The sequence below is a fragment of the Phaseolus vulgaris genome, chromosome 1, assembly GCF_051622355.1.
Source record: "Phaseolus vulgaris cultivar YP4 chromosome 1, ASM5162235v1, whole genome shotgun sequence".
Lineage (NCBI taxonomy): Eukaryota > Viridiplantae > Streptophyta > Magnoliopsida > Fabales > Fabaceae > Phaseolus > Phaseolus vulgaris.
The window spans coordinates 11,494,243-11,554,356 of NC_143498.1; the positions used below are offsets into that span (position 1 = coordinate 11,494,243).

A 60,114-nucleotide genomic window follows, 5' to 3' on the forward strand; every position below is an offset into this window, starting at 1 on the left:
ATTGGTTGTTTCGAGGAAACAATCGGTTGTTTTTCTGCAGCAGTAAAACTGATTTTGAGTTTTTAACCATGAGCAGAAGGAATTCAAAGCAGATGAAATTGAACTTTTTAAAGAGGATATTTAATCATGAAAATGAACTTAAAAACAAGAATTAAGAACATATATAAGGAAGGTCGTATCCTTTATGTTGTTCTTTCAATTAGTCATGTGCTTTGTGATCAAGAAGCCTCATTTAAGTGTTGAGTGCCTTTGGACAGATACAGAACATTGATTCAGCTTCAATGTTGGTCTTTTTCTTCCAAGAACTTGATTAGATGACTTAGTCCTTCACATTTCTTTAGATTTCCTGCATAAGCATGAGTTCAAGCAACAAGATTTGGCCCCTTCACAAATGTGGGTCCAATTGATTTCTTTTTCTCATTTGGAACCTCACATCCTTTAGGAATCCATTTCATGAAGCCCCTGGGAACATAAAACTTTCCTATTTTGCAGAATCTAACCGAATGGCCCTTTTTTCATGCAGTAAAAGCATGTAACAACCGGTTGTTTCGACTTAACAATCGGTTGTTTTACTGGCTTTCTTAAAAAAAATTTGAAAACTTATCTTGTTTGTTTTGTGGATTAAAACCTAAACCAGCCTTTCCAAAAACACAGCTTTGAAATGCCAAGACATTCTCAAAGTTAGATTTCCCTTTCGAAAGCTTGTCCACAGTATTAACAAGATAAAGCACTTTCTTCTCAAGGTTTTCACAATTTTCGCAAATGAGAGTGTCACCTTTGCAAGAAGAATTTTTTAAATGTGTTTCCAGATTTTTTAAATCCTTTTTAGATTTTTCAATCACATCTTCAAGTGTTTTCACTCTCTTTTCCAGCCAGTTGTTAAGTTCTTTCAATCGGTTGTTTGAAAGAACCAATTGATTAGCTTCATTGTGAGTTTCTTGAAAAGCTTCAAGCAATTCACTATAATTTTGTTCATTTAAAGAAGCACAAGAACTTACTTCACTTGAGCTACAAGATTCATCATCATCTTCAGCAATCAAACAGATGTTTGCTTTCTCATCTTCACTTGATGAAGAGCTTGATGATGATACCTCATTCTCATCCCAAGCTATGTAGGCTCTCTTTGTCTTGCTCTTCTTTTCCTTGTAGCTAGGCTTTTTCTCCTTGCTTTTGTTTGGGCAATCTGCCTTTATGTGACCTTGCTCACCACAACCAAAACAAGTATAGTTATTGGAATTAAAATCATTAGATTTCTTGTTTCCATACCTATCTTCACTAGTGCAGAAATGTAAAACAACGACCCTTTATTTAGTGCGGCTTTGCGCTTAAACGCATTTGTAAAAAACGCGGTGGCATTTTTGAAATTAAATTGTTTTACAAATGCGGTTGTAGAGTAAGACGACATTTGTAAATCAATTCAAATGATTTACAAATGCGGCGGTTGTAGAGTAAGACCGCATTTGTAAATCAATTCAAATGATTTACAAATGCGGCCTTTACTATGACCGCATTTGTAAATCATTTGAATTGATTTACAAATGTCGTCTTACTCTACAACCGCATTTGTAAAACAATTTTACCCTAAAAAATTGAAGCGCGTCACTAGTTTCACTTTCACTTTCACTTTCCTCTTCTCCGCTCTTCGTTTCAACGTTGTGCGCTCAGTTCAGTTTCTTCTCCTCTGCATTTTGTAAGTTTCAATTTCACTCATTCGTTTTTGTTTTCGTTTTCGCATCATTCATTTTCACTTCGTTGCCATTGTCATTTTCGTTTCCTAACTTCGTTTGTGGCATTAGGTTACTGTTCCATTGGTGTTTGCTGGTGTTTTCCTGCTCCGCCACCGCCACAGCTTCCGCCGCCGCCTTCGCCTTTGTCTTCCACTCCGATCACCATCAAGCTTCTTCACAACGGAAACTTTGGTTTTGTATTTAATATTTATTTAATATTTTGAATTTATATTTAATATTTTGAATTTTTATTTAATATTTTGAATTTTTATTTTTCTGTATTATAATATATATTTAATTAATAACTAATACAACTTGGAATTTATAACTAATAACTAATAATTTATATATTTCTGTGTATTTTGAATTTTTGTTTATTATAATTTATATATAATTTAATAAATTAGTCACGGAAACAATTAATTTATATATTATTATATAAAAATTTGTATTATATAATTTGTATTTTCTTAAATTTATATTATATATATTTAATTAGTTGTTAATTACATTTTAATAAAAATTTTATGTTATGTTAGTTATTGTTACTTTTAGAATAGAATTATCGTGTTTGGATTGAGTCCGGGGGTGTTCGACCCTCGACAAATCTGTGAGATAGAATATAATACTAATTATTAGAAAATCCTAACTATTTCAGAATATATAATGGATCGAGGTTGGATTAATGCTATTCGTATAAGTGATGAGTACGAAAGGGGAGTAGAGGAATTTATACATTTTGCGCAGCGTAACGCGATTATTAGTGGTCATGATGGAGCAAAGATCAGGTGTCCGTGCGTTAACTGTTTGAATGGAAGGATATTGGATGTGAATATCATGAGGGAACACCTGCTATGTGATGGGTTTCTTCGATCTTATACAACTTGGACATGGCATGGTGAATTATTAAATTTACCACGTGTTTCCGTAACTGAAGAATATGTGGGTTCTACCATGGATGAAGCAGTACACGATGATAAAGATGATGATCGATTGGAGGACATGATTCGTGATGTGGGAGCTGAGTGTTTTCCAAAAGCGCATGGATATGAAAGTATGTCAAAAGATGCAGAGACTCCTTTGTATCCTGGATCAACTAACTTCACATGGTTGTCGGCGGTGTTAAGATTGATGAATTTGAAGGCAATAAACGGATGGACTGATAAAAGCTTCATGGAATTGCTCCAGTTGTTGAAGGATATGCTTCCAGAGGGAAATAGTCTACCTAATCGTAATTACGAGGCCAAAAAGATTCTTTGTCCAATGGGTATGGAGTACAAAAAGATACATGCATGTCCTAATGATTGTATATTATACCGGAAAGATTTTGAATTGTTGAAAAGTTGTCCGAGGTCTGGGTTATCACGTTATTAGTTGAAACAAAAAGATGATGATTCTATTGATGACATGGAAAAGCATGGACCCCCAATGAAGGTTATGTGGTATCTTCCCATCATTCCAAGGATGAAGCGTTTGTTTGCAAACCCAGACGATGCTAAGAATCTTAGATGGCTTGCAGATGAGAGGAAATGAGATGGCATGTACCGACATCCAGTTGATTCTATTCAATGGAAGAAATTTGATGATGACTTTCCAGAATTTGGTAAAGAATCAAGAAATATCCGACTTGGTTTAGCTACAGACGGAATGAATCCGTTTGGTAATATGAGTACAAATCACAGTTCATGGCCTGTATTACTAGTTATTTACAACTTACCTCCTGGATTGTGCATGAAGCGAAAATACATGACATTGTCTATGATGATATCCGGTCCGAAACAACCAGGGAATGATATTGATGTTTATCTAAGTCCCCTAATTGAAGATTTGAAGTTAATGTGGGACCAGGGTGTTGAAGTATTTGACGGATTTGCTAATGAAACTTTCAAGCTTCATGCCATGTTATTTTGCACCATCAATGACTTTCCGGCATATGGTAACTTATCAGGTTATAGTGTTAAGGGTCACAAAGCGTGTCCAATATGCGAAGAAGACACTGCTTCTCAACAATTGAAACATGGAAGGAAAATAGTATATCTTCGGCATCGGAGGTTTCTTAGAAGTCATCATCCTTACCGGAGGTTGAAAAAAGCCTTTAATGGACACCAAGAGGGTAGTGGTCTACCAACTCCATTAACCGGTGTTGAGGTTTACGAAAAGGTAAATAACATAGACCACACCTTCGGTAAGTCAAGAAAAAAGTCATCTGTGACAAATATTTGGAAGAAGAAATCAATCTTCTTTGATCTTCCGTACTGGTCGAGGTTAGAAGTCAGACATTGTATAGATGTAATGCATGTTGAGAAGAATGTGTATGATAGCTTCATTGGTACACTTCTTAACATTAACGGGAAGACGAAGGATGGTCTAAATGCTCGTTTAGATTTGATTGAGATGAACATACGCGACGAGTTGGCACCCATAGAAATGGGTAAGCGTACATATTTGCCCCCAGCCTGTAACACAATGTCAAAAGATGAAAAAATTAGTTTTTGTCAATGTCTAAAAGGTGTGAAAGTGTCACAAGGACATTCCTCAAATGTGAAGAGCCTAGTGTCAATGCAAGATTTGAAGTTAATTGGGTTGAAGTCTCATGATTGTCACATCTTGATGCAACAGTTGTTGCCGGTAGCTATCCGTGGGATCTTACCAAAAAATGTTAGACATACCATAACCCGTTTGTGCTCATTCTTCTCTTCCATCTGTTGTAAAGTCATTGATCCCTCAAAACTATATGAACTTCAAAATGAAATTGTTGTTATCTTGTGTGAATTGGAGATGTTTTTTCCTCCGTCTTTTTTTGACATCATGGTTCATCTAGTTGTGCATCTAGTAAGAGAGGTTAGATTGTGTGGACCAGTGTACTTAAGATGGATGTATCCTGTTGAGCGGTATATGAAAATTTTGAAAGGTTATGTGAAAAATCATTATCGTCCAAAGGCTTCAATGATTAAAAGGTACATAGCTGAAGAAAGTATTGAATTTTGTTCAAAGTACATGACAAAAGCAAATCCAATAGGTGTTCCAGCTAATTCATGGCACCACAGGCGTTCTACAAGTAAATGTTTACGTGGTGTGAATATTGTAAGCAAATCTCGATCAGAAGTCTTGCAAGCACATTTGTACATATTGAATAACACAGATGAAGTTGTACCATACATAGAAGCTCATAAAGCCATTGTGAAGGGAAATAACCCAAGACAAGCAGAGAAATGGGTCTTGATGGAACATAATAGAACTTTCATGCCTTGGTTTAAAGACGAGGTGTTCAAGGATTCAACGGCATCAGAGACCTTGACCTGGTTGGCTGCTAGATTAAAGTTTGATGTCATCTCATGTACAGCGTATGAAGTGAATAATTGTATATTTTACACGAAGTCCATGGATGAAAAGAGTACAGTTCAAAATTCTGGTGTTACTCTTGAAGCCGAGTCAATGCAGTTTTCGACTTCGAAAGATACAAATCCAGTACTTGGATCAATGGCATACTATGGGTTTATAGAAGAGATATGGGAGATTGACTACACTAAGTTTTTCGTTCCAGTTTTCAAGTGTAAATGGGTTGACAATAAAAGTGGGGTTAAAATTGATGATTCAGGATTCACACTAGTGGACTTTCGAAAGATAGGGTATCGAGATGAGCCATTTATAATGGTTCAACAAGCATCTCAAGTTTTCTACGTGAAAGATCCTACGTCAGAACATTGGTATGTCGTTTTACACGGCAAAAAACAAGGGGAGACCATAGATGATATTGAAAATGGTGACCCCTGTTCATTCACACCAAAGATAATTAATAAAGATGACGATGTAGTTGATGATGTACATGCAACCCGTAAAGACCACAGTGAAAGAATTTACATATGAACTTTCAACCTCCATGCAACCTGTAAATAAGCATTTTTTATTTACATTTTTATGTATTATTTTTATAAGATTTTAATTCGATGCAGATTAACTAATGTTTGTTACCTAATTTTTTTAACAGAGACATGGATAACGATCAGACCCCAATCAAACCTCGATCCGGACGAGGCAGCAGAGGACTTACTAGATTGAAGCGTCTCGCATTGAGACGTGCTGCTGGTGAGAAGACACGTGTTGACATTGACGTCAACACTGGAGTGGCTTTTGGTCCTAAGGCAGATGAGTTTATGAGCTATCTTGGAGTTGTTTCTCGTGAGAGGCTCTCCATTCTGATTAATTCATGGGATGAGGTGTCAGAGGTCAACCGTAACATGATCTGGGAGGATGTTCTGGTAAGCTTTACATTTTGATATAATGCTTTTTAATATTCATTGATTAATTTTAATTTGCTGATGTTATTTTGCAGGCAAACTTTGAAATTCCTGATGTGGAACCGCTTCGATCAAAGATTATATCCAATATCGGACTCAAATTTCGTACCTTTAAGTCAAGACTGACTTCGAGATACATTTTTGGCGACCTTAAAGACAAAAATCCATGTTTAAAGTATCAACATATTGATGAAGAGACATGGCGTCTTTTTAGAGAAAGCCGTGAAAATGAGGCTTGGATGGTAAGTGAAGTAACTTTTTTGTTTATATAACATTAATAAGTTTATCTTATTTACTTCAGTTTGTTTATTTCAATTATGACAGGATCGTCAGAAGAAAGCTCAAGAGATAGCTTTGAAGAATCTTACCCCGCACGTTATGTCTCGTTCCGGGTATCGAAAACTTGAGCAGAAACTGATGGTGGAAAAGGAGAAATCTCAACAGGGGACGTTGTCTGAGAATGTGGAAACAGGGGTCACTTCTCCTCCATCACCACCTTTTCGCCATGTAAAATGGAAGAGGGCCCGAATTAAAAAGTCGGGTGCATCAAGTTCTGAGCAATCCGGTGTTATCATCGAAAAAATTGTAAGTTATTTTTGTTATTTTCATTTTTTTTAAAGCATTAATTATATTAATGATTGAAAATATGATTTTTGTGTACTCTTGCAGGATTCCTTGGAATCCGACGGTAAATTTGTTGTTGAAGGTCGTCAGATATCCTGGTTGAAGCAATTGGACGACCTGAGCACTCTGGTCGTGTTCGTGCAGTGGGACAAGGGGTCGGAATTAAACTATATTTTGGAGTTTCAGAACGACCGCCATCCTCCTCCTCCAAAGAGAACGAAACTCAAATGAAGACTAAGATACGTGAAGAAATAATGGAGGAGATGAGAAAGAAGACTGATTTGATGTGGCTGGAGATGAAAAAGGAGAATGATCGAATGCGACAAGAGTTTCTATCGCAACAAGTTTGTGCTGAGCCGATTGAACCCCTTGTTAGTCCCATTCCCAAGAGCACAAAGGGGAGTTGTGCGGCTCCTCCAACATCAGGGGATGATATCAATGGGCAGACGGAGGATTGTGAGCTACTGGTAGTGGGCGGCAAACTTCCTCGGGTGGTGGCACTTGGAAAAGTCTATAAAAACGCCACCACCTTACATAACGTTCCTCTCTCTGATGTGGCGAAGGTAACAGTTGAAAAAGTACGATTTCCTGATGCTCGTGTTCCACTACCTTCAGATGAGGTAACCACTGTGGCCTATGCATTTCAGACATTCGTTGCCTGGCCCAGAGAGCTCATTCGATCTATGCCCGAACCTCATGTAATAATTTCATTTCATTATATTATTTTTTATTTATATTTATATATTACATATAATTTAATACAAATGTTGTTTATCTTGTAGAAACCTTTTCAACCACCAAGTCCGGAAAAGAAGCGTGAGGTTCCAGTTGACGATCCTATAGCTTCCCTACGTCTCATTGCTAGTCAGATTGGCAATGATCCTTTTCCAGTTCCGTGGGATAATACATTTTTTCAAATAAACACTGAACTGCCACAGATGATTTACAACACAGATTTATCAGAATTTATATTTGGGAAACAGGAGCTCAATATAAGTATAATTCAATTTTTTATGATGTAAGTATCTTTACCTATTATTCAATTTACTTTATGTTAAATTATTATTGATTATGCTTTAACTAAAAACTTGAAGGTTTTTGCATAGAGTCTGTATCACTGAGGGGAAGGAAAATATGTATGGATTCTTAGATCCTGCATATATTAGTCCCGTTGGACCAAACTCATATAAGACTCAAGCATACATCACTAACACCTTGGAAAAAGAGGGAAAACAAATTTATTTATGCCCTTATATTAATGAGTAAGTTTAATTATATGTCATCAATTATTATTATTTCATGTTTTAAATATTTACTAACTCTTTTCATTGATGATATAGGCATCATTGGCAGTTACTTGTCTTATCAATGGTTGATAAGACTGCTGTGTGGTTTTGTTCCCTACACAAGAAGATTCCCACAAAATTTAAGGATATCATTGATAAGTAAGTACATTATAAACTGAACTTTGTATATGTTACTAATTAACCATCTACTAACGAGGTTTTTTGTATTAACCAGTTCATGACGTGGATATAACATCCTAAAAGGTCGATCAAATTCAAATAATTTGAACTGGATAAGAACAAAGCTTTGTAATTTTTTTCTTTCTCTATTATCATTGTTTATCAATATACTAACATATTACTTTTTATTGAATTATAGTGTAATAAACAACCAGGAAGCTATGAGTGTGGCTATTACATTATGCAATGGATGATTACCATTATAAGACTAGGTGTTAAAACTGGTTGGAAAGAGGTACTATGTATGTTAAATCATTTTTATAATTCTTGAACATATATATATCTAAAAACTAATTTATGTCAACTTTGCAATGCAGTTATTCACAGAAGAAACACCAATGAATGAGGAAGGCATTTCATATGTTAGAGATTCTTGGTCCACATATTTCATAAATTTTTATAACTCTAACATAGGTAAACAATAGTGGTTTTATTATATGTAATTTGATTACTTGTAAATGTACATTTTGATGATTTGAATTGATTACTATATTTCTGTATTTGTCTGACTAGGTTTGATTATTATGCAGGTTATTAAATTATATGGTTTCTGCAGAATACAAACTGCACTTTAAAAAAAAAACACTATTTACAAATGCGGTCATTTACCAAGACCGCATTTGTAAATGTGATTTATGAATGCGATTCTTACCAAGACCGCATTCGTAAATCCTAAACCCCTAACCTTCATCCCTCATTCAAAATAATACACAAATGGAGGGTTATTTTAAGTAACCGCATTTGTAAATATGATTTATGAATGTTGTCCTATGACCGCATTTGTAAATGCCCGATTTACGAATGCGTGCTGATCAAATGCGGTTCTATGACCACATTTGTAAATGTAAAATAGCCGCATTTGTTTTACATTTATGCACTAGTGCTTTGTTGTTGTCCTTGTTGCGGTTCCTCTTCAAGAATTTGCTAAACTTTCTGGGTAGCAAGCTAAGGTTTTCTTCATCGCTGGATTCTTGTTTGCCTTTGTGCTTGGAAGCTTTTAAGGCTATACTCCTTATGTGCTTGTCTTCGCTTTCTTGAACATTGAGTCGATTCATCTCTAACTCATGTTCCCTAAGCTTGCCAAACAAAGAAGCCATACTCAAGGATGTTAAATCTTTAGATTCGGATATAGCAGTTACCTTAGGTTGCCATGCTCTATCAAGACATTTCAAAATCTTGATGTTTAGCTCTTCCTTTTCAAAGGTCTTGTCAAGGCTCATGAGATGATTGATGATGTGTGTGAATCTTTTCTTCACTTCAGCAGTTGTTTCACCTTTGAGCATTCTGAACATCTCATACTCTTGGATTAGAGTATGCTTCCTAGCTCTCTTCACCTCATTTGTACCTTCATGAGTTACCTCCAAGGTGTCCCACATTTCTTTTGCTGATTTGCATTGAGAGACCCTGAAAAACTCATATGAATTAAAAGCAGAGGTTATTATGTTTTTAGCAATGCAATCAAATTTGGTCTTCTTGCTTTTAGAATCAGTCCATTGAGATCAAGGCTTTTCAATGGAAGATCCATCTTTTTCAAACTTTGGGACAAAATGACCATTTTCAATTGCATCCCAGATTCCTTTGTCAAGTGATTCCACAAAGATTTTCATTCTCACTTTCCAAAATTGGTAGTTCAAACCACAAAACAGAGGTGGTCTGTTGATTGAAGCACCTTCCCCAAAAGGTAGTCTATCAGCCATTTAAAAAACAGTTTTAGGATCAACTTGAATAACTTTCTAGAACCAAGCTCTTGATGTCAATTGTTAGAATGGATGGCTTTAAACTAGAGGGGGGTGAATGGTTTAAAAAGGATTTTCGCAAACTTTTAAGCCAAGAATGAAAATACTTCGAGAAACAAATGATAAGGAATCCAGTTTGCCAAAACACAAAGCAAAAACAACAGCACCAGAAAAACAATCGGTTGTTTCGCAGAAACAATTGTTTGTTTATACCAGTTTGCAAATATTAAAACTGGATTTAAAGAGATTAAGGATAGAGAGAAAGCATACAGAGGTTTATACTGGTTCACTCTAAACCCAGAGCTACATCTAGTCTTCTCAGAAACCACTGAGGAAATCCACTAAGCAATCAAACCTAGATCACTTACAACACAACCAAAGAAGTGACCTTGATCCCCTCAAGACACACACTTCTTTTGGCCAAACACACCAACACTAAGAATGCTACACACAACACTTCTCAGCAAACACACAAGGTTTCTTTCAATAGATACAAGGATTACACTCGTTACAGAACGAATCTAAAAGCAATACAAGACAAAATTCTATCTCCCACTCTTTGATCAAACTCAATCTCTAAGCAATCTCAACTCTTTCAAAATCAGTAAGTTGTGAAAAACCCAAAACTATTTTTCTATTTGTAAAACAAAGTTGTTTGTTGCATAATCTCAACAAACTATTAATTGCATTTAAAGATTGGTTAAAGCATTAAAAACTGGAGCGTAAACAATTGGAAACACATTTAATGCTCAGTCAAAGCACAAAACAGTTTTATGTTATGGTACCAATACAAACAATCGGTTGTTTCCACGAATCAATGGTTGTTTTGCTTTTGACAGCAAGTCAACCATAAAAATAGTTTTCAACCTTTTCTAAAAACTCCTAACTATAAAACAATCGGTTGTTTCGACAAAACAACAGGTTGTTTTTCACTTAGCTTGAAAAACACTTTTCTTTTAAAAGGATTTAGAGTGCTTATGCTTTGGATTCAATCAAGAGTGGATTACATATTAAATCTACCCCAGATCCTATCTAAAAGGACAGCTCAGCAATAGCAAGCACAGCCAGCCTTCATCATCCTTCAAAGGGTTTGTATTCTTCAAAGCTTGAACACCACTTGGTTCAACAGTAACAACCGGTTGAAACAACAGATTGTTTTGTGGAGCATGTGAGAAAGGTTTTGAAATTCTATTTTTCTTGCTCTGAGGATAGAACCCTAAACCTACTTTTCCAAAAATACAATTTTGAGATGCAAGAACATCTTCAAAATTGGACTTTCCTGATGTATGTTTGTCCAAGGTTTTCAAAAGATAGTGAATCTTCTTTTCAAGAATTTCACAAGTTTTTGTCTTACAACTGCAAGAAGAATTTTTTGTAAACTAACTCCAGGTTTTCAAAATCTTCTTTTGTTTTGCTTAGCTCTTCCTCTAGAGACTTAACTATATTTTCCAACCAGTTATTCTGACCTTTCAATCGGTTGAGAGAAAGTGCCAATCAGTTGGCTTCATCATGGGTTTCATTAAAAGCATCAAGCAAATGATAGTAAGTGTTATCTTTACTTGATGAAGTAGAACCCATGCTACTTGTTACTGAAGCTTGAAGGCAGAGATTAGCTTCCTCATCATCTGATGAGCTTGAGGATGAGACATCATTGTCATCCCATGCTACGTAGGCCTTCTTAGCTTTTCCCTTTTTCTCCTTCTTGAAGTCTCCCTTTGACTTCATTGTTGGGACATTCAGCCTTGATATGACCCTGTTCTCCACAACCATAGCAAGTATACTTATTAGAATTAAATTCACTTGGTTTCTTTGAACCATACCTTTTAGAAGCTTGTCTTTTCTTCAAGAATTTGTTGAATTTCCTTGATAACAAACTTATGTTTTCCTCTTCACTTCCACTGGAATCTGGTTGCTGCTTGCAAGCCTTAAGAGTTATGCTCTTGTTGTGCTTGTCTTCACTCTCTTGGACAGCAAGCCTGTGTATTTCAAGCTCATCCTCTCTAAGCTTACCAAACAAAGATGCAACAAACATTGAGGTGAGATCCTTTGATTCAGATATGGCAGTGACCTTTGGCTACCATGTTCTATCAAGACACTTCAGTATCTTGATGTTAAGCTCATCCTCATCAAACATCTTACCAAGACTCATAAGATGGTTCACAATGTGAGTAAACCTCTTCTGCACATCACAGATAGATTCTCCCTTTTGCATCCTGAAGAGTTCATACTCTTGAATCAGAGCATGCTTCCTAGCTCGCTTGACATCAGTTGTGCCTTCATGTGTGACTTCTAAGATGTCCCACATTTCCTTGGCAGAGTTGCACTGTGAGACCCTGAAAAATTCATCACAGCTTAAAGTAGATGTTATTATGTTTTTGGCTATCCAATCAAACTTGGCTTTTTTGTTTTCAGCCTCAGTCCACTCAGATGAAGGTTTATCAACAAAAACCTCATCTTTCTTGACTTGAGGTATGAAGGGATCGTTTTCAATTGATTCCCAAATACCCTTATCGGTTGAGTGTATAAAGATTTTCATTCTCACTTCCAAAACTAGTAATTAACCCCACAAAACAGTGGTGGCCTGTTTATGGAAGCACCTTCCCCAAAAGGCATTTTGTCAACCATCAAAAATATTTAAAAAAAAAAAGAAACAAGAACTTGAGTAATTTTCAAGAACCTAACTCTTGATGACAATTGTAAGAATTGATGGCTTAAACAAGAGGGGGTGAATTGTTTTATCAAAGATTTTCGCAAAATACTTGGTCTAGAATGAATCTTTAACAAACAACTTAGATAAGCACTTAAGAAGGCAATCAAACAATCCAACTAAACAAATATCGGAATTTTAACCGATTAAAATTGTGTTTTAATCGGTTGTTTATAGCAGCGAAAATATCAAACAGCTAGAGAGTTTGAGAGAAAGAGAGATTTACACACAAGGTTTATATTGGTTCACTCAATCCCTAAGCTACATCCAGTTCTCAAACAAATCTCTGAGTTTCACTAGCAATCAACATAGATTACAATCACACACCCCAAAGAGGTGACTTTGAATCCCACAAAGCCTACTCACCCCCTTTGCAAACTTAACACCTCAAAAACAGAACAACCTCTATTTTTCCAGGATTTCAACAACAAACAGTATGTAAAAGAAGTACAATTACAAGACACTAAGCAAGGATAGAAAACACCTGGAATTACAGAACCAGAGATCCTATGATCAGCACTTGTCACCACAACAAAGCTTGAACGCACTCTTGCTCTTTTTGAAAACACTTTCAAAAACCAAATCTCTTTCTCAAATCTGAATCAATACTTTTTGTTGTATATTTTGATTTGAACGAAAGCCTTATTTATAGCCTTTGAAAAGCATTCGTTTAAGGTAGATTTGAACAACTAAATCAGTTAAAACAAGTTTTAAAAAAACTGTTATGAAAAACACACATTTAACCGGTTGAATGAGGCAAGCAGTTACACAACTGATTCAAAAAGCAGTTTCAAAACTTTCAGCCAGATAAGTGACAAACAACCGATTATTTCGACAAATCAACCAGTTGTTTTCTCTTTGCTTTAAAAAACACTTAGTTTCTTAAAACATATTTAATCAAGCTTTGTGTAGGCTTTAAGGATTGATCTTAACAAAGATTCTAAACAACTTAATCTAAACCCAAACTCAGAAAGCAGCACAGCTTCAGGCTTCATGTGGATTTGATACATCAAAGCTTTTCATCTTCAACAATATTAACTGATTGGTCCTTATAATCGGTGTAATATGTTCTTTTCAGAGTTAAAATTAAAGTTTTTAAAAAATTTATTTTGGCACTAGACATAATACAGAGGTTGGTTAATCCAACCGGTATAATATGTTTATTTATCCTACTTTTTACCTCGCGCTTAAAGTTATTTCTCTGTTGCTTTTGCCTCCATCGTTGTCGCATTGCTACCATCTTTCTAAATCGTTGTTCCACCGCTCTGCACCTCTTCATCCACTATTGCTAGCACCGCTCTCCACCACTACTGCTAGCACCGCTGACCATCTCCTCCACCATCCTTTCTTTGATGCGATCTTTCTTCACTTATTTTTTTCCTCGGATCTGTATTTTGTGTTGCCTATTTTATCACTCTCCTAACTCTTTTTCGATTTCAGGATGGAGCCTATGGACATATTTGGAAAAGCAAAGGAAGACGTTTTGCTTCCTAAAGGTATCTCGCTAGGCCTTTCTTTTCTTAGATTTATGTTTGATGGTGAGTGCATTTCTTATATTTGTTTTCATGTTTAGACTTGTGGTTATTGCGCTGTTTGCTTGTGTATCACTAATGGTATGTATGAGTAGCAATAAATGTTGTGTTGTATTTTAATAAATTTATTAAAAAAAAAACTCTAACATGTTACACCGGTTGTTGCCTTAATTGGTGTAGTATGTCTCTTCTGGAACACATATTTTTTAATATTTCATTCAGATTTTGGTTCATATTACACCAATTTTTACAATTGGTGTTATATGTGATTAACATTTTACATCGCTTAGATCTACATCGGTGAGGGAACCAATGTTATATGTCTCCCAGAATCGGTGTTATATGTGTTTTCTGCACTAGTGAACGCCAATGATATCCTTCATCCTTCTCACACAGGATGGCACAATATCAATTGATGATCCTTCTCTATATAGATACATTGTTGGCTCACTTCAATATATTCTCATCACTCATCCTGAATTATTATATAGCGTCAACAAACTCTGTCAGTTTCTTCACCACTGGAAAGTTTTCAAACGCATATCTTGCTCATACTACATCATATGGTCTCTTACTTCAACGTTGTCCACGCTTCACCATCACTGCCTTTTTCGATGCTGACTGAGGATTTGACCTAGATGATCAAAAATCCATTTCTGGCTATGTTTTTTTATCTATGACTCAATCCAATAACATGCACTTCAAACAAACAAAAGACTATCTCTCGTAGCACTACAAAAGTCGAGTATCACAATATGGTTGCATCTTTAACTGAAACTAAATGGGTTTGTAATCTTCTTCAAGAAATAAGCATACCCTATCCTACACCAAAGATTTATAGTGATAACCCCAGTGACATTTTGCTTGCTGCTAATCCTATAATGCACTCAAAATATTTTGATCTCGACCTTCATTTTGTGTGTGACTCTATTCAATAGCAAGATTTGCAACTCTTACATATTCATGGTCATCACCAAATCTTAACTCTTCTCACCAAGCCTCTCAGTGGAATTTCTTTTCATAAGTTCATGGTTAAACTAATGATTATGCCTAACCCCATCATTAGTTTACGGGGGAAATTAGTTAGTAATGTTGTTAGTATGTTTTTCACTCTCTCTCTTTCACCCTTACTTTCTCTACATGTATATATATCATGTGTCCAGTCCTTTATGTAATACAACTTTTCGTTTCTACAATATACTCCTCTTGCTTTCTCTCAACTTCCACTCAATCTCACACTCACCTATGTTGTGATATGTTTCTTCAATGATAAAAAATTCTTTGTTGTGATTTGTTTTTCCTATAGACACCCTCATCATATGTGAGCATCGAGAGGGGCCACAACCACATTGTTCGTTGACCCGAAGTGCCTTGTAGAGAGTATTTCAATTGTCTCATTTGCATTTTTGTCGATGTTCAAAGGGATCATTTGTGTTAAATTTCACAAAATTTTGTATCATTCCCTTTTCTCTCATCATTATATAATGATCCCAATCACTTTTAAAGGCAATTAGAATCTCAATTGTTATTTTGAATTTATTTAATTAAGTAGAGTTGTTTTTTTTTTGTTTCAAATATGTGGTCAATTACTGACCTAATTTTTAGGGATACACTTTAGTGCAAGTTGTTAGGAAACCACCCATTATTCAGTACATGAAATTAGTGGGTGTAGGTAATATTTTCTTGTTTCTGTTTTGAGTCTGTACGGCTATATAGCCTAACTTGCATTCTGAATTCAATAACACAGTTTTATAAAACAGAGAGAGAACTTACATTTGTGTTCAATAATTGGTACCATAGCTCATTTACAAGGGGCATGATCCATAATTTGAGTGTGAGAGAAATAACTGTGAGTGTTTGATAACAGCAGTGTGGGTGTGAGAGAAACAGTTGTAAGTGTGTGCCAACATTAGTATTAGTCCAAGAAGAAGGAAAAACCGAAAATGGCAGATTTCAGCAAATACGTGCAACCTGCAATTCCCAAGTTTGATGGGCATTATGATCATTGGGCAAAATGAATGGAAAATTTTCTACATTCTAAAGAGTATTGGCAGTTGGTGGAACGTGGGATTTCAGTAGTAGAAAATAAAGCTATTGCATTAGAAGCGGAACTCAAACTCATGGAAGAACAACAGTTGAAAGATCTAAAGATAAAGAATTATTTTTATCAAGCCATTGATCGAGAAATCTTAGATATTATCCTCAATGATGATACATCCAAACAAATATGGGATTCTATGAAGCAAAATTTTCAAGGTTCTACTCGAGTGAAGAGAGCACAATTACAAGCCCTGCGAAGAGATTTTGAAATGTTGCAGATGAAGGATGGAGAGACAATTAACTCATACTTTGCCCGTACTTTGAAAATTGCTAAAAACATGAAGGTGTGTGGTGAAAGCATGCTTGAGAATGTCATTACTTCAAAAATCGTGCAGTCAATGATTCCTAAATTTAATTATGTTGCGTGCTCAATAAAAGAATCGAACAACTTGGACTCTATGACCATTGACGAATTACAAAGCAATCTTTTGGTTCACGAGCAAAGAATGACCTATCAAGGAGAAGAAGAACAAGTACTACAAATTACAAATGAAGATAAGGGATGACGAGACAGAGGAAGAGGTAGAGGTTCTTTCTGAGGCAGAGGAAGAGGGAGACAATCATTTAACAAAGTTGAGATTGAATGCTTCAAATGTCACAAACTTGGGCATTTTCAATACGAATGTCCTACCTGGGAAAATAAAATAAATTATGTTGAAATGGAAGATATGGTGAAACAAAAGGGTGAACTTTTGCTAATGGCTCACGTTGATGTTACACAACAAAAGGAAGATGAATGGTTTCTTGACTCCGGGTGCAGTAATCACATGAGTGGTAACAAGGAGTGGTTCTCAAAATTAGATGAGAACTTTCGCAATACAGTAAAGCTTGGCAATGATGCTCGGATAGATGTGATGGGAAAAAGGAAGTGTTCGATTAAATATTAAAGGAGTCGTATGTCATTTCACATGTGTATTATGTTCCTGGACTCAAGAACAATCTCTTAAGTGTAGGAAAACTTCAAGAGAAAGGTTTGACTATATTGATTAAGGAAGAGAAGTGTAAAGTCTATCATCCTGAAAGAGGACAGATTATGGAGGTTAAGATGAAGGAGAATTAGATGTTTGTGCTGACAGCCACCATGATATCAACAAAGTCATGTTTTCAAGCGGAGCTAGAGCATAATTCTGAGCTTTGGCACAATCAACTTGATCACTTAAGCTACAATGGCTTGAAAACGCTTTCATCCAAGAAATTGGTAAATGGGTTGCCATCTATCACTACTACAATAGGTCTTTGTACGTTCTGTTTGGATGGGAAGCAACATCGAAAGTCTATACCGAGGAAAAGCCTATAGAGAGCATCCAACAAACTTCAACTTGTTCATGTAGACCTATGTGGACCTATCAAACCAATTTCAAGCAGGAACAAGAGGTATATTCTAAGTTTCATTGATGATTTTTCTCGCAAGACTTGGGTCTACTTCTTGCATGAAAAATCAAAAACTTTCTCACTATTTAAAAGCTTCAAAGCCTTGATTGAAAAGGAAGTTGGGATAAACATCTCCTGTCTAAGAACAGATAAAGGTGGTTTCACTTCAAACGAATTTGGAGAATTTTGTCAGGGTCAAGGTATAAGCAGGCAATTGACAACAACTTACACACCTCAGCAAAATGGAGTTACTGAGAGAAAAAAATAGAACAATCATGAATCTGGTGCGTTCTATGTTGATTGGAAGACAAGTTCCTAAGGTATTCTGGCCCGAGATGGTGTGTACATATTCTCACTCAATGTCCTACAACAGTTGTGCGGAATAAAACTCCTGAGGAAGCATGGTGTGGACTGAAACCAACAGTAGATTACTTTCGAGTGTTTGGATGTATAGCACATGTTCACATACCAAATCAACATCAAGTCAAATTGGACGATAAAAAAAGGCAATGTGTTCTTCTAGGAGTAAGTGATGAATCCAAAATATATCGGTTGTTTGATCCAGTCAACAAGAAAGTACTGATAAGCAAGGATGTGATATTTGAAGAACAAAAGGGATGGAATTTGGAACAAAATGAGGAATACCAACTAGGCATTCTTGATTTGGAGGAGATGAAGAATATATGAGTGACATTTAAAAACAGAGTGAGGAGAATGTTGTGGATCATAATGATGATCAAGAAGAAATATACACCAATGTTCCTCCTAACAATTACGAGACTCCAGTTGAAGGGAGGGTTAGAAAAAATAGGAGAGAGCCGATTTGGATGATTGATTACAAAAAAGGAGAAGGCTTGATAGATGATGTTGACCTAAATGTAATGGTGGTCACTGGAGATGATCCAATTTCATTTGAAAAAGCTATCGAAAGTCAGAAATGGAAAGATGCAATGATGAAAGAGATGGAATCCATAGAGAAAAGTCAGACTTGGGAGCTGACAAATTTGCCAATAGGAATGAAGCCAATTGGGGTAAAATGGATCTTTAAAACCAAATTTAAAGAGAATGGAGAGATAGACAAGTTCAAAGCAAGGCTAGTGACAAAAGGGTGTGCTCAACAATATGGACTAGATTACACAGAAGTATTTGCTTCGATTGTTAGGCTTGATATTATTCGTATAATACTTGCAATAGCAACACAATATGGTTGGATTGTTTTTCACTTAGATGTGAAGAATGCCTTTCTTCACGGTGAACTTAAAGAGGACATTTATGTGCAGCAACCCACTGGTTTTGTAAAAAAGGAAGAAGAAGATAAAGTGTACAAATTAAAGAAGGCGTTATATGGCCTTAAACAAGCACTGAGAACTTGGTACAACAAGATAGAGGCTTACTTTGTTTGTAATGGCTTTGACAAATGTCTTTATGAACATACATTGTTTACAAAATCAAATGAGGGAGGTAAAATTTTAATTGTGAGTCTTTATGTGAATGATTTAATATATACTAGAAATGATTGGAGTATGTGTGATGAGTTTAGAAGATCTATGATGTCTGAATTTGATATGACTGATTTAGGAAGAATGAGATATTTTCTTGAAGTTGAAATTATGCAGAGTTCAAATGGAATTTTTGTATGTCAAAGGAAATATACTCATGAAGTGTTGTCACAGTTTTTTATGGAGAATTGTAATGCAGTTAAAAATCCAATTGTTCCAGGCACAAGACTGTAAAACGATGATGTTGGAACCAAAGTTGATGCAACTGCGTTCAAGCAAGTAGTTGGTAGCCTTATGTATTTGACTACAACCCGTCCAGATTTAATGTATGGAGTTAGTTTAATCAGCAGATTTATGTCCAGTCCTACTGAATCTCACTGGTTTGCAGCTAAAAGAATATTGAGATACTTGAAAGGAACAATTGAATTAGGCATCCACTATAAGAAAATGGAAAACACAAATGTTGTGCCATACACTGATATAGCGACTTTGCTGGAGATATAGACGATCAGAAAAATACTTCTGGATTTGTATTTTTACTTAGTTTTGGAGCAATTTCATGGTCCTCAAAGAAACAACCAGTAGTATCATTGTCCACCATCAAAGCTGAGTATATAGCTTTTGTCTCATGTGAATGTAGGTGTATTTGGATTCAAAGAATGTTGGGAAAACTGGGTTTTATTAAAGAGCATAAGAACACACAAATTCTATGTGACAACAATTCCACTATACAATTATCTAAGAATCCAGTGTTTCATGGGAGGAGCAAACACATTAACATTAAATTCATTTCTTAAGAGACTTAGTGAAAGATGGAGTTGTCAAGTTAAATTATTGTAGTTCACATAATCAAGTTGCTTATATCATGACCAAGCCCCCCAAATTTGAGCAATTCTTAAAGTTTCACAATATGTTTGAATAATTGAAGCATCAAAATTAAACTAAATGCAATTACATCTAGTTAGTGGCAGTTAGAATCTCAATTGTTATTTTAAATTTATTTAATTAAGTAGAGTTGTTTTTCTGTTTCAAATAAATGGTCAATTACTTAACTGATTTTTAGGGATACACTTTAGTGCATGTTGTTTGGAAAGCACTCATTATTCAATACATGAAATTAGTGGGTACAAGTGATATTTTCTTATTTTTGTTTTGAGTTTGTACGACTATATAGCCTAACTTACATTCTGAATTCAATAACACAGAATTTTATAAAATAGAAAGAACTTACGTTTGTGTTCAACCATCACCAAACATTATTCTTCGATGTCTGATTTTGCTGTCTTGTGCATCTGCTTTTTTGTATGGCCTTCCATTCCTTAATGTGTGCCCCGTGATGAACAAAAGCCTACACAAGAAATGAGATAACAAGATGCTTCATTTCATCATGAAAGCTCCTTTACTTATTAATCATTTTGACGTTTAGTTTCTTTAATGTGCTTTTAAATACTTTTTTATGTTGGGATTACTACCTTTAAAAAGTTGTGCATTCTATTCTCAATGAATTGAGTATTTTCTCTTACTCTAAATAGCATCCAGCGATGTTGAGCCCTGATTTATGGTTCCTTCCCCCTGATTTATGATTTTATGTCGAACCTTGTTTTAGATGTTGGGCACTTGCTTGAGATCCTTTTGAATATTAGTTGTTTAATCATTGATATCACTTGGAAAGTTGTATCGAGGTTTTGTTTGGTAGAGGTATTTTGGCCTCTCTGCTGGCTACGCTAATTTTTTAAAACATCAGTAACATAAAAATCAGTATAGATGTGAAGCTATAAACCACGGGGGATAGACAAAGGTGCGCAAGGAATTTGTGTTACAGGGTTTTATAATTGAAATCGAGACTTTTTTTAACAGTTAATAGAAGATGAAAGGCACATAGATAAAGTGAATTTTCCAACGCCTTTTGCACATTGAGGCATGGCATGTGTGGGAGTAAAATATTATATGTAATTAGAATCAGGCTTGATTGTGAAACTGCCCATGGAATTTTGGAAGTTCTCTATGCATTCTCTTTATTTAACTAAAGATGGAAAAACAATTAAAGTCAACTTATATCAGATTTATTACTTCTGAAGCCGCAGTGATTGGCAGTTCCAAATAACTCACACAAGACAAAATCATTTTCTTTGATAATATACACCTTTAAATCCATATTACACGGATCAAGAAAGAAAAACTTTGCAATAGGCCTGTTGAATGTATGCAACAAGTTGCACCATCATGCACTAGAACAACGATGGGTACTTTCAGTTCGTAAGAAACCTCTATTGTTGTTTGTGTCTCAAAGCATCTTCAAGCTGGGCATTTTTCCTTGCACACTCCAAGATAGTTTTATCAGCAGTGATGAAGTATGCAGCGATGGATGCTGTTAACCAACCACCGTCAGATGTTAAACAAGATGAGTTTAAACACTTTGCAAGTATAGTCAAAGGTAAAAGAAATAACGCATTTCATTTACAAGTGGATCAACAGCCAAAAGATTAGCTTAGTTCTTGTTCCATTTTAATTTTGAAACTGAGGCAAGCCTTTAATATTAAGTGCATACACCGTGATTGTATGGACTTGTCAATACAATGGCATCAAAAGCAATTGCTTCTTGCTTTAAAGCCCATTTCCTATTGGAGAAAACTTACAAACACTTCCTTAGACTTTTTTTAGTATTGTTCTTCTATTAGAATTAATGTTTCACTATAGCAATCCGCATAATAAAAGTTTAAATTTAAGATGAACATAGATGGTTGAGGTAAAACATCAATTCTAATAAGAGAACACTAAAAACACCAACTAAGATTTCCTTAGTTCATACCAATCCTTCCAAATAACCATGCAGATCTTAACAAAAAGATTTCCTTTTATATAAAAAATCTAATAGCATCATCTAGAATTAATCATTTGGCTTTTGTAAGTTGGGATCATACCAGCCGATATTATAAGTGCCTGAGCAGTATAATTGAGGTTTGCCTTTGCCCATGGGATCACACGAACAGCAGTCAACTGCAAATTTGAAAATTCCAACATTAAAAGAATAAAGCTTAGTAAATCAGCATACAATTTGTGAACAGAAGTGGCATACAATGATATAATAGTGAAATCCAAAGGATTGTCTTACAACATTATTTATTTTCATCATAACTATGCAAGGGCTTAAAGTTTGCCTGATTTCTTGTTCATCTTTGAATAATTTTTCAGAATTCAGTAACTCAGAAAAAGGTTTCAAAAGCAGACACAAACACCAAACCGGTGGAATATAGGACGAAGATGTTATGAGGAAAAAGTTGTACCTAAAAGGCAACACGAACAATGCTTAACTGAATTCTTCTTTGGAATTAAAAAAATGAAAAAATGTAGAACTGTATCTGGAAAAAGTTACGTACAGTAGGCACAGCACTGGCAACACAAGCAATGGAAGCTGCCTTGAATCCAGCACGCACACCTTCTGCATATTAAGGAAAGGCCAAAATGAACATAATTCATATTTCTCCTGAACTCTCACAAAATATGTAGCATACACACACCCTGCTTTGTTGATGAAAATCATGGACACAGGAGTGAACACAAGTCATTCATGTATGATCAACAAAACATAAGTACTTTTCAGCAAAACAATAATTTAACATTATTCTCCCAATTAGCAGAAATATGAAAGCAAGTAACACTTCTCTCACCACTCAGAAGTACTTTTTTCAAGAAGCAACATTTTTTCCCCTTCTCAAATAATACATTGGAAGGCACAATCTTCCGTTGAAATTCGTAAAAATACTAGTGCAACTTTAAACCAAACATGCATTGAATATTAATTTCCCCAAGTTTTCCTTCAACTACTAATAATCTAACAGGATCTTATTCCCCTGCATGCGATGTTAGTAGGTTTCTCTTAACAGCTATAGTTTAAGGCAACAGAAATTAATCTCTTTTACTTCAACTTTTTGTGTCCCAAATCTTTAGTTCATGACAGCGAAGATCCACACAAAAAAATTAACCAGTTGAAAGGACTCTTACATCTTGACCCTCCGTAACCATCAATAAATCGATCTAACCTTAAAAAGACATAAAAAATCTATTTTTTAAATCATGCTGTCCTAACGTGGGAAAGAGATAAACCAAAATCCAAAATCAACATAACGCATGTTCCATTTAATGATGTTTGCAAATTAAGTGGAAAAAAGTTGTAAAATGAATGATAAAAAAAGAGAATACCACTAGTGCATTGCTTGGTCCTCAAAATCTTCCTCTCCTCTGCGGGAGAAGCCACAAAGACACCTTTTTTGTTGGGTAACAAGATGTCCCGCAGTTCGGATGGAATACCCATTGCTTTGTTGTGGTTGCGTCTCGTCAACAAACTTATTTTATTTTCTTCTTTTGCAGCAGTTCTCTGAATCGAACCCTGTGACTAACTATTATTATTATCATAGAACTATATATATGTACTCAGAAGGTTGGTACAAACCAAGAGTTGTCTATGAGAGAATTTCTTCTGCACCCCATAATTTTCACTGCACCCATGATAGTTGAAAAGACCATTTTACCCTTAATTAAAAACATAAATAACCCTATTTTCTTAACCCATTCATCTTCTCCAATTCTTGAGTAACCTCCAAGCTCTCCGTGCACCTTTCTAACTTTTTTAAGCTTCTTTGTTGTGTTGTAGAGCATTTATTCACCTCTTCATGTAAGATTGAATCCATAATGGAAAGTGACGGTCTTCTCCAATAATAAAGGTTCTTTTTTAAGTTAATGCTTTTGTGTTCTCTCATTCTTGATTGAGTGATTCAAAAAAAATTTGGATTACACAATTTGGTATTAATTTATTTATTTTTACACATTTTGGATTGTACAATCCATAATGCATTTAAAAAAAAATCATTATGAATTGTACAATCTGAAAGGTTTTTCCATATCAAAAAATACATTTTGAATTGTACAATTCATAATATATTTGAAAAAAAAAAACACATTCCGAATTGTATAATCTGGAAGGCATTTCCAGATCTAAAAATACCTTCTAAATTGGATCATCTAACATGTATGTGTTTAAGTTTATTACATTTTGGTTTTCATTGATATAAGAATGATGTTGTAGACAGGGTTACAACTAGGACGAGAGGTGGTGTATTGTGGAGTGATGGTAAGCAAAGACCTATGGCATTAGTCCATAAAGGAGATCATGCGCAAGCATGTGATCATAATGGTGGTAATATGATGGATGAATATAAAGATCGACATGATCAGCAAGAAGGATTCCTTGGAGGACCTTCATATGTTTCTTTGCTACTAAGTTTCGCAGATCATGTCGCTTTGAGACTGTGGGAGGGTGAGGTAAGAATGAAAATATGTTTATTTAACATGTATTATTGATCTTGATGTTGTTGTATAGTTACTAACACAAATCTATTTGTTAGGAACATGGAGAAATAAAGTTGGTCTTCCATGGTAAAAAAAAATAAGTAAATTTTGGGTGTCTCGTCCTCAAATTGAGGAAATTGTGTATAATTCGGGATTGTTGTTGTGCAACTTAAGTTATGAGGTGGTTAATAAGGGGCTGGTTTTAGTCTTTGTGGAGAGGTGACATCATGACCTTCCACCTTTCGGTGGGTGGGGTGACGATAACGCTGGATGATGTGTCATCTCTGCTACATTTGCTCATTGTGGGATAATTTTCTAAGTACATCCCCTTGGAATTTTCTATAACTTCAATTGTTTTGGTAGAGTTGCAAGCGGTTGACCAGGGTGATGTAACCTCAAAGATAAGGCAATGTCGGGGTCCACACGTTAGACTTAGTTGATTCCAAGAGGTCTATGAGGAATGTTTGCATCCGACAAGCTTGGGAGTGTGCTACAATGGCATATTTGTTGCATATGTTGGGATGCACAATATTTGTCGATAAAAGTGCCACCTCCAGCTCTTTATCCTACTTGCAATTGTTTAGAAATTAATGGATTTGTGGTGGATACTCGTGAGGAGCTACTGCACTTACCATACATATGACCAATTAGGGGATGCATGTTTTGCCTAGACAAAACAATTGGGAGGTCATTCGACTCTTATATAAGTAAATCATATACAATCTTCATTAAAGTTAGTTTTTTTTCATATGCATACATGAATATTGATTTGTTGAAATTGTAATAGGCATGAATACATGAACATTTTTTATGGCATGGAAGGAGGGATATAAATCCCACCTATCAAGAGGTTTACTTGCGGGTAGCCCGATAAGTGATTGGACGACATATTTGCAAAATTGTTGTTGTACGAGGCCAGTTAGATGCTCTACCCATGTTGGGCTCATTTGGAGTCCATACGATGATCATAGCCCTAGTAGGTCATTCAAGTCCATCTCGTTATTTGCTGGAACATGTGTTGCGGCAATATGGCTATGAGCAAACTATTCTACGACCTCCCATGCCATATGAGGGTGGAGTTTTGCCTGTTATAGATGACAAGTGGTTACATTTTCCCAACCACATCGTCACATGCGTGACATTTGTTTCTCTTGCATCTGCATGTGTAGTCGAATACATGTAGTGATTCAAGTCTGTGTCACACCCATAGATAATGAGCAGTGCAGATGAAGATCGACAAAGTGCACAACAATGTTGTCGCGCTCATAGTCCACAACATGATGACATAAAGTTTGCATCCCAGAAAAAGCATACATGTCTGATAAGTAATTATATTATTGAACCTATGCATTGTTTATTTGCATTAACATGGACATTTTATTTTATTTTTCATTTAAACGTCTTGTAGGGTATATTCAGGTGCATCATCAATGTACTGCAACAGATGATTGATTGTGGACATGTCGCTAAAGGTACTACAGCATGGGAGGGCACTCAACAATTAGTGTGTGGTGTGACTGATGACGAGAAAAAATATATTATACGACATTGTGTAGTATGTGAACGACGTCAATGCCATAGTAGTTAAATTTGTAAACTTTGTTTTCTTTGTGTTACTGATTTCAATTTATGGACCCGTTATATGTCTGTATATGGATAAAGTTTAATATTATGTATTGTTTGACTCATACTTTGTTTGATTTTAATGAATGTTTAGTTTGACTACGTATAAATATATGTAAAAATGAATGTTGTGTAATCAAATAACACATTTCATTTAAAAACAACAATATTTACATTAGTCTCTGCAAGATCAACATGTGTGATAGTAACTTCTATTAACTATGCAAAAAGTTTCATCCTACTAACATAACACGATGACCATAACTTTACCTCTGGGTAACAATTTATTGACCACATGATGTCTACGGTTGGAATGGGACAACCATCATGCAATTTTACCTGCAAAATAATTAAACATGTAGTGTAATCAATATTAAATGACATCATATATAAAAATTTACAAAAATATTAAGCGACCTACACAAAATGTGAACCATATACATGACCTATACATATTACTTGATGTATTGATGTAGATTGACATATGTGGGAGCTTTACTTCGCAATGAGAATATCATGATATTTTGCTTCAATGATAACTAGGATGAAACTATTCAAGCATGGGAATTGCTTTGGGGTTCATGGCGACCTTCGATTTCCCCTCTCCTTGGTGGTCTTCCATGAAGAATGCGTAGAATGAATGTCATCACACCTACTACAATGAATATATTCGCCACGCTTTAGTAACATCATTAATTGTTGCAATTTAATTATAGATCCTCTAACTGATCTCCCGTATGAGTATCTAGCATTGAACACTTGGTTTATTATTGTAACATTATCCTCACTATTCTTCTTCAAAGTAAGTAATATATTTGTTGGTTTAACTAAACTTTTAGTCATATCAACAAGCATGGACTATTGATTTGGTTTCAATCTTCCAGCATAGGGTGACCGACTAATGTTTCAACTAATTCATGATTATGACTCCCACATATTACCTTCAACACACAACCTTCTCCATTAGCAACATGTTTACCTCACAATTTAAAAGGACAATCACATTTTTGTGTACTACTTACACTAACCTCTAAATCATGTTTGTATTTTGTATACTTACCACTTGTTTTACAACCTAACTCTGTTATCCTTGTTTCCATTTGTTGTGTAAGATCTAATTACGAAAATCACAAAGCTAAGTCTAAACCCCATCGTACACACACATTCAAGTAAGTCATTTTGCGTAGCAAAATCTTACACAAGTACATTACAACATAATTACATGACTTGTCAAAGTTATAATAAAAATTAATGAAATTTTATTTACCTCATTTTTTGTAAAATGTCTAACAAGGTTTCCTTCAACCTCATCTTCACTACCCACATACTTCATTAAGTATTCCAAACCAGGCATCTTATATATTTCATTAGATATTTTTGCTCCAAAATTGGGATTCTATCTTATATATTATCGTTTATCATGATGCACTCTGAATTGTACAATCCAGATGGTAATTCTGGATCTAGAAATACCTTCCAGATTGTACAATCCATAATGCATTATGATAAGCGATTCAATCTAGAAGAGTTTTTTAAATCTGAAATTAGTTTTGGATTGTACAATCCAGAATTATTATTTTATTTTTGAGAAATGTATTCTACATTGTACAATCTAGATTTCTAAATCCATAAATACTTTTCAAATTATGTATAGTTAAGAACGCATCATGATAGACGGTACAATCCTGAATGTTTTTTTTTTTAAATCCAAAATTAGTTTTCGAATTATACAATTCAAATTTTTTTTGTAAACGTATTCAGAATTCTACTATCTAGAACATATTTTCATATCCAGAAAAGTCTTCTAAATTGTGTCAGAACATAAAGTTATATTCCAAAATGTATAATCCATAATATAATTTTATATTCTGGATTGTACAATCTAAAATCCATAAAATCCAAATTTTTATTCCAGATGATTCCACCATTCAGAGTTTAAAAAAAAAAATATGGAACACTAACTAGAAATGAAAATTCATTAAGCTATCAACACCATCACCGATCACCTCTCACTACCTCCACCACCAACCACGAAACCAAGAAAACCCACAAATTTCACTACTAACTTCATTAAACTTCAACGATCATAACTTAAACCATTTTCAGAAGGATATTTTTTTAGATTTACAATATTATTAGGAGTGCAGGAAAAAAATTGTTGGGATGCATGAAAAAAACCCATATGGTCAAGGCAACTTTTTCTTGGCATTGGGCCGCCACGCTTACTATATGTTTGACCTAGTTGATTTTTGGCAAATGCTCCCTGCACCCAACACTTTTTAACCTGCACCCAACATAATTTCAAAAATTCCAAAAATATCCTTTATTTCGGAAATAAAAATCCAGAAGTGAAAATATTACATTCTGGAAAAATAAATCCAGAAAAGATTTTTGTGTTTCGAATATAAAAATCTGGAAAAAAAAATTTCATTCCAGATAAAAAAATCCAGAACTGAAAATAATACATTCCAGAAAAAATTATCCAGAAGAAATTATTGTGTTCCGGAAAAGGAGATCTGGAATGTAATTTTATATGTACCCCATTTTTTAAGGGTATTTTCAGGTTTTTTCCTTTGATTGGGTGCAGTAATATGGTGCAGGAAGCAAATTGCCTTGAATTTTTTTAGTTAAAACAAATTTGTATGCTTAATTGCAATTTAGTTCTATATTCTAATAAATAAAAAATTAGTTTCTAAATATTTTTTTTAAATAATTTTATTTTATTAATATTTGGAAAAATTATTAATATTTGGAATGATAAGAAGATACACACAATCTTTGTAGGAGGTTTTATCCTTTATTATCTCATGACTAATATCTTCATCTTTGTCTTCACTTTGGACATATTTTCAGTCACTTAAATTCTTTTCTTGATAATACATAATCATTAAGATGTTTTTATACTTCATATCCACTTGACAATATATGTTCTTGGCCTCATAATTATGATTATATAATGTATTTTTCTTTGGAAGCATTTTCTACAACGAAACAAACAATTCTGTTAAGTGTTTATTAATTCATTAATTTCACTAAAAGCAAATTCATTAATTACACTGGATTAGCTACATAACCTTAAACCCTAAATTATATAAAAAGATATTTTCGACATATGTCAAAGCCCGGAGAGGTGCAGGTCTAAAGCATTGGATGCTAATAGCAAATGTCATTCATAGCACATGGTCAGCAGGTCCTTTTTTGTGTTAGTCTTCACATAAATCTGCATAATGTTTCATTTTTTTTGTTCTGACATTATATAGTCCAGCTTTGGCTTTCTTCGTGCAGCAGTTCTTTCGTTTTAATAAATTGATTTTCTTATAAAAAAAACTTATTCAGATTGAAGGGATGTGTAAGTTTTGTAAGTGTAATGCTTTTCTTTTTCCGACTCCTTTAAATACGAGCATAGATACCCAAATTACCAGCACCAAAGGGATTGAGGCAATTTCTTCCAATACCTCCATAGTTTCTTCCCTACACCTCCATAAAATTTTCAATTCTAAAATTATCCTTGAGCCAAAGATGCAGGATTTGTTTGTTTTTTCATTTCAATAAATTACATAGTTTATAGATCTTTCAAACTTTGGTATTCAAAATACAAAATTATATTCTAAACATTAATGTTTTTTCTGGGATCGAAAAAGCATTATGAACACAATTTTCTTTCCAAATTTTAGAGTTTTCTGGATTTGAAAATGCATTCTAAACTCTAAAATTTGAAAGGTATTTTCTAGGTTTGAAAATACATTTCAAACACTAGAATTTGGAATACAAAATCGTATTCGTTTTAGAGTTTGAAATGTATTTTTGAATCCAACAAACTCACTCCGAACTCTAAAATTTGAAATACAATTTTGTATTCCAAATTTTAGAATTTGGAGTGTATGGATCCGAAAAAAAAGGAAGAGATGTGTCAATAAAAAAGATGAAAAAGGACAAAATTGTCATTTCACTTGGTGTGTAGGAGGAAAGCATGAAAGCATGGAGATACTGGAAGAAATTGCCAGGAATTGATTGAAAATTTTGGAAAGCATGGCCTTGTTAGCTTTTATTATCTCAGGCTCAACTTTCTCCACCCATATAATAACTATAATATATTGTACATTTAATAACAAATTGTATTAAGTAGATGAGGTCTCGTGCTTTGAAAGTTGCACTTGCCGACGACCCAAAGTGTATGCTGTGACTATCCACAACAAACAAACCTACAGAACGGAAAAAAACACGTTAGTCTTGCCCATATAAAAAGCAAAAAAAAAAGAGGACAAAATATGTACAGAGTATTGATAACTATTTGAGATAATAGGTAGACGATTATATGAAACAGGGTATGGAAATAATCGGTATACTTTTCTATTTTTTATTTTTAGGATTCTTAAAAAAATGAGAGGAATATTTTATGAATAGGGACAGTATGACAGGTTTGAACATACAGGCAGGCCATAAAGGGAAACTGTTGATGGATTCCCGTTGAAAGTACCAAAAAGCATTTTGTACATTCCAGCTGCTGCAGCATCTCCAAGTCTTTGAACCAGGACATCTATGCATACCTGCCACATAAATTTGGCCATTGTCATGTGAGATCATTTCATGCATCATCTAGAAATGTCCAAGAAATATATATATATATAGGATGTATAATAATGTTACAGCAGTGAAGCCATTGGCTCTCTAAATTGAAATAGCAGAAAATGGTTATTGGAGGAAGAAAGGAAACAAGATGGTCGTACTTTAGCTTTATACTTCTCATCCTCTGAAACAACTGTAAATAAAAGTTCTCTACCTGGCCTTGTCACAACATATGTAACAACCTGCAATGTTGTGACACGTGATTAAGAATCCACAAAAGTGTGCAACAATTAATTTAATCAACAGTTTACTATTTTATATCGTGAGTTGCAGGTCACGGTCATGAATTTCTCCAAAAGATGAATGTAGTATGGAGTATATTGTTGAAAGGTAAGAAGTGCATATGCTGAAACACTTGTGTTTTAACTACACAACGAACTCATTATTTCTATAATGAATGTAAGAAATACAGAAACACAAATTCCTAAATAATTACTTTTTTTAATTACAGGAACATACCATTTATCCACCGGTCAAGAAAAGCACTGTAGCAAATGGCAGATTAATTAATTTCAGGACTGGCACAGTGCTCCCTGACTCTGTTGCCAAGATGACGATTATCGATAGGAACATTAACAGACAGCTTAAAGCAAGGACTCAATCATATGCATTACTAATGGGAATGTCTCTAGGCAGGACTTTTCTAAAGTGACAATAATATACCTCTATATTTGGTCCTCATAGCAAATAGGAATGGAGGTAATATGCAATGTATCATGATTATCACACACGGAGTCCTTGATTGACTATCATGCACTCTAATTTGTGTTTAAACTAGACAAACAATATTTTATGTCATACAATGAACCTACACATATACTTAATTCACTTGACACATTTCTAACACGATATAATGTTAATTATTGAATTCTATTAAAGGAACCAATATTTTTGAAGTCATAGAGAATAACCTTTCTCAATGTCTCACAGGTGGCAACCACCACCCAATTTGGCCAGACAGCCAGAGTAACTAAATTTAAGAAGCCAACAAACGGTGTTGAGCATATAGCTATAGTCACCCCAGCAACAGTAAGAATGCGTCCCTGCACTAGTAAAAAAATATTTACATAGTTAACGTTAGTAACATGACTCATTAATACAAAAATCAAAGAATAAAAATCATGACGGACCTTTTTCATCATTATTGTCAATAATATTACCTTACCTCTTCAAAATGGTTACTTCAACTAATGTAGCAAAGGAAATAATAAGGTCATAAAAAACTATTCTCCTATTATTCATTGTTTATGCAAGTATAGAGATGGAAAAACAGACGGTCCGAACAAGCCCAACAGGTAAGTAGAAAAAAATGTGATGGACCAACCCAGCTCATGATGTTATGCCTAGTCTGACCCCTATGTCTAGACCATTTTGGTGTGCTGCTCCTTCGTTCATATAAAACAGCAAATACTGAGCACAACTTCCCACAAGAAAATGTTGGAGACCAACATGTTTATGGGCCAAAAGAGCCATTGGTCCATGAGGGGCATGAGACACCTAAGGATGGAGGGTGTATGTACATAAAGGGAAGAACAGAAATCCTAAAGCTGAGGTGGCATGAGTAGCAGAGAGGTTGTTAATGAGATTTTTTTTTTATTATTTAGACTGACAAGGAAGAGGGGGATAGGCATTGGTCTGTAACAGAAAAATTGTAGAAACCTCTGTCTCTTTTAACATTTTCATATAGGTAATTAGAGATAATGACCAGTGAACTTTTTCTAAACTTGCTTCACTGAATCTGTCATAACCTCATTGCTTGTATTGGTAGTTCCAGTTTTCTCCAAACAATTTATTGTGGAAATGGATGATTCTGGCATTGTGCTAGGAACTATGCTATTACAGAAGAAACAACCTATTACTTTTTGGAGCAAAGTGTTATAGACAGGAGGCCATTGAAATCAGTGTTCGAAAAAGAGCTTATGGAGATAGTATTGGTAGTTCAATAATGGCAACATTATCTTATGCGAGGGTGACTCAACATATGTATAGATCAGCGTAGTTTGAAATTCCATAATGTGCCTAAATTATTAAACGGTCAATTTAAATGGGCTAGTAAACTTATCAACTATACTCTTCATGCATTTCCTCCATCTATCCCTAAGAGACCCAGGGAAAATTTTAGAAGAAAAAGCTTGGCATACCAACAAAGACTCACTAACCAAACATGCCGATAACCACCAGCTCAAGAAAACTCAATGGCCAATATAACCCCCATAAACTCAGCATATAACGATAGTCATTGTACAATGGTTTGAATTTTGAAGTTGCCAGAGATAAAAAGGGGAAAAATGAGAGGGTGTGGAAATTTTATTATAGAAGGAAATTTTAAAAATTAATTAGCTGTTAGCTGTTAACAGCTGTTGCAGGATGGGGGCTGAGACTTTGTTTTATGAAGTTTTATATTCTTTTCTTATGTGGTAGATGAGGAGTGAGGATAGTAGTTTTGTGACAGGAAATGCCCTGTGTGAAAGGAAGCATTTTCCTTTATAAACCTGTCTTGAGGGACTGCCCCTACAATTTCTCTTGTGCGTTTTACCTTCTTTGTGAAGACTCTTACTGTCAGGGTTTTTCCCCTACAGCAATTTGTGATACCTAAGCTGGATCTCCTGGTGGTAGGTTGACCCCTATACAATGTGTTCTTATTAGAGGGCCAACTCTATCTCATGGAAAAGCAAAAAGCATATCATAGTTGCTAGATCAAGTACTAAACCGGAATATTGAATTATGTCTCTTACGTTTGAACTTAGTGTTTGAAAAATTTCTTCAAGAATGGCTCCAATGAGAACTCATGTCATTTCATCACAGAAAATATGAATCTAGCTTTTGCGAACTTCAATGATCAACTGACTTATCTCCCCTCACGAATGTCTTTCTGAACTCTAAGAATTAGCTATGTATAAAGTTGGGTGCTTGCTTGTGCTATGATGAGGGTAATTTAAGAAAACAAACTCGGAAATCTGTACTTAATCTACTAGCATTGTCAAATTTTATTTTTAGGAACAGGTTTGAACTCAACTTTGAAAGAAAGATGAATATATTCCATGTGGATAAAGTTATTTGGGGAAGAGCTTACCGTCAAGGACAGCTGTCCACCAAGAATAAAAACAGCAATAAAGCTATTTATCTGCGCAAACAACCTTCTTCTTCCTAGAGAGCTGGTAACTGTGGTGGCAATCACACTCACTTTCTGCAATAACAGAAATTTTTACAGACCTATGGGTGCTTGAAAATCCAACTTAAATCAAACAGAAATAAATATAGCTAAGGAAATTAATCATCAAAAATACATATTGTGTTCAAACAGTATTAATTAAATTGTCCGTATGGGTCGCACATATGTATTTCATTAATGGCTTGCTTGCAATAAATTAAAGGGGTTGTTATAATTATAAAAATAAGTGGCAGATTCTATACAATCAAGAATATCTACATTATCTAAGCATTATTAGAAACATTTTTATTTATTTCAATATCACATCTTTATTATTAGAGGATGTCAAATCTCCACTGATTTTTCTCTCTCGGTGTAAATGAAGCATCTGTATTGTCTCAAAAGCACATGATTTCAGTTCAATGTCTCTCTTTCGTATAGTTTAACTTAACATGGAATCTGAAGCCTTCTTCAAAACCATGTTGGTCTAGTACACCCATTGCTTATCTTGGAAGGCTTCATGTTGCCTTCCATGATTTCGTGAAGCTCCTTCCACCATCTAAAGATATGAAAAAGGAACTTGAGAACTGCAATATGTTTTTTATTACCTTGGGATTGTTTGCTACCCATGATCAAATTTTGAAATCATTAGTAAACCCTTCTATGACTTATGTATCATACGTGCTATATATTCCTAGAAAATAAATACAAAGACAAACACTTCGTCCAAAAGGGAAAACATTGTCTTTGTATGTACAGGTCATTCTAAAAATCAACCAAAATGTGAACATTGCTACCTCATTGAACATACCATTGATAAGTGTTGGCAGCAGCATGGGAAACCCCCTCGTTCACCCAATATTGCCTAGGCATCTACTCTTGAATCACTATTGCTCCTACATTACTGGTTGATGTATCTCCATTATCATATGCATACTTTCTCAAGTGGTGTGCAGCTCACTAATCCACAAGTGGTGTGCAGCTCACTAATCCACAAGGAACATTGTTCGATGGCACAAACTAGTAATTTATCTGCTTTTCTTTCTCAATCTCCTTCCATTAGTCCTTGACTCTAGTGCAACTGATCAAATCAAATATCTGGCAATCATTCTCTTTTCTCCTCCTTTACTAAGGTTGCCAATTTGTCTTTTATAACTATTGTTAATGGTTCACAAACACAAATTTGTGACACTGGTACAACCCAATCCCTTCCATCCATTATCGTTGACTCCATTCTTTATGTCAACAACCCTTTTAATTTACTGCTTATCACCCCAATTGACACAATCCCAATTATTATTTCACTTTCACTCAAATAATATTACGAGTTTACTAACGAGTTGACTCGCCAGACAGTTCCCGACTCGTAAACTCGAACGAGTTCAAGGGTGAACCCGCGAGTTTGATAACCTTGATCTCAACCCTTTTATACCTGTCATTCATCTATTTCTTTTGTTTGCATTTCAAAATCTATAGGTGATGCCTTGGCTCATCCTGGTTGGCGTCAGGCCATGCTTGATGAAATGAATGCGCTTCAGAATAATAAAACTTGGGAACTTGTTCCTTTACCATTTGGGAAATCTTTTGTTGGTTTCAGGTGGATTTTTGCTATCAAAGTTGGTCCTGATGGTACTATTGATCATTTCAAAGCTCGTCTTGTGACTAAGGGTTATACCCAAATTTTTGGTTTAGACTATGATGATACTTTTTCTCCAGTGGCTAAGATGGCTTCTGTTCGCTTGTTCATAGTCATGCCTGCTCTTCAACAATGGTCTCTTTATCAACCGGATGTCAAAAATGCCTTTCTTAATGGGGATTTCCAAGAAGAAATTTATATGGAGCAACCTCCCGTTTTTGTTGCTCAGGGGAGTCTTCTAGATTGGTATGTCGTCTTCGCAAATCCTTATATGGCCTCAAGCAGGGCTTGGTTTGGAAAATTTAGCAATGTTGTTCAACAGTTTGGTATGACCCCCAGTGAAGCAGATCATTCAGTTTTGTATCGTCACTCGAGTGTAGGGTGTATCTATCTTATAGTATATGTTGATGACATTGTTCTTACAGGCAGTGATCACCATGGCATCTCACAAGTAAAACAACACCTTTGTCAACATTTTCAGACCAAAGATCTTAGCAAACTTAGATATTTCTTGGGGATTGAGGTAGCACAATGCAATACTGGTATTGTTATCTCTCAAAGAAAATATGCATTGGATATTTTGGAGGAAATTGGGTTGATAAATTCGAAATTTGTTGATACTCTCGTGTATCCCAATGTCAAACTTTTACCCAATCAGGGGGAGCCTCTTTCAGATCCTGAGAAGTACAGAAGATTAGTTGGAAAATTGAACCATCTCACTGTTACTCGTTCTGATATTTCCTTTGCAATCAGTGTGGTGCGTTAATTTCTTAATTCTCCATGTGAAGATCATTGGAATGCAATCATTCGTATACTGAAGTACATTAAAAACTCTCCTTGAAAAGGTTTGTTATATGATCATAATAACCATACTAAAGTAGTTTGTTATTCAGATGCTAATTGGGCAGGATCTCCATTTGATAGAAGATCAACTTCGGGTTATTGTGTCTCCATTGGTGATAACTTGATCTCTTGGAAGAGCAAGAAACAAAGTGTTGTGGTGAGATCTAGTGCAGAAACAGATTATAGAGCTATGGCCTCGGCTACTTGTGAACTTATTTGGCTTAAACAGTTACTAAACGAATTGCAATTTGGAGAGGTCACTCAAGTGACACTTATATGTGATAATCAGGTTGCTCTTCATATTAGCTTAAATCTATTTTTTCATGAAAGGACCAAACATATTGAGATTGATTGTCATTTCATTCGAGAAAAGATTATATCGAGAGATATCAAGACTGAGTTTGTTAATTCAAATAATCAATTAGCAGATATTTTTACTAAACCCTTACGAGGGCCCAGGATTAATTACATTTGTAACAAGTTGGGTACATATGATCTATATGCACCAACTTGAGGGGGAGTGTTAGATATTATTATTAGATATTATGAGATATTATGAGATATTATAGATATTGTTAGATATTTCATATTTATGTAATCAGGACATATGTGCTTGTATGCAAGGGAGTCAAAAGGAATGTTAAGGACATGATAGAGGATTCTGTTTTGATGAGTCTTATAACAGACCAATAGAGGCAGGGTGTATGCTGGTTCAGGGTTCTGTGTAAGTCGAAATTGTAAACTCCGACCAATCTAAGTGCGAGATGGACCCTGGCAAGTAGGAAGTTGGTTTCTGATAAAAGTGAGCTTAAAAGGAGCAAACAGGGGGAAGCCAAAGTCCAAAAAAGAGCGAATGGAAGATGCTGCATTGAAGTGACAAGTGCTACAATCGTGCCACTGCAAGCTGGGTAGAAGGAATGTCAATGAGGTGGTGGAGAAAACCAATATTTTGGTGTCTTTTGATGGTTTTGTAGCTGCAGTTTGCAGTGCTTATAGCATTTCAATACGAGTACGGTGCTAGATGGAATAGGATGTCTAGCTTATGCAGCAAACATTATCTATCTATTGCTTCTGGGGTGTTTGTTCATCTCTTTATTCTTGGAGATTCTTAATGTGGTTTGGTTTATGTAAAAGGGTTGGGATACCCCTTTTGTATCCCTCTTAATTTAATTTCATTCTTTGCTGATAAAAAAAAAATGTAATGGGCTTAGCCCATATGTTTCTTTTCCTATATAAACATAACCCTATGTGTTCAATATACACAAGGGATTCATCCTATTCTTTCTTTTCCTTTAATAAGATAGATGAGAGAAAAGAAATTTTGTTACCAAACATATGATCAAAGGCACTGGAGTCAAGAATCCAAGGTCCAAGGGCGAAGGACTAAGAAACAAAGGCTATGGGATTACCAGACTGAGCAACGCCAATGACAGGTTGTGTATCACATGGCTGCCTTGTATTGAAGATACTCATTATAGGCATCAATAAGAGTTTAAACCTTATCAGATGCTCCTAAAGAAACGACTTGAGCAATATTAGTGGTCTTGGGTTATTTTTGTGCCGTTGTACGACAGTTTGCCTCAATATGGTTATACCATTGACAATAGTTGCAACGAGGATGTTGACCATTATAGCCACCACAATTTCCACTCCATCTACAGTAGGAGTAAAAGGCAAATGAATTTGTTAAAAGTTTAGAAAACTCTCCAAACATGTAAGGAACAAAGAGGCGAAGTAATTGTTCACTAACGGTGTCATAAGATGGAACAACAATGCAGAATAATATTTGATTAAGGGCAAAGTCAAACTCAAGAGAAAATCCAACCACTGCAAGAACAACAAAAAACATTCCACGTTGTTTAGCATGTTTGTCTGCATCATTAGTGATAGGCATGAGGGCATCAAAATCAGCAATTAAGTGGTCGAGCTTACCAAGATAGGTTTGTATATCATGGTTTTCAAGCTTTATAGAAATAAGGTTGGAGACAACCTTGTAAACACGATGAACATCATTGGAATAAAGTCTCTTGGCTTTGTTCCAAACAACATAACAGGTAGTAAAAGCTTGATATTGGAGCTGCAATTTGCCATCAATGGAGAACCAGAGAACACTACACAAAGAGGCGTCAATTTGCTTCCATCGGGCTTCATCAGTGTTCGGAATATCTTTGGCTTGTTTGGTCATGTGGTTTTCACGACCTTGACCCAAGAACCACAACTACATAGCAACATCTCAAGAATTGTAGTCACTTGTTTCAGCCAGATTTTCACATGCAATCAGCATAACAGTGGTAAAATTCACTGCATACGCGATATTTGAGTGGGACTTGTCGAAACCCATGTGAAATAAACCAAAACAAGTGGGTTGTGCCAAAAAAAAGGGAAAAACGACAATATGTTACGAGTGTGTGAGGCGGCGAAACTGACCAACCAACGAAGCTTGGTGGTCACCGAAGGAGGGTAGTTCTAGTAGCACAATCACCAAAGGAAAAGAATGCTACTAGAACAAGTGGGTTATGCTGGAGAAAAGGGAAAAATGACAATATGTTACCAGTGCGGTCACTGAAGGAGGGTAGTTCTAGTAGCACAATCACCGAAGGAAAAGAGTGCTTTGTGATAAAATGAAAGGGCATGTAATGGTTACAGGTATTATTCACACGAGAGAAAATGGGGTCTTCTATGGGTTGCGGGTATTGTTCACCTAGAGGAAAAGAAAGGGATTGAAAAAACCCTAAAACTATTGTTACCATATAAGAAAGGGTTATCTGAATCTTGTGTCAAATGCAGACCACACGGTATGTATTTATACTAATTTACAAAATCAAATACAATAAATTCTTGCCTAATAATCAGGTATTAATGATCCAAATTTCCTAGAATCTATAACAAATCTAATAGATTTAATTGAGTGACATTGTTTTTTGAAACTTTATTAAAGGCTTAAATATGTTTTTAATCCTCCAATTAAATTTTAATGTTTTGGTCCACTGATTACATGAGCACCACTTCTTAGATTTGGCTTTACTTTGCTACGTCTTTCAGGAAATTTGACGAAAAGGAAATATGTTAGTAGAATTTCAGTCAGCAATAGCGTTTTGTATATGTACAAGAGGAGTGTTAGCAACAACTCTCTAACACTCTATCATTGGTTAAAATTTATTAGAAACTACAAAATTATGAGTGAAACTCATTAAATAAGTAGGACTCAAACATAATTGGGATTTTCAATAAATCTCAATCAATAATAGTGTATCGATCGCATTACTCATTTATACAATTCCCCACATGTTCTAATCATTCATGTAAACTTGAAATGCAAATCACGAAAACTAAAGATTTTATAACAGGACACAAGATTACCTAACCTGGAAATAGAAGAGTGAAGATACAACTGCACTTAGCCAGATGAATAATGATACATGTAACAGGTAGGTTGATGACAATATAAGCCAGAGTCCTTCAAATATGGGCCAAATTGGAAGCTTCACTGAAGTAGATGACTTTGGAGAACCTCTTGGAGTATGTTCCATCTTTTGAATCTCCTCAGTCTTGTTTTCATCATTGGAAGCAGATTTTCTAGATTCAAAGTAAATAAATAAGTATGATTGTATCCCTCGTGATGCCATGCATTATATATACATTAAATTACCCATTTAACTCAGACAAATAGTTTAATGAGATGCACATGATTCCCTCATATTTATCAGAAGTGTGTTTGTTTTTTACATTTTTCCATCTATCTATCTTTCTATCCATGCTTTTCAGAATGATGTTTACTTTATATTTTTTATTTTCTACAAAACTAAAAATGGTAAATCATGGGACTTTAGGTATAGAGAGAGGAAAATGATAAAGTGGATTCAGAATTTGGATGAAGAACAAAAATATCTTATTGAGGAGCCCCTAATTCCAAACTAGTCACGATATGGGTACAACACCAATAAGAGGGATGAATGATTTGGATATTTGATAGATCCAAAAGCTCAACCAATTGTCCACTACAAAAACGTGAGAAGCTACTCTCCTTGCACTTATTTATATCCTCAAACAAGGTCACTAAACTACAGAATTCTTAGAGTGATAGCTACTAGTTTTGATCCTCTCATTATAGAGGTTATCACTCTCCTTTTGATAACTAACCGACTTGAGGGTCAGTTGGGTTTGTCAACATTTTAGAAAAAGAGAGCATACAATCTAAATACTCAAAATTTGATATTAACTTCATAGATTTCAAAAATTTTGAGAGAAAATTCCATAATTTGTCTTACTGATTTTAAAAAGTCTAGGGTTAAGCTCCATAATAGAAGTGTCAACACTATTTATAAAGTACTTGAATAATGAGAAAATAAAGAAATATAGAATAAATTACAATCATGCTAATTACAATTTCAACTCCTCTATTTGTAACAATCATTTCCTCATAAAAACGTAAATAAAAAATGAGGGAATGAATGTGAAGATTCTAAGGATATTTTTTCTCAATTACTGTAGAGATATTAGAATATTTTTAGCCTAATTATCCCATATTTACAACACTCTCCTTCAAGTTGGTAAATGAATATTGATCAGTCTCAACTTACCAACATGATCTAGGAATCCGAAGGAAGTCCTTTACATACACTTTGAGTAGGAGCATGAAATCCCTTAGTGAAGGAGTATGGGTCCTACCCTATTTTTTACTTCTCCAGACCCATACTTTTTGCCTAAAATATACAATACCCAAAGGTAGATTTTTTGTCAGTAACGAAACTTACATAGTCTGTATTAGTATATATCTTCAAGATCAAAGTATCTCCTTTCTTGAAAAGTAGCCCCTTTCCTCAACTTGACTTTTAATTCTAAACAAAATTTTCAACTACTTACATGTGCCTTTCTCTAGAATCATGCATAAATTTGCTTAGCACATGAACATAATTTTACTCACTTTAAAGCTTTAATCATAGATCTTTGGATGATAATCACGAATAAATCCATTGTTTTAATTGAGATTCCTCTAATTGAGTCTATTTTGGTCTTAATTGTTATTTGTGTTAATCTTTTGTTTTAGTCGCAATAGACGGTCTAATACTTCTCAGAGTAGACTAGATGATCTACTAGAGAGTCTGAAGGAAGTTTCTACTTTTGTGAGGGAGTTGAATATGCGAAAGTCCAAGTTGCTTCTATGAATCAAAAATAGAAAACGAAATTTGAGGAGAAGAATTAGATAATAAAATCTACAATATCTCAATTTTGTCTTTAATTAAACTCCTATTTAGTTTTCTAAACAATCTCTTGGACGCATGATTCAAGAGGTAAAAGATTAAAAACCTTATGAGTAATCACATGAAAACGAGTAAGGTAATGAATAAATTACTGGACGCATGTTTCATTAAGTAGATTTGATTGTCTTTGGCTGATGCATGTTTGGCCCACTCGCAGAGGTCGAAACTTCCTTCAGCCCGTCTAGCAGACGCTCTTATTAGACTGTCTAATCTACTTCTCACTCACCTTTTGGGATTGTTTATGGGTTTAATCCTTTAACCCCTCTTGTTTATTACCCATTCCTACTTCCAAAGAAATAATGTTAAGAGAAAGGAGTTGCAAGAGCTAAACTCATAAAAGATCTACATGTCAAAATCAAGAAAGAAATTGAAAAGAAAGTAGCAAAGAATGCTACAATAACAAACTAAGGAAAAAAGGAAGTCATTTTTCAACCTGGAGATTGGGTGTGGTTGCATTTGAGAAAGGATAGGTTACCTACTCAAAGGAAATTCAATCTTTAAGATAATAGAGATGGACCCTTTCAAATATAAGAGAAAATAAATGATAATGCATATAAATTGGATCTTCCATTCCAATGTCTAATTTGCTTGAGACCTTGGATGAAATCTTCCACACTCCCAATCTATCTTATTACAACCAATCTCTCAACGAGTTTTGCCCACTACCTCCGGATCTCCTTAACAGTGATGTTGCAAGATCCTCCCGTGAAGGGTTCTTCCGTCTATCACCAGAATTTGAACCAATGGCTAGTGTTTCCTCCCATGCTAGTAAAGGCTAGGCATAACTTTTCCGACATTCAGACATTTTGTACTTCAAAGAATTTTTCTACCCTTGCCATCATCCCACTGGATCACCCCCTTCAAATGTAGGCAACTCCACCCCTTTTATGCAAGGGCAAAGTGGTTCTTCCTCGCCCTTATTAGATTTGTTACTAACAATGTCTTGTTTCCTTTTCTCATCACCATTGACCGAGTATTCTCCTACATACGACAATTTCTGCCCTTTCTTCATTTCAAGAAGAAGATTCCTTTATTTGTCATGTCTTACATTACATGCATTCTTTCACAAAACTCATGTTTGTTTTCATGTTTGCAATCACCTTCCTTTGTTCGCTGGCCCATTTCTCCAAAGCACTCACTTTGCTTTCCATTATTCCAATCATAAATATGGCATTTCAGACAAAAATATTTAGGAATCAACACTATTTTCAGAGAAAAACAATGAAAAGAAAATCAAAACTTCTTTATTTCACTAACCATACAAAAGATGCCAGAAAGGAGCACTCTCCTTTCCACTAGATTATTCCAGTTACAAGTCTCTCGAGTCTCCCAAAACTCCTCCACTTTCCCCTTTTAAGCTTCATATTAAAGGGCTCCTTCCTGCTAACTAACTTTGAGCTGTAAAAACTACCTTACAACAGTATTCTTAGTTTTTCTTTTTAGACCTCCTTCTACAATGAACCTGCAATCCTGTCTATTATCAACCTTTCGTGCTTCCTCATGCCTAACAGATTAGGACTCAAGGCTGTTACTAGCATTAACTATCTAACTAACAGATAAAGTAACACATTATTAGAAAGATAAGGGGATTGTATGAGTTAGTTAGGAGAGGGTTGTGATTTACAAATGCAAAAGCGAAGTAGAACTCCCAAATGTCCACATGTGAAACAGAAATTCTCTGCTACAACCTACGATCATTACTTTGTTTTTTCCTATATTCAGATTCATTTCTATTAGCACGGCATCTTAAATTACCTAAGAGAAAGCTACTGTTCATTTGCACGTAAAAAATTGAAAAGTAGGCAAGAGGCCAGAACATGTATCCACTTCTTCCACAGATTTAATATAAATACTGATAACTAATATATTGTGTCAGCAAAGAATCCCTCTGCAGGAAGAATCAAATAAAAGCACCCCTTGTAATACATACACAAGTAAAACAAGAAGCAACTCCTTTCTGCATGGATATTAACTGCTTTGAATTAAAAATAAAGGGATAATATGCAGAAATATACAGAGAAGTTGTCTTCCAATATTATGTTAATGTTGCAGATCATTGGTTCTCTCCAAGACACCAGAACTTGGCCACCAAAATATGCCACCAATGAACGAATCAGAAATATTGTGATTGACAAATACAATCAGACTATACTGTTCACAGACCTGTAACCAGATTTAAGGGACTGATCCAAAACAAATTTCTAGTTTTAGATGCTCTGTATATTTAAAGGTTAATACATTCCTACAGAATTAAAATGGTATATGCCATCCAAAACTTATAAGGTTTCACTCATATATATAACTACAAAGAAAAGAATACGTAGAATGACCTAATGGGAGACAATTTTTCTTCTGCATGAGATGTACCACAATTTATCCCTCTTGATGTCTGTGCTGCAAGTTCCATCAATAATGCAGCAAACAAAAGCAAGACTGCAAAAGATATGATTGTACTTTATGAGAAGCAAACAAAAGCAAGACTGCAAGTTCCATCAATAATGCAGTAAACAAAAGCAAGACTGCTAAAAATATGATTGTACTTTATGACAATAAAACTTCATGAGAAAAGACTGTTGAGGGCAAATGCAAACTTACATGGGCCAACAAAAGCCATCCCAATGGCAAACAACGACCCAAAAAGTTGTCCAAGGGTAGCACCAGCACCAATAAACCCGAATAATCTTGCACCTGACTGAATCCAGAGTATGTTAAGTAGGCCCTAAATAATCCAGACATAAACAAAATTGATATAGGGGCAAACAAACCTCACTGTCCATCACATCAATTACCCTTGCCCAAGTTGAAGAAATTGTAATTAGATTAAGCAAAGCAACCTACACAAAATAATATAAACTAGTGTGCAAAAATGTCATTTGAAACAATTAGACATTAAATTCTATATATGGAAAATAAAATCATCAACCATACCCAAAGAAACAATCCTATCCGAACAGAGATATAGAACCATCCATGGTTATCCCAGCCAAATGAAGATGCAAGACTGCCTTGGTCACTAATTTTCCTTTCTTCCTTTAAGGGATTGATCAAGGGCATGGATCCCTAGCAACATAAACCCAATTTAAGACAATCAAAAGCAAATATTCTGAATTTAACAAGTAATATAGACTGCAGCAAACAACTTCAAGTTATGCTATTTCTTACAGTTAAATTGGACTTTGAATATCCAGCTGATGAGGAGTGCCATAGAAAAAAGAACAAAATGAGGGATACACTAAAGAACCTGTGTATCAAAAATAAAGCCTGGAATTTCAAGAAGCACCATTACAGATTATATTAATGGGAACATAAAATAATAATAACTGTCTATCATCATAAAAATTCAATTCCCATAACCAGAAAAACTAAATATGAATGCATGTCACCATATTATTATCTTATTTAGTAGAACTAGAACTTGTAATAACGATTAAAAAATCAGTTCATCTTATTACATCCAATATATTCTGTGATTTTAAGAGGCAATTACAGACAGTGCCACATAATAAAAAATATACCACACCCAATGCTCTTGCAAGCCAAGATTGTTAATGGCAGATATTACTTTGTCAAGCCAATATTTAAAAGGACAAAATAAATTATTAAAAATAATCAAATGGAAATAAATGGATCGTGTGTTTTAATGCAGTGTTGGAAAGGTTTCTTAATTGTGGCAACCCATTTCTGCCTTAATTGTGGCCTACGGAGTTTATTACCAATTTCTCATAAAGGGCTACCTACAAAGGGACTAATCAGAAAGGCTATATCCAGTGTATGTACTTTGTCTTGTAGATGGTGAAAAAAAGCAGATATCTGCTATATTTATGAAGCAATGGAGAAGACCAAGGAAACAATTATAAAGTTTTCACTAACAATGAAAGTATATACAAGGATGCATTTACAATCATTGATAATAGATGGACTCGCCAACTTCATTGCCTATTGCATGTGGCTAGTCACTTTGAACCCGAAGTTCTTTTATTCCAACCCAAAAGGAATATAATTTGAAGGATACCAATGGGTTACATGCTCGCATCAAGAGGTTGGTACCAACTAAAGATGTGCAAGAAAAAAAATTAATGGAGTTAGCCCTTTATAAAAGTGGAACTGGACTCTTTGGTGATGACTTTTCCAAAACATCAAGGAAGACCACAACTCCTGGTGAGACACTTAAACAGCTCCTAAGTGTTCTAAATTGCTAAATTATAATGTTTAAATTTCAAGTTACTTTCTTTGTTTTCATAACTCAATGGTGGAAAAAGTATGGTCACTCAACTCCAAACTTGCAAAAGCTAGCAATCAAGATTTTAAACTTGACATATAGCTCATTAGAATGTGAACGCGATCAGAGTGTATTTGAGATGGCTTATTTCATTATTATTCTTTTGTAGAAAGTAGGAAGAAACTAATTAAAATTTTACTTATTAATAATATAGATTCACTCAAAAAAGAGAAACAAACTTGACCATAAAAAATTGCACAATTTGGTTTACCTAATGGCTAACCAACAACTTAAAGATACAATATTAGGGATGAAATATATCTCATTGCACTCAATAACATTGATGAGTGCAATGAGTGGTTAGTGGGACAAGTGGATGATAATAATAATGAAGATGGGGAAATGAGGTGTTGGTGGGTTCTTTCAAGGGGAGGTACTCCAAGGAGATTCGAAAGATACGAGTTATGAACAAACTCATATAAGAGACCATGACATCACTTTCGAGTTATGAACAAACTCATATAAGAGACCATGACATCACTTTCAACCCAAAACCTTAAGACAATAAATTTGTGGGTCTTTTCTCCTTGTATGTTGCTCTTCTTGCCTATTTTTAGCCAAATGTCAGACTCCAACTCACACTTGACTCCAACAATCTCCTCCTCAAGTATGAGTTTCTTCCACATTGGAAAATTTCCCCTTAAGCGAAAGCATTCTTCACCCAATCAAAGTCCCTCACAACCAATTGATATTCCAATACGAGATTCTTCTTCACCAGATAATGATATAGTGAAGGTCATGTCTAATCCTTTGCTTTGATTTTATTGTTATTTGATTTTCAAGACTTGCTATTATTATTAATTACATGGTTGTCTTTATCTATCTATCTATATATATGTGTGTGTGTGTGTGTGTGTGTATATATATATGTATGTATATAAATATGTGTGTGTGTGTGTATATACATATATGTATATATATGTGTGTGTGTATATATATATGTATCCGATATGGATACACTTTATACTACGCACATGAATGAAAGAAGATAAAGAATATTGACCCTCGACAAACCTTCTTATTTTCTTCTTATTAGATGGAATATCTCCGACTGGAAAGGCGCCTTCTTCTACCGTATCACTCATAGACTAAAGATAAGACCTAAGTAGTGCTTCCAAAGCTTGGGATTACCTCAACCACACAAGCCAATTTTAGGTGGTTGAGTTAGACTCCAAGCTCAAATTCTAAGATCCAACAGCTCACAGTCAGTCCTTTTAGATAAGATACATGTTATTAACATTTGAAAATAGGTTACTTGTTCATTGCCCTCGGCATCAAAGTTCAGGACTCAGGTTGCTTGTCCAATGCACTATCAAAGGTGCAGCCTTTATCGTTCTTGCTGACTATGTTCGGCAAAGCCATCCATATTCCGGTTCTACTAGTTCACCTCTTGATTTCCCTACAAGTTCTTTTGATTGTATTTGCCTGAATGGTTAACAGTGTCTACCGTGGGTCTATGTTTATTGCTATATCGTGTGGAACAGTTACTCGTTGGTAGATGATTGTGTTGTACTACAATGGATTAGTTGACTGCTGTGTTTTGGCACAATAACTCAACCTTATGAACTTATGATTTAGTCATTTATGTATGATTTTAACATGTACTACCATCATATTTTGTGTTCTGATTTATTTTAGTATGAAGATGCAGAATGGGCATTATCATACTAGAATGCGCAATAATGAACTCTTAACAATATAATTTACCTTGCCTTTGGAAAGGTTAGGCAGAGAGAATATGAGAGAAGAAAAGGGCGCAGCAACGAGGGTGAGCACCAGGGACCCCACGAATAGACCCGGCAGATTTGATAACCCCAATGAGATGGCACCCTCGTCCCGCAACGGAAGAACCACGAAATACGCACTCAAAACCTGCAATCAATGCCACAAAAAAGTGATAACCAGTTAAAGAAAAAGAAACTGAAGGGGAAGGGAAACATGCTCAGTGGTTGCCTTGAGCAGAGAAACTCACGAAAAAAAAGCAGAAGAAGGAATGGAGCAGAGCAGAGGTCTCGTGCGGGTGAACCGTAACGAAGACGGAGACGACCGCATCAAACGTGGACCTTCCCATCGCATTAGCGTTTCGAGTTTTGGAGCAAATGGATGGAGATTCGAGAAAGACCAAGCATTGCTTGCAAACCTCAGGTCAAAGTCTTGAATCTGATTACACGTGGCAAAATATAATGAGGAGAGAGAAGGAGGAGTCTTGAAAAACTGTTCTATAATATTTTCTATACACTACTTGGCTAGGGTCGTTACGAATTAAACCACGGAGGCGGTGGATTTTCAAAACGTTTGGTTGTTTGGCATAAAATAAATAGTAAAGGTGGTGGCTAGGTGCTCAAGTTGTTCATATGGTTTATGATAGTCATGATAAGCATTAGATTTATGATGAATTATTTGGGTACTTTTCTAGATTTCGAGATATTTGGAATCTCGAATATATTTCTATTTTGATGAAATTAAATTTAAATTTAAACACTCTTCTTGGATCGGTTGAATATTAAATTTAGAATTTCTATTACCGAATATCAACAAATATTAAAAATATAATATTTGTAGGTACCAAATCACGTGTAAATATGAGTATTTCGAAATTACTTGAAAATTATCTTTTGTTGCAACAGAAAATTGACCCAATATTTGATAATTGAGTAATTAGTTCAATAATTAGTAATACTTTATTGGATATTTTGTTAGGTTCAAAAACCTAAAATTATAGATTTGTTCTTTAGAAAGTATTAACTCAATCTTTAAATTCACAAAAAAAATTCAAGAATAAGTTTCTTTCTTGAAAGGAAATATGTCTGAGGATCCGCTAGGTATAAGAAGTGAAAGAGGGGATCATTGTTTCTTGAACAGTTCTTCAAAAAAAAAATCTATTGGATTTTAGAGTTATAGGAGATTTTAGTATTTATGACTTGAGAGATTTTTAAGAATAGATCCAGAATAACCACATCGAGTTCATCACTCACTTAAATACTATCATCATATTATTCTAAAATCTTACTAACTTGAGTATTGGAGGGTCTTCTACAAGTAGATTACCACTCGGACATCATTAAAGCTTGGAAACCCTTCACAGAAAGTCACCTCGTCCGAACAATTCGGACATCCACCTCTAATGATTCTAACTCATTTCCGGTAAGAACATTTGTCGTCTACCATGGAGCTTTGATAAAACTATTCTCGGACCTCACTTTTAATAGAAGTCAAATTGCTATATCAACATCACGTTACAAGATGGAGCCATATTCCCTTGAAACACTCAAATCTCACATGGAAACCGTCCTCTAAAGGAAATGAAACCAGTGTCCAGAATACCATCACTAACATGTAGCACAAGTTTGACAATGATATGGAGCTTTAGCGAGATCAACATCGCGATGAGTTGCAAGCTCTTAAGTAGCAAATCGCCACAATACAACAAGATAAGACCACTCGCCGGTCCAAACAATGTATACAACTACGTTCAGAGCAGGTAGTTGAGTCTCGTCTTATGGTTCTTCTTAAACTAGTTGAGGACACAGGTCGAGTAGCACAAAGCATTCCAGAAAAGGTGGTCACAAATAAGCAACAAATTCTAAACTATTGTTAGACCAACAAAAAAAACTTAATTTGGTTCAACTTGTGAGTCAAACACATGCCCAAGAATCACAAGTATGTGATCAACATATACCATTTAAAGCATTCTCACCTCCTTAGGTAAATGACGATATGCAAGCATTAATAGTCTTTCACCCCAAAGTTATGCAAGCCCAATTGTCAGATACATGGAAGTGCCCGAGTTTCAAAAAGTATGATGGTTCCTCGGACCCAAGGGCATACCTCAAGACCTATCTTACTCAGGACACTCATTTCTCCAAGGACCTTTGAATACATTGTTGATTGTTGCCAACTACCTTAAAGGGAACAACTCTCGAAGGGTATTATTCACTACTTTGGCACTCAATTAATTCATTCAACACTTTATGAGCAAGGTTCACAGCCTGGTTTGCAAATTGCAAGCTCGTAGTTACAAATTCAACTTCACTTCAACACATTTGAAGCGTACACTCTTCTCAACACTAGTTGAGATGTAGTGATACAAGAAGCTTTCAATCTTGAGTTGGTTTGAGTGCCATATCCCATGCCTTCCCATCCATTTGTTGATCCCACTAAGTGATGCAATTACCATCAAAATCAAGGGCACACTACTGAAGAATGCTACAAAGTTGGGGATCTCATTGAAAAGCTTATATATTGAGGCTTTAGGTCGTTTTGTTCATAATGACCAACCTGGTCGTGGCTAAAGATGAGAAGGATGGGGTGGAGGTAGAAGTCATGGTTCCCGAGGAGGCCATCAAGTTCGAGGTCGAGGTCACCCTTCAGAATAAGCAATCCCTAACCTAAACATGAGCAAATGGAGCAATCGTAATAAAACTTTAATGAACTTCGTGGTACTATGCCTTAGGGAAGCTCCAAATTAGCACAATAGAGGCACTTCTGAAGCATTAACTCATTGAGTTTGTTACCTCCTCGATCTCTCCTTTTTGTCACATTTGCAGACGAAGACTTCTACATCAATGATCCTGATCATGATGACCCGATGGTTATTACTGCCACCATTTCCAATTGCCCAGTAAGAAAGGGCATCAGACTAAGGCAGCTCAACAAATGTCCTTTACTAGTTGACTTTCTAGAAGCTCGACATTCCCATGTTCCTCATCAAGTCCTACCTAGATCCATTGTTGGGATTTGCAAGGGAACAAGTACACACGAGGGGTACATAGATTTGTTAACGACATTCGTTAATCAACTAAGTGTTGTCATCTCTACACCACATATGGCCATGAAGTTCCCTACTGAGAACAACTTAATTATCATAGTGAAGGTCAATCACAAAGTTGTTCAGGAATGTTATTCCCAAAGTTTGAAGGTAACACCTTACTCAATCAAAAGTCCTTCCTCTGACAGCACCATATAGATTGATCCCTTGGAATTACCTAAGGAGTGTGACACTACTCAATAGTGTCATGATATTGAAGAGATGGATTTGACTTCTCCCGTTGAAGATGAAATAGAAATGAATCCCATGGTAGAGTTTGAGGAAAGTCAACCCATATCTGACAAGCCCGTGATCATGGTGCAACTCGGTTCCCAACCTGCTCAAGTTACAAGGGTTGGGAAAATGACCAATCGTGTTTTAAGGAAGGAGATCGAACGAGTTCTCACTAACAATGCCGGTTTTTTTGCATGGAGCCCAACGAAAATGCTCGGTATCGATCCAAACTTCATGTGCCACAAACTAGCCATTCTTTATTAGTCAAAGTCAGTTGCTTGAGGAAGAAAGTCACCTCGTAGTTAACCAAGAAGTTAGTAAATTGTTGAAAGTTGACTTCATCAGAGAAATTGTATACACCACCTAGTTGTCTAATGTGGTGATGGTGAAAAAAGCAAATGACAAATGGAGGATGTGCACTAACTACACGGATTTGAACAAAGCATGTCTGAAAGACACATTAATGTGAGTTGATTTTAGATTGGCACATTTTAAGGGTTTCACTTTTGTTTAGGCTTTTTGAGATTAGCAGTTATGGTCAGAAACCCAAAAAGGATTCCCACTAGACAAAAACTTACCAAGTGGTTAAGTAAGTGTGAATGTTCACTTCTAGAGGGCAAAGAGAAAAACAAGTATTGGGACAATGATGAAGATAACTTGCGGAATTAAATGAACAAAAAGATGAAGCTAACAAAATAAAGACCGAAATTAAAAGGACATGAAATTATAATGGAGGAAAGAAAAGTGGTGCAAAAGAAGACCATAAAGAGAAAAGATGAAAGGATGAAAAGAGCTTATGGAGAAAAAGGAGTGAAGCACGCCACTTAGAGGATGGGTTGCTCCAAGATGAGTGGTGAAAAGCCACCACTTGAAGTGCACACACACTCAAGTTAAGACTCACTAGGAGAACACTCAAGTCTCACTAAACAACCCTATAGAGTTTCTTTACTATTTCCAAATTCAATGTGTTATTACATGGGGGAATCCACCCTTTATATAGGAAGGAGTGACTTGGAGAGCAAGATGAGAGAGGGGTAGAAATGGGAGAGGAGAGGGGCGACCTAAGGTTTGACTCTAGGTCAATGTCGCCCCCTTAGGCTTAGTTTCTATAAACTAGGTTAAAAACTCTAATCCTATGTGCATTGTCATAAAAAGTGGGCTTTGGCACAAGTCCAAAATATACTAAGTGCACCCTACTCTAGATTAGAACCCAAAATGAGCCCAATTTATTTACATAAACTTCTATTGTGTGTTGGGTTCAATAGTGTCAAAGTTCAAGATGGGGGGGGGGGGTGAATTGAGCTTTTAAAACTTTCGCACAGACTCAGTTTTTATCACAGTACAAAAAAAAATCGATTTATTTAACAAAGAACAAATTTATTTTTATATTGCTTATGTACTTTAAGGCGTTTATCTCAGTTGAATGATTTTTTTATTTTAAGGTTGAGTTAGATGATATGAAGGCAAAGTTCAAATTGATTTTCACAGGATAAAATCAGAGAGCTACAACAGTTAATTTCAACCATTGAATACAAAATCAATTCTTGTTTTTAAACCAATTAATAAATTGAATTAACTTTCAAAGAACATGAATTCCAATTATGTTTCACAACACATATAGATTTACACAAAAGTTCTTCGGAAGGTTTTCCAGAAAATCAAGAACAGTATACACGTACCCAGAAAGAACAAATTCAAACACAATTGAATAGATTTATTTCTTGACAGATTAGTTTGATCAGCGATTATTGAGTGCAGGGATTAAGAGAGAATGAACACAAAACAATTATACTGGTTCACTCAAATGAGCTACATCTAGTCTTCACCTAATCCAAGGTGAAATTCACTAAACCACAATTCAAAACAATTACAAAAACCACTGTTCTTGAACCCTACAAGAACATGACACACCTTGCTGAAAAACACTATTCCAGCACACACAACTCTTTAAGAAACCCTATCAAGAAGAGTTTACAACCACACTTTACAAGAAATTGAGATAGGAAACGAATACACCTGATAAAGAATGCAAAAATCTGTCTTAGACCAGTAGAACAGATTGCTCACACAGTGACAACACCTCTAATCAAGCCTTAGAACCAACCAAGAACAAGCACACTTTGTAATTTGAAAAATCTTTCAAGAACACGTGCTAATCCTTTGAAATCTCTTATGTCTCTATTGTAAAACTAGTTTTCTCAATTATTTGAACAACATTTTAAAGCTAGAACAAAATCTCTTTTTATAACAAACATTTTATAACAAACTTTCAAAAAATAGTTAAAGTTGTTACAAAAAGAACAGATTGAAAATAAAATGAACAAATTTATTTTCAAAGGCAGTGAGAGATTTTGTTATATGTAGGAGACTTAGTCAAACACTCTGGTGCAAGGATAAAACTGTGAAAAACCGTTTAAGAGAAACATGGCACCAGACTAAAAAGAATCTATTCATTTACAGAAGAACAAATTCATTTTCAAAACGATAAAAAAGAACTTTTTCACAAGTAAAACACAGTCGTTTTGATGGAATGAAAACTTAGTTAAGATACTTTATGCATAAAACATGATTTTCAAAAACACTTAATCAAAGCATCAGTTTAAGAAAAGAATCTATTCATTTAGAGAAGAACAAATTCATTTTCTATGCAGTAAAGGATATTTTGCAAAACATGTGAAAAACATTTTCATAAAACTTGTGCTTGCTCTTATCACATGGTCAGGGGTTAAAAGGTGAGTTACCCAGCAAAAATCCTACTTTAAACAACCTCTAATCTATACCTAAGACATCCTTAAAGCAAATACAAACACTAAGGAAAAATACACATTTGGCTTCATCAAACACTTTGTCTTGAAGGGGCAACATTCATCTTCAACATTGTGGAAAGATTAGAAAGAAGAACTTCTGATATTTTGGTTTATATCTGGTTCTTCTTCTGTTGAGGCTATTTCGAGGTTTGGTGGGGCCTGGCCTTGTATACTGAGATGACTGACCTAATTGTGAAGTGTTTGTTGTGTCCTTAATCATATGCTTGTCGATGTGGTTTGTATCACACATACCTCTCCCAAGCATAGATTGGCATGTTGACTACACTTCGAAGTTCGAGCTCCTCAACTTTCTTGATGCCTACTTTGGTTACAACCAAATCAAAATATATCAACCCGATATAGAGAAAACATAGTTAGTTTGTTCACAAAGAAGATAGAAACATTTCTATATATGGGATGTGAAGCCAACTTATGCTCATTAAGATTTGGGAGTTCATATGGGTGAGTTCTATATATAGGCCATGTTTGGAAAGAATATTTGGGGATGAAATGATTTTTTGGTGAGAATGCTCTTAGAAGGTGAGAACCTTTGGGAGGTGTTTGAATATCATCCCTAAAATTGTTTATCAAAGATGTAAAGTATTTATAATCATTAGGTAATGAAAAAGATAAGGAAGAAGAACACCTTGGAGGTGCAGTTTGCATTTCTGTACGGGTTTACATGATTGTTTATGCAGTGTAAGGTGAATGAGCATGAAGGTGTACATGTTATGCATCCATTTGAACTTTACTACTTTTCGTAGGAGTTGGACGATGAGTTTTGTTTTCTCTGCCAGTTTAGGAACAAATTTGGATAAGGTCAATAATCGACCGATCAAATTCTGAAATTCTTTTTTTTTATTTTTAAGGCTTCGCATTTTAGTGATAGCCTTGCACTTTTCTTGATTTTCCTCGATGCCACGGTGAATGAGCATGAAGCCCAAGAATTTTCCACCTTCTACCTCGAACGCATACTTGTCGGGATTGAGCCGCATACCATGATCTCTGAGGGCTTTGAAAACTTCCTTGAGACCTTGGATGTGTTGGACGCAATAATAAGTTTTTACGACCATGACATCGATATAGACCTTAACGTTTCGGTCGAGCATTCCCTTAAAGATTTGATCCATCAGTCGTTGGTAGGTTGTTCTAACATTTTTTAGGCCAAATGGAATGACTTCATAGTAAAAGTTATCACAATCGGTCATGAAAGCACTCTTTTCCTTATCCCTTAGATGCATTTAGATATGATTATATCTAGAGTATGCATATAAGAAACTTAAAATGTAGTGACCGATCGCCCCATTAACCAAGCAATTGATGCTCGACAAAGGGTAAGTATCCTTCGGACAAGCCTGGTTCAGGTTGGTATAGTTCGTGCACATCTTTCATATGCTGTTGGACTTTTTTACCATAACCACATTTGTCATCCATGTGGTATATTGTGCCTTTCTTATGAAACTGACTTTCACAAGTTTGTCGGTTTCATTTTATGCGGCGTCACACTTCTCTTTGAACATCTTTCTCTTATTCTAGACAATTAGTTGTGCCTCTTTATATACTGAAAGACGACGTGTAATAATATTTGAACTTACCCCAGGCCTATTTAAGGCGATCCAAGCAAATAGATCAACATTTTTTTATAAGTGTTTGACTTATTATTATTGTGTTGTCGACCGACGTTAGTGATGTTCCCATATGTGTTGAATGTGCATCATCTTGTAGAGGCATTGGGCAGAGGTCTTCGCCTGACTCAATACCAGCATCATTCAGTTGGGGATCAAGATCCATTAGAGCAACCATGTGCTCTTTCCTAGGAGTTCTCCGATATCTGGACCGATTTCTGCTCGATCTTTGAGATCTTTTCGATTGTTCTCTTCTGCAATCGCAGGATCGTTCCCAAGGTGATTCTCTGTGACATGGTCGGTTTGTTGGTTTGACCTTTAAGTTGGCAACATAGCACTCTCGTGCTACCTTTTGATCCACATGCACTGTGACTATGTTGCCCGAAGTAGATGGAAACTTCATAGTAAGATGTAGAGTTGAAACTATTGCTCCAAGACGATTTATGGAAGACCACCCGAGCTAAATATTGTATGATGTGTTAGCATTGACTAGTAGATACCTTATTTTAATGATTCTGCAGAGGTACCTACCCTCACTGCGCGTATCCACTCGTTCGCTAGAAAAACCTACCATCTGGTCATCATATGGTTCCAATACAAAATGTCGACCGAACTCCCTTGGTCCACCAATGTCTTGGTGATGATGAAGTTGTCGATTTCGACGGTGATAACCATGGGTCTTCCACAGCTAGGTCGATAGTTGTGAAGTCATCATCAGTGAAAAGTATTAGGGGTAATCTTAGTCGGCCCTTGATTGTGGTCGAGTGCACCGATTGAATAACCTGTAAATGTTTCTTCCGAGTAGCGCTCGAACACCCTCCATATACAAATCGTCCAACGATCGTGTTAATTACCTCACGACCGCATCTTCGTGAAGGCTCGACCCTCTTAGGGGATTCGCTCCTTCGTTGTTGCTTTGTCTGACGTCGGTCATCGTCGTAATGACATCGAGAGTAAGGTTCCCTTCGCTCATCCCTCTGAGGGTATTTCTCCCTTTAAGTCGATCTATGCGAACTCCTATTTGTACCTTGGACGAATTTTTGTAAATGGCCTACTTGAATGACGTCTTCAATTTTGTCTTTCAATGCCCAACACTTTTCGGTTGTGTGGTCAAAGTTGCGATGGTATCGACACTACCTGGACATATCAACGTCCTTTGGGCTTTGTAATTTTTTTAATGTCGAGATGAGATCGAAATTCAGTGTTTCATCCATAATTTTCCCCTTATCAACATTCAAAGGGGTATAGGTGTGAAATCGAGGGCATCAATTTTCTTTGTACCTGTTGGATCGTTCAAGCACATGTCTGCTACCTCGATCCTTCTCTTTTCCTTCATCTCCGCCAATATCCAGTCGAACACTATTGCGATAATCACCCAATTCTTCTAGTTGCATGAACTTAGCCACCCACTGCCTCAGTTTGTCTAAGTTGTTTGCTGGTTTAACATAGATTGTCAACAAACAGGCCCAACCAAAGTGTTGTGACCAAGTGATGCATGGCCACCTCTGGGCTGAGGTTCCTGATATTCAAGGATAACTTGCTAAATCTCTCCATGAATGCTCAAAGTGATTTTCCTTTCTCTTCTCGTATATTAACAAGAGTTATTGATGTAAGATGATGTGGTCGACTCGTTGCAAATCGAGTGCCAAATTTGGATAATAGAGTTTTGAAGCTATCCCCCGAGTCAGATGAAAGTCTTGTGAACCAACTGAGTGCTCCTCCTTTTAGCGAGGTGGGGAACACTCGACACCATACTAATTTATCTGATGTGTAGAGGCCCATTTGTGTTTTATACACATCAATGTGCTCGTTCAGATCTGTGGTATCATTGTACCGATCGACATTCAATCCTTTCTAGTTGGGAGGGAGTTGTGCTTCGATGATTTCATCTATGAAGGGATGTCCATTTGGATCATCTTCTATGATGTGAGTGCGCTTTGTATGCAATCTGGAAGATTGATAAGTCTGAGTTTGGGGTTTAATCGTTCTCTCTTGGTTCTGTGTGTGCTCGCTTATCGGAGGAGAAGGTTGCCTTTGTTGTCTATGCACGACTACGTGTGTAGGACCAGATAATTGCTGCTTCATCTCTTTGTTATGCTCCTTAAGGATTCACATCTCCTCTTCATTCTTATGGGGGAGGGTCACATTTTCTTTGTTCTTTTGGCACATTTCTTCCATCTCTTTCTGTAGAGCCTAGAACATATCAATTTGATCTGCCTCTAAAATCCTGTCATTCATCATGTGTCCTGTCAAAACCATTGTTGCTTGTTTTGATTCTATCTCGGCTCCACGGTGGATGCCAATTGTACTTGTATAGACAAAATGGGCCTAGATAGTACCTGATATTGGTTGTAACAATCATTGTCGGTTTCAGTCGCTCGATAACTGTGTCCTTAGTCGTGCCCCCTTGTACTCCATTCCTTCAATTCTTCCACTCCTTCAGGCTTCAACACTTCAACTCCTTAGCTCCTTAGCGCTTGATCGGGAGTAAATTTGCAAAAGGTTCTCCAACGATCAATTCAGTACTCTACACTAATAGTGTATGATATAAAACTAAAAAAAATGTACCTTACTCCTTTGTAGAAGGCTTACTTATAGTGTTTGGTAATGGGCTATTTCATTCATGGGCCATATATGGCGCATATCTTCAATAATAATGTTAGCTGAATTCTTGGAGTGTCACTTGGATTTATAGGGAGGAATATTTGGTGCATATCTTCAATAAATCAGTGTTAACTCAGGGTGTCACCTGAATTTGGTGGGGTGTGACCCAGATTTATAAGATGTTTCCTTACTTGTCATTTATTGTCAATTTGTTCTTTAATGTGTTTGATCACCCGGTCGGTCAGTCAACGATGCCGAGTGACGTGGCTCATTCAACCTCGACCGGCATAGTAGGGAAACAATTTTTGCATATACACAATAATTGGGTTCATTTTGGTAAATAAATTCAAGGGAGGGTTATTCATGTAATTTTTTTTAATTCTGATTTATTTGAGAGAAAAAACTCATGCAGAGACAATCTAAAAGTCGATCATACCACCAAAATATAATTGAGGGTGAGTATACAAAACAAAAATTGTATATGATCTTTTGATAAGATGTTGATGCTTGCGAATTATTGCAAAAATTGTAATACACAATTTAACCCCTTTTTTTTTATGTATTTGACTTGTTTTAGGAGTTGGTATCAAAATTTAGTTTTTTAAGGATTGAGGACTTAATTGTGACTTTAGGAAAATATGTCATAATAGAAATGAAAGGACAACTTATACTAAAGGGTGTGTCTTCACGAAGCCACTAATATTTTCAGGGGAGGACTGGACTTCCCACAATATAAAATCCATAAAATATTAACTATGAACCATTATTACTAGATGTGACATTACCAATAAAGTTTTAGAGGAAGAGTGAACGCAAAAAGAGTTGGACTTCATGTAGTTGATCAACATAGCAAGATACGCTCTAGTAATGATTTATTTAAGAATGACTATAAAAAGGTTTGCAACTTAAAGATAACTAAGGAGATTTAAGAGTCTTTGAAGATTAACTATGAAGAAAATAAAGACATCCAACTAAGGAAGGTTGTCACCTTTACATGTCCATATGAGTCGTTCACCATGAAAGATGGTGAATCTATATAATGATATGTTTGGGAAAATGCATATTCTTTTGAAATATCTTGAAACTTTAGGACAAAGCTTCTCCAAGACCTAGATACTTGAAATTTCTTGATAACATGCCTACAGTTTGGGAACCTAAGACCATAACTATTCGGGATGCTCGAGACTTGAAGAAGCTGACGTGGGACGAACTTCTAGGAATCCTAAGAGTTTATGAAGTGCATCTTTTGAACCAAGACCATAAGGAGACCCTAACAACGTTAACTTAAGATTGTTTGCTTATCGCTGATCAAGACATTATTGATCAAATGAAGCAAAGACTAAAACATGTTATATTATCTATAGATAAAACACTTGTGTTTTACATGATTTGTTTATATACAAAACATACCATCTTACAAATGAAACATATTCATGCTTTATACTTTATTGTGAAAAACACTTAAATCAAAATTAGGACTGTCGGACTTTACTCTAACAAAGTGAGACTATCATATGATAGTCATCGAACACATTTTTGAAATTTAAGTGTAAAACCTTTCAAAAGGACGCACATTAGATGCAAAATCATTTGAAGTGTCTCACATCGTAGTAAATGCAACATGTGCATTTATTGTGACGGACAAAAGCATTAGACGCACAAAACATGAACAAATGTTAACGCTTTTTTGATTTTAAATATGTCTATTTGTGTGCAATATACTCTTTAAGCTCTCTTTCTTTTTAATCCACCTATTTTTGCGTTTATCTGTCGAACATGCTCTTAAAAGTTTTATTTGCTCTCGAGGTTTTCTACCTCTTGGCAATTCCAAATGACACTAAGAGATTATTTCCCACTGTCTCTACTATAGTTGAAACCATGCTGATGTTCCTTAAGAGTCTATTCCTAACTGAGTGTTTCATCAGTTTTCAAGAGGTGACATAAGTTAGCTTTGAGCTTGATGAATTTCGGACCTGACAACTGAATTAAGTCCCTTTCTTTGTTCAACTATTGAACCAATGAAGTGTATAAGTGGTTCTAGATGATCATCAAACATGTTGAATGTGACTTTGAAGTCACTATTGAAGAAAAATTAGTTAAGGTATCTCTTTATACCATTGGGAAGACTTCACACATAGACAATAAAGATAAA

General features: G+C 35.4%; 4 protein-coding genes across 17 annotated transcripts; 1 reads left to right on the forward strand and 3 right to left on the reverse strand.

Moving 5' to 3' along the window:
• Positions 1 to 11,985: 11,985 nt before the first annotated feature.
• LOC137815498 (uncharacterized) lies at positions 11,986 to 12,447 on the reverse strand. Its single transcript, XM_068618614.1, has one exon. The coding sequence runs from the start codon at positions 12,445 to 12,447 to the stop codon at positions 11,986 to 11,988; it is 462 nt and encodes a 153-aa protein (XP_068474715.1).
• Positions 12,448 to 16,168: 3,721 nt separating this feature from the next.
• Positions 16,169 to 16,756, forward strand: LOC137815500 (uncharacterized). The gene has a single exon (XM_068618615.1). The coding sequence runs from the start codon at positions 16,169 to 16,171 to the stop codon at positions 16,754 to 16,756; it is 588 nt and encodes a 195-aa protein (XP_068474716.1).
• Positions 16,757 to 21,161: 4,405 nt separating this feature from the next.
• On the reverse strand, positions 21,162 to 24,463 carry LOC137813543 (early nodulin-93). Its single transcript, XM_068615868.2, has 4 exons — positions 23,321 to 24,463; positions 22,498 to 22,559; positions 22,042 to 22,117; positions 21,162 to 21,488 (listed from the first exon to the last, which is right to left on the reverse strand). Exons 1-4 carry the CDS (start codon positions 23,430 to 23,432, stop codon positions 21,388 to 21,390), a joined length of 351 nt encoding a protein of 116 aa, XP_068471969.1. The 5' UTR covers positions 23,433 to 24,463; the 3' UTR covers positions 21,162 to 21,387.
• Positions 24,464 to 30,074: 5,611 nt separating this feature from the next.
• LOC137813544 (TLC ATP/ADP transporter) lies at positions 30,075 to 48,246 on the reverse strand. 14 transcript variants are annotated; one of them, XR_016519480.1, is made up of 13 exons: positions 47,858 to 48,120; positions 47,593 to 47,757; positions 44,769 to 44,867; positions 44,535 to 44,666; positions 44,372 to 44,440; positions 44,202 to 44,298; positions 43,937 to 44,039; positions 39,711 to 39,921; positions 33,789 to 33,902; positions 31,627 to 31,763; positions 30,817 to 30,897; positions 30,520 to 30,636; positions 30,075 to 30,291 (listed from the first exon to the last, which is right to left on the reverse strand). XR_016519480.1 is itself a non-coding variant. In XM_068615870.1 (13 exons), the coding sequence occupies exons 1-13, from the start codon at positions 47,954 to 47,956 to the stop codon at positions 30,208 to 30,210; spliced, it is 1,503 nt and encodes a 500-aa protein (XP_068471971.1). In that variant the 5' UTR covers positions 47,957 to 48,246; the 3' UTR covers positions 30,075 to 30,207. The 14 variants fall into 14 exon arrangements, 9 of the variants coding, with proteins under 9 accessions (XP_068471971.1, XP_090156428.1, XP_068471973.1 ...); XR_016519481.1 differs by having other exon boundaries at positions 31,627 to 31,758; positions 39,706 to 39,921; XR_016519482.1 differs by having other exon boundaries at positions 39,706 to 39,921.
• Positions 48,247 to 60,114: the final 11,868 nt, after the last annotated feature.

Bases quoted from the DNA above. Each gene is read 5' to 3' on its own strand.
- LOC137813543 (XM_068615868.2), bottom strand. From the start codon at position 23,432: ATGGGTATTCCATCCGAACTGCGGGACATCTTGTTACCCAACAAAAAA. The intron at 22,560-23,320 runs GTATTCTCTTTT...CTTAATATGCAG, and splicing joins GACCAAGCAATGCACTAGTG to AAGGTGTGCGTGCTGGATTC. The intron at 22,118-22,497 runs GTACGTAACTTT...TCAAATTTGCAG, and splicing joins TTGCCAGTGCTGTGCCTACT to TTGACTGCTGTTCGTGTGAT.
- LOC137813544 (XM_068615870.1), bottom strand. From the start codon at position 47,956: ATGGGAAGGTCCACGTTTGATGCGGTCGTCTCCGTCTTCGTTACGGTT. The intron at 30,898-31,626 runs GTTATTCTCTAT...ACAACATTGCAG, and splicing joins CCTGTGAGACATTGAGAAAG to GTTGTTACATATGTTGTGAC. The intron at 30,292-30,519 runs GTATGTTCAAAC...TCCGTTCTGTAG, and splicing joins TTTCCCTTTATGGCCTGCCT to GTTTGTTTGTTGTGGATAGT.
- LOC137815500 (XM_068618615.1), top strand. From the start codon at position 16,169: ATGGAAAATTTTCTACATTCTAAAGAGTATTGGCAGTTGGTGGAACGT.
- LOC137815498 (XM_068618614.1), bottom strand. From the start codon at position 12,447: ATGAAAATCTTTATACACTCAACCGATAAGGGTATTTGGGAATCAATT.